The sequence below is a fragment of the Salvia hispanica genome, chromosome 3 (assembly GCF_029641045.1).
Source record: "Salvia hispanica isolate PSC_SH4W2 chromosome 3, Shi_PSC_v1, whole genome shotgun sequence".
Taxonomy (NCBI): domain Eukaryota; kingdom Viridiplantae; phylum Streptophyta; class Magnoliopsida; order Lamiales; family Lamiaceae; genus Salvia; species Salvia hispanica.
Genome location: NC_142694.1, coordinates 20,016,282 through 20,088,044, shown reverse-complemented (window position 1 = coordinate 20,088,044; position 71,763 = coordinate 20,016,282). Strand labels below are relative to the sequence as shown.

General features: G+C 35.5%; 5 protein-coding genes and 1 long non-coding RNA gene across 9 annotated transcripts in view; 5 read left to right on the top strand and 1 right to left on the bottom strand.

Moving 5' to 3' along the window:
- VPS54 overlaps nt 1–8,829 on the top strand; it is a 9,389-nt gene extending 560 nt beyond the window's left edge. Inside the window, exons 1-19 of one of the 2 annotated variants that reach the window (XM_048115558.2) lie at nt 1–462; nt 1,009–1,071; nt 1,196–1,275; nt 2,494–2,593; nt 3,236–3,310; nt 3,860–3,995; nt 4,232–4,320; nt 4,433–4,683; nt 4,932–5,103; nt 5,193–5,276; nt 5,391–5,794; nt 5,962–6,115; nt 6,353–6,434; nt 6,634–6,713; nt 6,857–7,018; nt 7,373–7,440; nt 7,650–7,730; nt 8,071–8,303; nt 8,560–8,829. The exon at nt 1–462 is cut by the window's left edge and continues 559 nt beyond it. In XM_048115558.2, the coding sequence (XP_047971515.1) occupies nt 1–462; nt 1,009–1,071; nt 1,196–1,275; nt 2,494–2,593; nt 3,236–3,310; nt 3,860–3,995; nt 4,232–4,320; nt 4,433–4,683; nt 4,932–5,103; nt 5,193–5,276; nt 5,391–5,794; nt 5,962–6,115; nt 6,353–6,434; nt 6,634–6,713; nt 6,857–7,018; nt 7,373–7,440; nt 7,650–7,730; nt 8,071–8,209 (2,682 nt within the window). In that variant the 3' untranslated portion in view covers nt 8,210–8,303; nt 8,560–8,829. Of the gene's footprint in view, nt 463–1,008; nt 1,072–1,195; nt 1,276–2,493; nt 2,594–3,235; nt 3,311–3,859; nt 3,996–4,231; nt 4,321–4,432; nt 4,684–4,931; nt 5,104–5,192; nt 5,277–5,390; nt 5,795–5,961; nt 6,116–6,352; nt 6,435–6,633; nt 6,714–6,856; nt 7,019–7,372; nt 7,441–7,649; nt 7,731–8,070; nt 8,304–8,559 lie in introns of those variants that run through there. The other variant, XM_089068854.1, reaches the window with a different exon arrangement.
- A 7,782-nt stretch (nt 8,830–16,611) lies between these two features.
- On the top strand, nt 16,612–18,476 carry LOC125217053 (beta-amyrin 28-monooxygenase-like). Its single transcript, XM_048118879.2, has 3 exons — nt 16,612–17,632; nt 17,789–17,976; nt 18,099–18,476. Exons 1-3 carry the CDS (start codon nt 16,675–16,677, stop codon nt 18,393–18,395), a joined length of 1,443 nt encoding a protein of 480 aa, XP_047974836.2. The 5' UTR covers nt 16,612–16,674; the 3' UTR covers nt 18,396–18,476.
- Nucleotides 18,477–37,374: 18,898 nt separating this feature from the next.
- On the bottom strand, nt 37,375–39,248 carry LOC148930342 (uncharacterized). The gene is made up of 2 exons (XR_016137375.1): nt 38,547–39,248; nt 37,375–38,449 (listed from the first exon to the last, which is right to left on the bottom strand). It is a non-coding gene; the product is annotated as an uncharacterized LOC148930342 (long non-coding RNA).
- On the top strand, nt 37,385–49,274 carry LOC125212150 (uncharacterized). Of its 3 annotated transcripts, XM_089069306.1 has the most exons (11): nt 37,385–38,111; nt 39,247–39,307; nt 39,819–39,974; nt 44,788–44,952; nt 45,027–45,156; nt 45,995–46,278; nt 46,507–46,913; nt 46,986–47,193; nt 47,279–47,406; nt 48,732–48,836; nt 48,916–49,274. In XM_089069306.1, the coding sequence occupies exons 5-7, from the start codon at nt 45,122–45,124 to the stop codon at nt 46,734–46,736; spliced, it is 549 nt and encodes a 182-aa protein (XP_088925432.1). In that variant the 5' UTR covers nt 37,385–38,111; nt 39,247–39,307; nt 39,819–39,974; nt 44,788–44,952; nt 45,027–45,121; the 3' UTR covers nt 46,737–46,913; nt 46,986–47,193; nt 47,279–47,406; nt 48,732–48,836; nt 48,916–49,274. The 3 variants fall into 3 exon arrangements, with proteins under 3 accessions (XP_088925432.1, XP_088925430.1, XP_088925431.1); XM_089069304.1 differs by lacking the exon at nt 39,247–39,307; XM_089069305.1 differs by lacking the exon at nt 39,247–39,307 and having other exon boundaries at nt 44,788–45,156.
- A 1,360-nt stretch (nt 49,275–50,634) lies between these two features.
- Nucleotides 50,635–52,074, top strand: LOC125216234 (loganic acid O-methyltransferase-like). The gene is made up of 4 exons (XM_089067749.1): nt 50,635–50,684; nt 50,804–50,877; nt 50,953–51,570; nt 51,643–52,074. Exons 2-4 carry the CDS (start codon nt 50,815–50,817, stop codon nt 51,955–51,957), a joined length of 996 nt encoding a protein of 331 aa, XP_088923875.1. The 5' UTR covers nt 50,635–50,684; nt 50,804–50,814; the 3' UTR covers nt 51,958–52,074.
- An 11,770-nt stretch (nt 52,075–63,844) lies between these two features.
- On the top strand, nt 63,845–65,860 carry LOC125212910 (beta-amyrin 28-monooxygenase CYP716A378-like). The gene is made up of 3 exons (XM_048113204.2): nt 63,845–64,760; nt 64,858–65,042; nt 65,404–65,860. The coding sequence occupies exons 1-3, from the start codon at nt 63,845–63,847 to the stop codon at nt 65,698–65,700; spliced, it is 1,398 nt and encodes a 465-aa protein (XP_047969161.1). The 3' UTR covers nt 65,701–65,860.
- The last annotated feature ends 5,903 nt before the right edge of the window (nt 65,861–71,763 follow it).

Below are 71,763 nucleotides of genomic sequence, written 5' to 3'. Positions count from 1 at the left end.
GGGCAGGGTGGTCTTTTTGGCGGGGGCTCGGCGGGGGAGGCGCTGGTGGCGTGTTTGAGGGAGGTTCCAGCGTTGTATTTCAAGGAGGATTTCCAATTGGAGGATGGAGCCACGTTTAGGGCTGCGTGCCCCTTCCGGACGATGTCGGAGAATGTGGCGTTGCAGGAGAGGTTGTCGCAGTATTTGGATGTGGTGGAGCTGCATTTGGTGAAGGAGATTTCGATGCGGTCAAGCTCGTTCTTTGAGGCTCAGGTGCAGTTGGAGGATTTGAATTCGAAGATTCTGCAAGGGTGCGAGAGGGTCAGGGAGTTGAAAGAAACGATTAGGCTTTTGGATTCTGACTTGGTTGGCTCCGCTAGGAAGGTGCAGGAGCTGAGCGGTAAGCGAGGGGATATGATCGCGTTGCAGAGTAAGCTGAGACTCATGCTTTCAGTCAATCAGGCAGTCTCCACTCTCCAGTTGGTAAGTTTTCGAATGATGCTGGAAATTGAAGTTTTAGGCATGTTTACTAGTTGCTTTTAAAAGGATTGGTCAAAGTTATTGTTCTCTCAGTATCACATGGAATCAAAGTGAGCGGAATTTCTAGATTCCTCCTGCAGTTTAAGATGCAAGTTACAACTTCTAACAAATATGAGCAAGAGGGTTTTGTAGCATTTCTTAACTCTCTTCTTTATAACTTGGGTGCTCTAGGTCTTAATTTTAACAACCAACAAGAATTGTTCTATGAATTTTTTACCAAGTCTTATCAAGTTGTGATTATTCTACGTTCTAACTCATGCTGTACTATTTACATGGGGTTGTAAAATGTACTTAATCACCCTAAGATACTACGTTCGAAATCATGTATGACAACAAATTCTGGAAGTGTCATTATTGGCCTTGACAAACAAAATTAATTTCCCTGCAGTAAATCTAATAGTGGAGGTTAATTTTCTTACGTGCTGCTTGTAGCTACTTACGTAAACAAGCCCTTGTTGATTTACCATATTTATCACCTATTATTTGCAGCTTGTTGCATCTGCAGATTGTCTTGGAGCTTTAGATATTATTGATGACCTGCAACATATATTGGTATGTTCACTACAGATGAGATATTTCTGTATTTATTTCTTCAACATCTTGTCGTGCTTCCTATTTTCTTCACATGTATTTTGGATATATATTCCCATCTGATGACCGGTCTGCGCTTTAATAGGAAGGAGACGAGTTGATTGGCCTACATTGCTTTCGACATCTTCGTGAACATGTAACAGCTTCAGTGGAGTCAGTTAACAGGTTTGTTTATTCTTGTTTCGAGATCAAATGCTAACATGAGATTCCTTATTCACAATGATGTTGATGCCTAGGACATCAATATATTTATATACCTGGACGAATCATACAATCCCATATTTCAAGCCAAGTCTTCATAAGCACATTAATTCTGAGATACCTCTGTCTTTGTTCCTGCATCTTTGCAAGTTTTGACTTCTGATGTCCTTTGCTATTCTTACATGACAAAATAAATGTGCTAAGGTGGTCTTGTAGGACCTGGCTGACTGGTTGATTCAATCTTAAAGATGCGTCTTTTAACTGATCTTAGCATGTCTTACCTTTTTCATACATGTTACTAGAGAGTAGAAATAATGGAAGTAACATTCAACTGCCCAATTGATTCGAGTTAGTTGGTCATAGCTCAAGAGTTATACTCTATATATATTGCTGGCTAAGATATACTACCTCTGTCCACAAAAAATAGACAAAGTTGTAAATGGCACGGGTTTTAATGCGCAATTGGTAAAGTAAGAGAGAGGGAGGGAAAATGTGGTGGAAGTAGTGTTAGTGGATTATGAGGTCCACATTTAGAATGGTGTGTAGGGTTAGTATTGGTTCCATTTTTAGATTAGTCTAATTTTGGTGGACGGCCCAAAATGGTAAAACATATCTATTTTTTGTGGACGGAGGTAGTATAATATTTTAATTTGGACTGTGGGCCACATTGGTTTATGTTATACTGCTTAGCCATTGTAAATGAAAACACTAAGCATATTAGGATTACTTAAAAAGATTGCTCCCAAGAAATAGCCAAAAAAGCAACGAGTCAAGATGATATTATTAGCTGTCATGAAGCCATGTGTACTTAAATCTATTATTTTATTTTTATTATTACTCCTGTGGAGATGTCTCTTTCAACATAGGGTTGGCTAAGCCCAAAACTAATGAGAAAATCTCGGCTAATTATATGATTGCAATATCTAGCTAACTTCGAAAACCCCCTTAAGTTCTGTTTGATGTTAAACCACAATGCCAACTCGGGTTTTTGGAAACTTGATGCTATGCAGAACAATGAACTTTTGGTTTCTATCAAATGGATTTTCTGAAAGGTGCAGACTTTAATGTTTATTTTATCTGGCTTCCATGAAGTCTGTTCATGATTTTGGTGTCCAACTTGTTTGATTATAAGTTCAATATGAAGTAGCTTGATATTTTGACTTATCATATTCATTCTTGTAGCATTCTTTCAGCAGAATTTATCCGTGCATCTATGCGTGGTGCTGATAGTATGGATGTATCAGTAGTGACTACCATAACCTCCACTGGAAAATATGAAGAAGTAAGCTTAATGTTGTATATCTTTTTTATATTTGAAGAACTAATTATTTAAGGAATCAATTTTTACTTATGTTCTTTATTCAAGAATTTTTTTTCCTGTTTTTACACGTCAGTATTTTATGCAAACAGTCATTCGTAATCTGCTTCTACACCATCTGATGTCTAGTACATCAGTTAACAAGGATTTGCATAAGATGGTTTGAGAATTTTGCCAGCTAGGCTTACGGTTAAATCACAGTTGTTATTTGAGTTGTGCATGCTGCTAAACTGACGTCTTATAGGACGAGGCTTCAGATTTATGGGAGATATCTCAGTTGAGTTAGAGTATAATAATATCTAAATTTAATCTCTGCAAATAAGATTAACAGTTAGTAACCAGTGAAAAATCGACCTTTTCCTCATACACAGGACATTATTTTTGTTTAGAACTACAAGCTAACTATTAAGCTTGTCCTCTAGTCTTGACGGATTATTCAGTACTCCCCCCCCCCTCTCTCTCTCACACACACTACTCATATAATGCTCATAAGAAATGTTTGATACTTCATAGTTTTGATTATTTTCTTTGTTTGCTGTGGTTGTTATTGACTCATTTTACAGTTTCTCATAGCGGATCTGACTACTTTTCTATGTAAAAATGCAGGTTAAATTGGAGGAAGAAAGATCTTCACATTTTCAAGATCAGCTTCTCCCTCTTGTCATTGGATTACTTAGAACAGTGAGTCGGTGTTTCCTTATGTAGAGTTTCCAGTATCTCTTTGTTTGTAGAAGAAAAAACATTCAATCATAGTACTATTTTTTTTGGTGGTTGGATGCTCTCTTACTACCCTACTCTGATAACTGCTAATTGTTGAAGACGCAGAGTTATGGAAAAATGATGGTGTATGAATAGTTCAACCTAAAGTTCAGTATCAAGATTGCAGATAATGGAGAGTAACTTTAAATGAATATAGCTGATGATGTATGAATATGACTAGCTTGTAATTAGGTTCTTAATCTGGATTGATTATCACTTATGCATGACCTAGGTTTTATCAAATTGGTGCACATTGCATGAGGACTTGTTTATTTGCTTTTCCGTGTTGAAAACACCTATCTTGGTGCATTTGATTTAAGTTATTTTGTTTACCTGTTTCTGTCACAAAAAATGAGTTGATACTTAATCTAAAGGAAGGTGTTTTGTATGTTTTTCTTCTGTTATTTTGTTTGCTACTTCTCTTGTTTGTGGTTTCAATTTAGTCTCATGGCTGATTCTTCTTTTTTCCAGGGAAAATTACCGGCCGTCTTGCGAATATACAGAGATACACTAGCTTCTGATATAAAGACTTCTGTCAAAGTGACAGTTTTGAATATGCATCTAGAGTCAGATTCCATCTCTGGAGAGGGGATTGGGGATACTGATGGTGGGTTCAATGCATCATTTCAAAATTATAGGTTCAGTGGACTTCATAATATTTGCTTTCTGCTGAAAGACTTCTTTCCTTTTAGTTGACTATCTGCACACATGATTTGATTTTCACTCTTGCGTTCTGTTAATAATGAAAATTTTTAATGGTCATTTCTTTCTGTCAAAATCTTTCTGGCTGTGGAGAAACTTTTTGGGCTGACAAAATCTTCTAATTCTGTAATGTTGACTCAGGTGGGGGTTCATCACTAGGAAGTAAATTGAAAAGTCTGTCACCTGATAGCTTTGTGAAGCTTTTACAGGAAATTTTCAAGATAGTGCAGGTAATGTATTCTTGACAATTGGTACTTGCCTGGAATCTGGAGTCTGCATATATACATGCGATCTGGTTTTTTGGCATGGCGTAACTTGATTGTTTTCTTTTAGTGAATGCAGACACACTTATTACGGGCTTCTGAAGTCAAAAGAGCAATTGAATGGATCATGGGAAATCTCAATGGTCACTATGCTGCCGACTCTGTTGCTGCTGCTATTGCACATGGTGCATCATCTCCAGAAACAGCTCAAGAAACTGATGGTCAGGCTATTTCCCTTTCACAACAATCTTCACAAAATACCAGCAGAACCACGTCCGCTCATGGGAGAGGTTATGAAGCAGGAAATCCTAATCTATCAAGAAGTTTCCGGTGAGATGCTCTTTCTTTTTCTTGTATCCTTAGGGCATTTTTTGAGGGGTGTGGATGGTGGGGTCCTTGTGTACTTCTGAAATTGAATTAGACAGAAAATTAGTACTACTATTTTATATATTTCCCTTAAAAGGTTTTGTTCCAAAGCTGAGCAAGAATATGTTTCAATTATTTATGGAGATCCACATTTTGAACCATATGAACCACCATATACACCAGTTTTTGAAATTTTTCCTTCATTTTGACAGAGCTGATATCTTGAGAGAGAATGCGGAGGCTCTATTTGCTGCTTGCGATGCTGCTCATGGAAGATGGGCCAAAATTGTTGGAATCCGTTCTCAAATTCATCCCAAACTTAAATTGCAAGAATTTCTTGGTGTTTATAATATCAGTCAGGAATTTATAAGTTCAACAGAGAAGGTATGTGCTGCATCTTATAGTTATGTACATTCTATAACAGGGAGTTGTTTAATCATGATTATGATATTATATCATGCTTACATAAACAGATTGGTGGAAGGCTGGGGTATAGCATTCGTGGAACACTTCAATCACAAGCTAAATCCTTCATTGAGTTCCAGCATGAATCTCGAGTTAGTTTTCATTCTTCCTAGCTACTCTAATTTTTTTGGGAGGGGAGGATAGGGGGGATCCCTCAATCCTTGCTATGAGTTAGACTAACTCGTTTGCTGGTATTACTATTATAGATGTCTAAGATGAGGGCTCTCCTTGACCAAGAAAATTGGTCTGAGATAGATGTACCAGATGAGTTTCAGGTCATTGTCAATTCACTATGTTCTTCAGAATCTGTGATTTCTGGAGAGAGTGGTGGTGCTTCTGATGATACTGCAGTTACTTCTAGTGAAGTGGTATCAAGCAGTGATGGTCCTTCCGAGTCAGATGCTGGTCCATTGAACACATCCCAGAGCGTCGAGCGTCCAGATTCTAATGGAACATACACTGATCCATTAAGGTCAAGTGTGCCAACTGAGAACAGCAATGCTGATGTCAGTACTTCATCTAATGGAAACAATGCCAGCACAAAAGAACGTGGTAAATCTGCCCTGCGGATGCTTTATTTTAAAGGTGTTGCATATCACATGGTGAATTGGTAAGTAGCCATGACTACTAATACTTTTCAGTTTTATGCAATACTTTCTTCCTTTGTGGAATTATGTAGTAAATTCAAATAGTTTTTGTGATGGTAGATTTATCGGTTCTTGAGTTTGATTATATGTTAGTGATAAGATTTGTTTATCATTTTCATTGTTGCTTCAGTGGCCTATATTTGGTGAAGATGATGTCAGAGTATGTAGATATGAATAGTTTTTTGCCCACATTATCTGCGGAAGTAGTTCATCGTGTTGCTGAGCTCTTGAAATTATTCAATTCAAGGACTGCTCATCTCGTTCTTGGAGCGAATGCCTTACAGGTATTATTTTTGTTAGTGCACTTCTGAAGTTGAATTTCTATTTGACTATTGAAGTTATGACTGTTTGAGACATATGTTGATGTTTTGATCACTAAACAGTTAAACCTTTTCATACCTTTTTTTGTTTACAGTGTATTTTGTATTAGAACAAAAGGAAAAGGTCCAATTTGACCTTATGTATGCTGGAGTCCTAACTGTTTCTTTTACGTTGTCCTTGGTGACATAATTTGACTACAGGTGTCTGGTTTGAGATCAATTACAGCTAGGCATCTGGCTATGGCAAGCCAAGTGATAAGTTTCACGTATGCCATCATACCTGGTAGGTGGTTGCAGAGTGCTGTTAAATATTCATTATTAGCATTTGTATTACTGGTGGTGTAAATTATATTAGTACTGCTAGATGCATTTTGGGTGTCAATCTCAAATTTGAATTTGCATTTTCTTTTCAGATATTCTGTGTAATTGAATATTATAGAGGTTCTTATTGATTATTTTATGGTTTTCATGAATTCATCAAGAAATTAGGAGAATTCTCTTACTCAAAGTGCCAGAGACGTATAAAGTGTTATTGCAGTCAGAGATCGACCGAGTAGCAGCTGTAAGTGATTCATTTGCAATATACTGTTCACAGAAACTATTTTTAAATGCTTTCTCAGTCTTAAAACTTATATTACTGGGGTTGGTTAAATTCCCTGCATAAATATTATGTGAGCCTTAAACTTGTGTTTGCTTTCATGATAGGATTACAAAAATCACCGTGATGAAATTTATTCAAAGCTGGTTCAGATAATGAGAGAGAGATTGTTGTTTCATCTACGTAGCTTGCCACAAATTGTTGAGGGTTGGAATAGATCCGAGGGCACTGAGTTACAGCCTAGCCAATTTGCTCAGTCTCTTACCAAGGTAAAGAACTAGTAGCTTTTAACTTGATGCATGATAGTGTTGAAAATAAAATTCTGTCCTGCTGTCACTGGTACAACAGAGTGATGTACAGTGCAAGCAAAACTAGAGAGTCAAAAGAAATAGACCACCTAAAAGAATACGTGATAGATAGGAACTGTGCCTCTCTCTCTCAAGCCTGAGTTTGATCCTTCTTTGAGTAATTAATGTTTTGATCATTTCTCTGGTTTGAAATAAATGAGCACTCAGATTGTTTCTTTCAGTTTGTGATTTCCGGTCACTCATCCTAGTCCTTCTCTTTAATATAGTCTATATATTTATTATATTTAATCCCTATCGATCCACTTATTTTCACAGGAAGTTGCATATCTTCTACGTACATTAACTAAACACCTGCACGAAGAGGATGTCCAAGCTATTTTTGGGTAATGTTATATACCAGAATCGACTTTCTTTCATTGTTTGTATGTACAACGTAATAAGGGTAGCAAAGGAATAAACTTTTTTGATAAGGGGGGCTTGTGCTACTTCTGTGTTTTTTCATGTTGGGACTTGAGACAGACTGACAATATTCACTTTTTAAGAAGAGTTTATATTCTGCAATCTGATTTTCCTATTTTTCTTGCTATTGCAGACAAGTGGTCACTATTCTGCACTCCCAAATTGCTGATGCATTTTCGAAGTTAGAGATAAGCACACCACAAGCAAAACGAAGGTACCGATTTTTTTATTTTGGACAATTAGTAATTACTAAGAGTGAGAAGCATTTTTGTTACCTTTGCTTTCATAAATCTCCTCGACCGTGTTCTTCACATGCTAGTCTTACCATTATGTTCATTCATACCAGGTCCCATACTGATATATAACTACTCTGGCCAACTCTTTATGTATTTTTTATTCTAATATTAGTGTTAATAAAAACACTACTTGGAAACCGATACTTAGCGAGCGTTTTAGATTCTAGATTCAATAAACTCATGCTTTACAGGATACCGAAGCTACAAGAATGCCATAATTAGATCTAATTAGTCGTTTTATTCTTCTTGTGATGTCAGTCTTCGCTGCGAAATCGAGCATCTCCTTGGATGCATCAGGTCATTACCTTCTGATAATTTGAGCAAATCTACTCCGCCAAATTGGGGGCCACTTGATGAATTCCTGGCGCAACAAATTGGCTCGGAAGCTGGTGAATAGAGAGTTAGTTGTTGTATTAAGTGGGCGCAAACTGACTACACTCATTGTGTTTCACTATAGAAGCTCGTGGATCAAGTGGTGTCCCTCGATAGAGGTAAGAGATGAAACTATCAATATCAGCATCCTTCATGTCACTCAGTAATCAAGAAACTAGAAAATCAGACGATCGAGGAATGGAATTCTATAAGTACTAACTACTAGGACATAGTAAATAGAGAGATTATGACATATGCTTGAACAGAAACTCATAGTGATGAAATCATACACACCTTTAGATTGGTTGATTTTTTTTTAATCTTGAAATCAATCTTGAATATGATTTTCACGTAGTGTAGCCTGTGATTATGCAGGGATCAAGCTTGACAGAACAATTTTTGAGGATATTATTACGAGTAGTATGCAGTGTTTAAATGGCTCGTGGCAAATGCTTGTTTCTTATATACCAAAATAGCTTCGAATTACTACAATATTTTTTGTACAAGGGTTGTGTTTCATTTTTTTCTTTATGAAAGAATAAAAAGCAACTGATTGTTATGTTTTTCCAACTTGTATGATTATTCGTTGCACATATTCGCCATTGCATATTCAATTGGCACTATGTAAAACCTTTTTTTGCTCTCTGTCTCTCGTTATTGATTGAATATCGATGGATTTGTATTGAAGTACTCCTTTCGTCCCATGCACTTTCCATTTTCGTTTTAATTATGAAAATTTATCCCTATTTAATATCCTCATACATCAAGTTATTTACAATTTATATCACCACTAAAATTCTAAAAATAATAGTCTCACTATCAACTAATACTACTATTTTAACTATCTTGCTCATCCTCTCTCTTATTTTTATGTGACGAAGGGAGTATATGTTTAAATTAGATGTGTTTACATAAGTAATAGTACGTCTTGTTAATACGGTCTTAACAGTTTTTGACAACGAGATTAAGAAATGAAGTTTTATTCATATTTTATACTAATACTCTATTTATTATTATTGTTATTTTAATTTTAAAAATCTTAGTAATACTACAGGTGAACAGATAAAATCCGATTTTTTTAAAAAAATGAATCAAGAAACTTTCTGTATTTTATTTATTAAAATGGACTCTATTTATAAGACAACTTTTACCCATTCTTCTTAGTTGACACGTTTAAAATTCCACAACCTAAAAGTGAATTCGGTATATTATCAGTTAGATTGAGGGAGTTGAACTAAATTTAAATGTGTGCTTTGTTACTATTCAACATAGTCTGTGAAATTGCACTATGGCCGCCGGCATAACTGTCGAACTAATCTTAAAACACAATTAATTAAAGATTACAAATCCAAACCGTGAGTAGAATAATTAGTTGAGTATACTAAATCCTAACCCCTAACTCCAAAATCTAGACATGATACCTATTTGGTCATTTTATAATTTAGGTCGTACTCCTATTTAACAGCTTAATTACAATACTATCACGAGATTCTTGAAATTTGACAAGATCTTACGAGGATCAAGGACCATATAAATAAGTGATACGATATCTATTTGCATAAATATGATTCCATTGCATGTGTATAGACTTGGCCGGCTATTAAATTAACACAAATCAAATAAATTAATTCACATTTTTTAATTTTTGGTTCGTGTAGGACAGTTCATAGATTCCAAAACAAACTAAGTAATCTATTAGTTTTCACTTCATGTATTATTATAATGCAAAAGCAATTTCCTTATTATATTCTTCTTCAATTATTGAGGCACACCACTACGACCCACGAGATAATATTTTATTTTTAAAAATAATATTACTAATAATACGTGACTACTACACATTTTATGACTTGTCTTAAAAATTAAATATTTAAGACAATATCTGGTAGGGATTTGCAATATCTATAGTCGATTGTTATTTGGTAAAATTAAATAAATAATCTATTTTTTTAGGATATGAAATCATGTATGTAATCCGTGTGAAAGAAGTCGTGACTGGAATTTAAGGTGTTTGGACTAGTTGAATTCAATACCTTAAGGTTGTTAGGACTTTGAAAAAAAAAAAGAATTTAAGATCAACCTTTCCACAAATGAACAGAAAAATATTGGAATTTTGTCAAATTAATTTGTCTGTTTTATACGACTACATGAGAAACTTCGAAAGAGTAGAAGTCTGAAATTATAAAGTACTTGATAGCGTGAATTTTACAATTTTTATGTGAAAATAATGACCAAAATGGTGAATTAAGAAATTATTTATTTATAGTTTCTGGCATTCCATTGCTGACTTAAATAATTATTGGTAGTTGAGCAAACTCAGTAGCGCAGAGGTAGTGGGAAAATTGTAGACACCTTTTTCTGACTTAGAAATCAGGTTGCATCTGTTTCATCGAAGAAAAGTTATATAGATCTATTTTGATCATGTCATTTTATGTAATCCATTTATATTGGTCGTAACTCATAAATGCATATTTATGATATTCAGAGTTTGCATACGTAGTAGTGTGTGTATGTCTTATTTTGATTTTGATGTTTTTGGGTAAAGGATAATATCATGGTACAAAGACAATTGAATTTCATTAGTTGTAGAGTGAAAATGACTTGTTATATACATACCCATGTATTATTCGTCAAAATAATAAGTTAAGTACTAACATATATTTATATATTCGAATATTAACCCAAAGATGAGTTTATTGATTTAAGCGCTCTCTTAATATTACTATATTAGTAACCTGTAATTATATATCATGAACAGATCACTTCAAATTTACGATAAAATATTAAAATCGAATGAAGGAACATGTTTTACACATGCAATTTGAGATCAGAATATAAAAATTAGGTTAAAGCAATTTGTTTTTTTAAAGTGGTGTTTGATTGTTAGTAGTAGTGTTAGGCATGCAATTTCATTAAAAAATAATTTGAAAACGGTGGGCGCACTCAAACATTTGGACAGTATTGTATACATAAATATAGTAAGTACTATAATTAGTTCTTGGGCATTGACTAAATAAAACTTTTTTCAAACTGTTTTTTTTTTTAAATTGAGGCAATTACTTAATCTCTACTTGTGCATTTCATGGGGCGTGCATAATGGGATATGCTCGATAATATTGATTTTACAATATTAGGGCCAATTATATTATTCAATAGTATATATTTCATTATTGTTATATATTGGTATAAAATTTTTAAAGTTTACATAAATAATACCGTACCAGTGGCGTATCTAGGATTTTCGATTTGAGGGTACGACAAATAATACTATAAGTTTGAAAATTCGAACAATCCTTTTCTTTCGCTTAAATGCGAATACCTTGTATAGACGCGAATATAATGACTAAACAAGAAATCATATAGTTTAAAAAAAATATTTTGAATGTAATTAAATATTGGAATAAAGTTTCAAATATTTAGATAAGGAGTAGTTTTTAGATGTGAAACATTTGAACAGAAATAATTTAAGCAAATTGACAATTATTATTTAAAAAAATAATTGTTTTTAATGAATATCTCATGTATATATGAATATAATTACTACAAAATAGATAAAATAGTTTGAAAATAATTATGTTTAGTTATTGGAGAATTGAGAATTTGCTCAATGAAGAATTTAAACTTATTCTTTCAATTGTTTTAGCAAACAGAAAAGATAATACATTTATTTTTCAATTGCTTTGTTAAAACTAAATAAAAACAGTAAGAGCACTCCCAATGGAGTTCCCTAAAAACTCCCTTATTTCTCCCTAACTCCTGCCACATCAGCGCCACATCAGCACCAAAATTTATCCCCAGTTTTTAGCCAAGTGCTACATTGGTTTCTCCCTTATTTCTCCCTTATTTCTCCCTAACTCAACATTTCATTTTTACATCATTATTTTTTATATTATTTAATTTTCCCTACAAATGTATTTAATAAATAGACTAATAATGAACAATTCATCGTTGTATTAATCATTGGAAAATATAATACAACGAGAAAAAAAAAACTACAAATAAAAAACGCAAATAAACAAAGATTTAAAAAAAAAAAATCTAAGACGGAGGGGCCGGAGGGGCGTCGGGATCGAGCCCCAGCGTACTCTGCAGGTGTTGGATGCATTTCCAGAGGGCCGCCTTTTCTTCAGGGGTCCCGCCGCCGGTGAAGTACAGCGTGTACATCTGGGTCAGATTGGCGACATTGCTCGAATAAGTGGCTTTTTCTAAGTCGATGACGGATTCCGACGCGACTTCCGACGTTGCGCCCTTCCCCTTCCGCCTCCCCTTCGCCTTCTTCACTCCCTCCGGGCGCTCGTGCGGACCATCCCCACTCAAGTCGATGTGGGCCGCGCTCCCCTCGCTCTCCGAAACGCTAAGTCGCGAGCGCACCGATTTCCCGTGCAGCGCGTCGTGCATTCCCGTCCGGAATTTGGGGAGATCCTTCAGCTTATCGTAGATGTTCCAATACTTGAAGCCCTTCGTCGACAAGTACTGGCTACTATACATCCGGATGGCCTCATCTCGGACCATGTGCTCGTTCTGGCCACTCGTCATGTGAGTCATCAAGTTAGAATAAATACCGTTGAAGTGCCCGCAGTCCCTCATGAGGCGCTCCCAATGCCGACGGATCGCCTCGCTGCCATGGTCCTTCATTGAGGCAGTCTTGTGGCTCCTGTACTTCGCGGCAATCCGCTCCCAGAATATGATCTCAGTCTGGTAGTTGCTGCGCTCCGCGTCCTGTGACGTGTCCGCCCAGCAGTCGGCTATCAGCTCGGACTCTTGCAGAGTGTAAGTAGTCCTTACCCGCTTCGGCCTCTCATCGGAACCCGTATCAGTCGCAGCCGACGACGCCGGCGCCTTCCCCCTCCCGCTCCTAGAAGGCGGCTCGGTGGGCGTTTCTTCCACCTCGAAGTCCTCCGCGCTCAGTGTCGCGGCCTGAGATTCTTGGTCGCCTGGGGTTGATCCGGGGGTGTCGAACTGGGGCCGATACACATCGTCGGCTGGAAAGGGCATTCTGCCGGCAGAGTTGAAGTACGGAGAAAGTCTCCGCGCCGGAGGAGTCTGCAAAGGAGACGGACCCCCGTATGGAAGTTGGCCGGGAGGAGAACCCATCGCCAACAACGACTGCATCCACTGCTCGTTTGCTTCATCCGTGTTGGGAATTTGTGAACTCGACTCTTTCCCCTTACCCTTATCCTTACCCGATCGGGAACTTTTCTTCCAAAAGCTCATAATTTTGATGAAAATTGAAGATTGGGAGAAGAGATTGAAAATGGAGAGAATGAAGATTGTGGGTGATGAATGGAGGAAGTGGAGGAAATATTTATAGGGGTGGAATGTAAAATAGCCGTTGGGTTCAAAAAAAAAAAAAAAAAATTTTAATTATCGCCGATTATCGCCGAGCGTCGCCACAGTGGCCGGCGATCGCTCGGCGATAATCCGGCGTTAGAACGCCACTCGGCGAAGCAACGGCAACATTATCGCCGAATTATCGCCGACTTCGCCACAATGGCCGGCGATAATTCGGCGATAACCGGCGATTTATCGCCGAGAATTCGCCACCTCCATTGGGAATGCTCTAAATCTATGGTTTTAATAAAACAAGATAAAAAAAAAGTAGTAAACGGCTATGTATATGGAAATTTTAATTGTTTTAATAAAAGAAAACATGAAAAGAAAAGTAATAAATTGTTTTAACAAAACAAAAGAGAAAAAGAATTAAAATAAGTAATAGTACTATAATATTTAGGGAGTAGAATAGAATAAAACACGAAAAAAGGATAAAGAAATCAGAACAGAAAAAAATTGGAAACAACACGCATTAGAGAAATTGATCTCTGAACCTCTGTGTTGAAATTTGAGAGTGGAACCACCAGACTACCATACCTTTCTTGGAAACATATCTTAATACATAGTATTAGTATTCTAATTTGGGGGTACAGTTGTACCCAAGCTGAATACGCCTCTATACTGTACTACAAAACATTTCATTAATATTTCATTTTAATACATTTCGTTAATGGTATTTGAACAATATTATCTACATGAAATACAAAATGTTTCAATATCGTTTTATGGCGGTAAAAATCATTATGTTTGTGCAAAATGTTTTATTGTTATTTCATATTTTGTACATCACGTGAGTAAGAAGTTAAATAGTGTTTAGACATATACAATTGCATTTATTAAAATGAAGTGCGAATGAAAGGTTTTGTAGTATTGCTTATGCAAACTTTTATATATATCATTATTTATGAATGATGAAATGTTTTGTACTAATGGCATAATTACACCTCAAGAGTACAATCAATTTAACTCAGGTATTAATCAAAAACATAATTCATTTACACCCGCAAAACCTTATTATGCTTTTAGTTTTATATAGTATGTTATAGGGACGTAACCCATGTTTATGGTGATAATCTAATACCTTATCATTTTTATGGACGAAATATAGAATGATGTTTATATTCAATAAAATGATATTCTTTCTACACGTATAAAATGATACTTGTAATCAATAAAATTGTTTATGTTTGTATAAAATGACTATGTTCAATAAAATGATATTATGCCTGTATATAAATTATATCAATATAAATGATATTATGCTTGTAATATAAAATAATATTTTAGCAAAAATAATATACTTCGTCATGAAAAATTATTAGATTACTATCCCAAATATGAGTTATCATTATAACTCACCGTATATAAACTTGGAAAAAGTAATACTATATTCCATTAAAACTAATTATTATTACTAACATTTAGGAAATCCGTTATTGGTCGTTGAGTTGTTTTGCACCGCAAATATAGATTGGTAAATTTTAATTGTAGTAAGAAATTTTCTCAAAATAATGATTAGACCGCAATCCACAATATATGACTAGACCATCCATATTTTTTTTGAACTTTTAAGAGTATTTTTGCGGTAATTAATTTGACTTGTCACCACACCACTTTATTCTCATTCTATAACAGGCACAACTCTAGTCCTTCTCATACCATTCCTTATTGTTCATTATCTCACCTATTGTACTTTTATTTTTTTCTTATTTCGTAGTTACGTATACTACTATTTTTAATTAATTTCAAATATGAAATATAAAATTATAAGTGCAAACTAAATAATTCAAATTACAAATAATAGACTATAATTAAACTAAACTTCAAAATAAATTCTAAAGGATAGAAGAAACTGAGAATAATGGATGAACTGTAAGGAAAAATGAGAAATTTTTTGAAGAAGAATACAGTGTGGATGAAGTGAGGAGAAGTTGTCAATATATAGGAAGATATATGTTAAACAAAAAAAATTAATTAAGAACATATAAGTGTTCATGTTAGTGGTTAGTTAATTATTATTTGGTTTCACAGTAATATACTCTTACCCCTCTGTTTCAAGGAAGATGATCCCTTCCTTGATGCTATGAGATTTTATGCAGTTTTATTTTGTAAGTTGAGTGGAGAGAGTAAAGCAAGAGAGATTGAATAAAGTAGAGAAAAAAGGTGTTTCCACTTTTAGTAATGAGTCATCTTGGTTGAGACAAACTAAAAAGAAAAGTGGATCATCTTCAATGAAACAGAGGGAGTATTTATTTTAATTCTAAACATATTAGGCTCCCCAAACCGTATTTTATTTTAAATAAAGTGTAAATTAAAGTTGAAATCTTATAAGTTATAATCATAGTAAGTTTAGTTAGCACTTCGTACTGTCTCCATCCACGATTTGGAGTCTTGTTGAGTTCGACACTAATTTAAGAAATAAAAAGAAAGTATTTGAAAAAAAATAATGGAACTTGAGTCTAATATTTTATATACTAGTTTTATAATGATAGTAATAAAATATTTGTGAATAGAATAACTATTGTGAGATTTACTTATTATTTATAATAAAAATGAATTGGCAATGGATGAACCGAAATGCAATTAGGAATTCTAATCACAGACAAAAAGGGAGTATTAATATATAGAAAACTAGTTAAACTATGTCTAATTTTTACTTGTACAACTACAAGATATTAGTCATTCACGTTTTCTTTTTCTTTTTATATGATTAAATAAATTTGAATTTAAAGACCAAGCCACTTGAACCTAAAACCTTTAGACATTAACCTGTTAATTGATTACACCCACAATTCTAATTTCTTTATCCTAAGTAGTAGGGTGGAGAGTACCATTTGTTCACATTTATTAGGAGTAATAAATAAGAGAACGCCAAGTAATAAAAAATAGTAGTCCCATAATTAAGAAACTAAAGAAAACAAATAGTAGGAAATAAAACAGCTTCTTCCCCATGTTCCGCAGTGCACGCCGATCAAGTCACCAAAAGGAAACGCTGACGCTATTTCTATCGGCTCACCAAATTTGACCGCCATTCCTAATTAATCAATTAATCATTAATCTCCACTCTTAAACTCATATATAAACACCCTTCTCCCCTTCCCACACATCCAAACCATTTCCCCTTCTCTCTTCACTTCCCAAAAATTTAACTCTCAATCAATGGAGCTCTTAACCCTAGCCGCTTCAATTCTCCTCATCGCCCTCACAATTTTCCTCCTCCGCCGCAGCAGCTCCGGCGACGCCACACTTCCACCTGGCAGCTTCGGCTGGCCGATCCTCGGCGAGAGCGTCGAATTCCTCTTCGGCAAGCCGGAGAAATTCGTCGGCGATCGGATGCGAAAATACTCCCCGGATATCTTCAAAACCAAAATCCTCGGCGAGAAAACCGCCGTCATCTGCGGCCCCGCCGGCCACAAATTCCTCTTCTCCAACGAGCAGAAACTATTCACCGCATTCCGCCCCCATCCAATGCAGCACCTCTTCCGCTCCTACAAGCCTAAATCCGCCGCCGCCGCCGCGCCGCCGCCGGCCGCGCTGATGCCTTCCAAAGACAACGACGAGACGAAGGCGATTCGCCAGCCTGGATTCCTGAAGCCGGAAGCCCTGATGCGATATCTGGCGGGAATGGATTTGATCACGCAAAAGCAGCTGCACATTCACTGCGACGGTAAAAAAATCGTGGAGTTTTACCCGCTGTCAAAAACAATTACCCTTACCATCGCGTGCCAGTTTTTTTTGGGGATAAATAACCCGGAGCGGATCGCGCGGTTGGTTAAGAACTTTGATGATGTCACGGTGGGGATGCATTGCATCATGCTGAATTTGCCCGGGACGATTTTCTACCGCGGTAACAAGGCGGCGGTGGCGCTACGGAAGGAGCTGATCGCGGTGATCAAGGAGAAGAAGGAGGCGATGGCCAAGGGCGGGCCGCTGCACGACATCTTGTCGCATATGATTGTGGCATCTGACCCGAGCGGGAAGTCGATGCCCGAGGCCGAGATTGCGGATAAGATGATGGGGCTTTTGACCGCCGGGTATAGCACCGTCGCGACAACTATGACTTTCTTAATGAAGTATTTGGGACTGAACCCCGATATCTATGAACGAGTTCGTGCAGGTACCGAGTCTTATCATTTTCCACTAATAATATTTCAATCACTTTATTTGTTTTAATATTAAAATTTGTGTCATCAATAGCAAAGACAATTTTTTTTATGGACGGTATAAAATTTGAAATTTTGTTATATATAATTTGAATGATTTTATATTTCAGAGCAATTGGCGATTGCGGCGGCTAAGAAGGAAGGAGTGCCACTGGATTGGGAAGATATGTCGAAGATGAAATATTCATGGAATGTGATATGCGAGACAATGAGAATGGTTCCTCCATTGCAAGGGACATTTAGGGAAGTGATTGAAGAATTTACTTATGCTGGCTACACCATCCCCAAGGGTTGGAAGGTAATTAATTATTTTAACTTGTTTAGTTTTTATGACATGATACGAAGAGTTAAAGAGATTGTGTACATTTTATAATTATGTTTTGAGCGAGATAAATATCTGATGAAATATCTGATTTGTAGGTATATTGGACTGTGAGCACGACTAGCATGAACCCACAATATTTCAAGGACCCAGAGAGGTTCAACCCGTCGAGGTACGACGAGGGAGAAGCGCCTCCCCCGTACACCTACGTGCCATTCGGAGGAGGGCTGAGAATGTGCCCAGGAAAAGAGTATGCTAGGATATCGATATTGGCTTTCGTTCACAACGTCGTGAAAAAGTACCGATGGGAAGTGGTTGACCCGAACGAGAAGGTCGAGGGAGATATGATGCCGGAGCCCCAAAAAGGGCTGCCGGTGCGTCTTTACCAACATTGATGCAAAGGGACAGGCCGAAAATTGTTTGTTGTACAATCAAAGTCAAATTAAGGAATTGAATCCTCCTTTTAATTTCTTTTATGGATACATGTTATTGAATGTCTAGTTTTAGTATTGGTTTTAATGATGTTCTAAAAATATGAATGTTTTTGTTGGAAGCATACCAAACATTTTTAAGTAGTTAGGTTTATGCCCTCTCCTAAAATGCCACTCCATTGTTCGGTTTTAGTTGACTTTAATTTTCACTTTTGTATCGGCCCATACACATTTTTTTCGATAATTATAGGTGGTTTTAAATTTATTGACTGCATCGTTGAATAAGGTGAAACATAAAAATCTTTTGAAGATAAAACAAATGATGAATTGTAGTATATCAATTCATTGTAGTGCTAATTTTTAGGTGCCAACGTGATAATATTGGTGGTAGTATTTTTTTTTTATTATTATTATAACAATGTAAAATTTTGTATCGATCAGAGCTCAGTGTTACATAGACCGGAACTTTATTTTTATGTTGAGAGAATTAACAATTTAATGGTCATTAATGGAACATTATTTTTAAAGTATATTATTGTTTGAATATGATTACAGTTACACCAAATAAATTAAGAAAAGGGATCTTATCGTATCCTTCAAGTAAACGATGTAATCTTTAAAATAATTAAATATCTAGTATAAAATATTAGCATGTGACGTGACTAACAATTGGCTATACAATGTTGACTGGCGAGCTGAGTGGTAATTATGTCGTTTAGCCGTAATTTATAGTAGTATTATTTTAAATTTTGCAGATAATAATATTTTCACTGTCAAACTACTAAACTATTGGATAAATTATTTTAAGTTTCATGTTAAATCAGTTAAATTTATTATGGATACTGATAATATACAGTGTCCCATTCCGATACCGGGGTGGATCCCCTGCTGCGGTGGGAACACAGCAGGGATTGCTGTGGAGCCATTCGCTGTCGTTTTTAGCCTCAACTTTAATAAGCTTTGCTCTTTCCAAATAATTCAAAATACACAGCACTAACTAATCCACGTTCGAAGTAGTCAATTAAAGTTGAACAATTAATGATACATAACGATAAATAAATAGTATTACTCATTTTACATTATGGTGTACTATTATTTAGAATTTCAGAATTTTGTATTCAATTAATCAATTGCATGCTCATTTAAATTTTATTTAACTATTAATATTATGATAAATTAATGCTATAATATCAATAAATAACTGTGTAAAATCGTAGTAGTAACAATAATTAGAGCTTATCGGCTGCCTTTGGAGTTGCCAGGAGTATAATTTATTTTAACTAAAAGTTTACCAAATATTGAAAGTCATTTTATTTTTAAATATAGTAATCACAATTATAATAACTAATATACACTAAAAATTAATTTCAAAAGGTAACTGAAACTCCCTTTGTATTATTCTTTAAATTATATTTAGTGTAATATTAGTATATTATAATTGAGAGTTAATGTTGTAAATGTAATGATTTAAACTAATATTTTAAATTTTTTTGCTGATCTTATAATTTTTAAAATGGAAATAAATTCATATCATATCTTATTGTATTATATTAATTTCAATTTTGACCATCATGAAACAATTGAAAAAAATAAAATTTTATTCATGTTTTTAAGTTATGAAATTGGCCAAAATTCAACGAAAATATGTGATTCAATAGAAATTATCACTAAATTTACAAATTGGATTTTCAAATTCGATAAATTTTTAGTCCAAAAATATTTGGAATAATTCCCCTATTGCCATCTACAAACTCTAGTTAATTGTGGTTTAAAATAATCCACTGATATTACTTTATTTTATAATACTAGTACTATACTAGTTAAAATAATTTTAAACGATTAAACTTAAATTGCTACTGTATAAAATTATGTTCAAGAAATTATTACTATACTACTAGGAATTACTACTCAACAAATTATTAAATATTCTGTTTTCATTAGTAGCTGTGTGGAGGTGCGTATAATACATTAGTGCAAATATTAGTTAAATGACTAAATCATTGATCAAATACTACCGCATGCCATCAGGTAGACTTATTGCAATTTGGAAAGAAAAAGCTGAACTAATTGAATGAATACGACGGCATATGACTCCACGGCAGCCCCTGCTGTGTTCCCACGATAGCAGGGGATCCACCTTCATCCGATATCGCGATAAAAATTTAGAAAAATATTTTGGAGACACAATGACAATGCCATAATGAGGGTGAAATAGTAATATTACATTATATTCTATTTTTAATAAAATTTGTATTTTATAAAGGTACTTTTTTGTCCCTATATGTAGAAAATGAAAAATTTGAATAAGGGGGTATTAATTACGTATGATATAAATAAGATGGCTTCATTATGGGAAATATGTATGGAAGATATGGATTAATATTCAACTACATTCCTATATAAGTTCGAAGATTATTTGTTTAAGGGAGTAATTTTTATACGTAGTTGATTTATTTTATTTTAATTTGCGGGAAAAATAAATTAATGAATGTATAAGTAAAATTTTATCAAATTTTAGCTATTTTCCATTAATATGAAAAAATAATAAAACAAATAATTTTAAATTATCAAAAAATCAAATGCTTTAATAATTTTATAAAAAAATATAAATTTAATATTTGCTCTTTCGGACATATTAATTTTGGTCCGTCCACTGCAATTAGTACACTTTTTTATTTGCGAAAATTTGTTCACACTTTTGATTTATTGGAGTAAATTAAGTTTGTGATTTTGATTTTAGGAATTTCATAGATTTTATTGTAATTCTTTACAATCCCAAATTTAATTTCATTTAATTCTTCATTTTTGAAACGTACAGTCATATATTAATAAAAAAATATAATCATATGCTATTAACTCATTTATTATTTACCATTTTTAAAATTTTAAAAAATTGAGTTATTATCACCATAATGTTCAATTTCAAAGTCATACATATAATAAAATTAAAATAGTTACTTATTTTAAAGCACAATTAAGAAAACAAGTCATATTATGTAAAATTCATAATATTATAATCACAAAATAAACAATAAAATACAAAATACGGAGTATATCTTATATAAAAATTAAAATACAAACTAACTAATGGTATATAAAAAGTATAAAAAATAGAAAGAAAATCAAACTTATACAAAGTATATTACGAATATAATTAAGATATAAAAATAATATAGTAATAAAATATACTAGCTTCCTAATACTACTACTTAAAAAAGTATAAAAATCTGCCTAATATTTGTAAAAATAAAGTCTAATCTAATACATTAATGAAACAGAATATTGCAATTTAGTTAAAATCAATACGGATATACATCTAATTTGATTTGGCATGTATAATCCAATTAGGGTATATTAGTCCATATTTGAATTAATCTTATGTCATAGAGACATAGGGGTATTATGGCATGGAGACATTATGTCTCTAAATCACTACTCAAAAATTTATAGGTTATTGTAAAAACATATCAAGGAGAGAAGATTGGAGAATAATCAGAGAATAATTGATTGTAGTATTATTCAGAAATAGATTGATTACAATTGATTGTATTTTCCATAGATAGCCAATATTCACACCAATATAATGAGGTGTTGAATTACATTGTAAAATACACAAGAAATACAAAAATCATCTTCTATTCCCAAATCTTTCTCAATATGAATTGCCTATGAATCTCGCCTCTCTCGATTACCATCTTTAAGATGGTATCAGAGCAGGTTTATTCGGGCTTGAGACTCAAAAAAATATCATCACAGTCTCGAGTACCTTCCCCAACCCTTTGAAACCTGCAAAACACAACCAACGACAATGTCAGATTCCAAATCTGATAACCCTCCAAAGAACAACCAACCAATAACCCTTTCAGCCGAACAATTCGCTGAATTCATGAGACTGTGTATGTCTCAGAAAAACCCAAACCAAAAGCCTTCATCGGTTGAATCACTAGGCGAGGTGTGCCTGGCAAAAAAACTCAATAGGGATAACTATTCCTTGTGGGCGAAACTGATGAGAAGGGGAATCCGTGGGAAAGGTCTGACATCTCACATAACCAGAGTTACAGATCCTCTCCCACTGACTGACCCAAACGACAATCGATGGCAGCAGCGGAACGATTGCTGTTTCAACTGGATCATAAGCAACATCGACGCCAGCCTCGTCAATGAGGTCTCCCAATACGAAACTGTTAGAGTTTGTATACTAGAAATCACGTTTCGAGTGATTGAATACTGTAAAACTCTTATTTTATTTTCCAATAAATAAAACATATTATTTTTTGTCATAATGTTGTTATATTTTACATTTAATGGATGTTAATGCATGTTTAAATGTATAAGTTAACTTAACAAAGTCTAAGTCTTTGCTTTAGTAGACCGGTTGTGGGCGTCGTCGACTTTAAGGTAATACGGTCAGTTCTAAACAAAGAAAAAGATGAATTTCACAACCTAGTTGGAATTTGACTATCCAACGAGAAAGGTTGCAATGTCAGTCCGCATATTTCTAAGCCTTACTGAAATAAGATGACATTGGTGTGGTATAGCACTGAACGGATCTAACAGCAAGACTTCATTAGGCTATCTACTGAAAGGCGAGGTCTTGATAAATATTTATTTCTTAATCAATGTAGGTTAGCATTGAGCATACGGTATTGATTATGCACTGCTTTGACTTATCAAATGGTGCGGGTTTTTCGTAACCCAATTATCCTGATATATTGGGTAGTGGTGATCAATATCTAGCGGTGCTAGGATTGCTATTATATTGAATCGTGCGCGAGCTGAGTCTCGTTTGATAATATCCTCAAGAGGAGCACGAAACAAGGTTTTATTATTCGGAACCTAGCTAGTTGGAGTGTGATTACTTTATGAATAATAAATAAGCGTTTCATGCTAAGTCCACTCTTGGAATTAATAAGAAGTTAATTAATTAAGTCAATAGCAGACATTAATTAATTAATGGACATTTTAATCTTAAGCGCAGGAAATAAAAGTTAAACGGAAACCCGGATTACTTGTAATTTCAGATTTGGATGGGGAGAGTTCAATATTACTTCTGTAGTGGCTGCTCGTAATATTCCAATTATAACTTATATTAAATTGTGGGTTCAATTTAATTAGTAAAAAGTAAATTGGATGAGCCCATATCCAAAACCTTCCATAGATCCCTGTCTGGGCCCAAAAAGAACTTAATATAAATAGGAGAATAAAGGAGACAGATATTAACACAATTTTATCTTTAAAATTTTCGAAAATTTTCAGCCCCTAAGCTGAAGGAATTTTCGAATTCCTCTCCTGTTTCAAAAAGGATTTCTTCTGTCTTCTTTATTTAAGTCCTAGTATTCTAGTAAGATCAACCCACACTGATATTGGGATACAGTTCGGGAACCAGAGAGAAGATTTGTAGTCTAGTACTCAAAGCATCACGTGGAGAAGAAGCTAGCCATCTTCAATTCTTTGGAGAATTATTTAGGTATTTTTCTGCTCCGTAGAAAAGCATGTTTTAGGTTTCAATATTCTTAAAGCATGATTAATTCAAGTTATGAGCATGATACATGTGAAAATTACGCGAATAGGTTTTGTCTAAATAATCTGCTAAATAGATCTGATTATTATGTGATTGTTATTTATGCGCCCGCTTCCGCTGCCAGTTCCATCAATTGGTATCAGAGCCAGTCTTTGGCTCTGATTGTTTGGATTTAAATTTCGCGAAATTCATGTATGCATGTCTTATTTGATTACGAAGCATGTTCTTGTGTTATTGTTATTTTTGTTTATGCATGTTGAACTCAAGAACATTCGAATCATAGAACTTGAATTATTCGAACGCACGAGATGTGCGATTCGTCGGCGCTTGTGCCGGGACGAATCGCACTACATGCGATTGGAGAAGGGTTGTCGATTTGAGTGGGAGCCGAGGATGACGGGGCTGGGGCGACGCGCCGGCGAGAATGGACTCGCGCGCGCCACCGGCCAAACCCGCCAAATCCTAGCTGGCCCCGAATCAAATTCGAGCATCGTCAACGAACAAGTGGGAGCTTGGCAGGCGGTCGACCGGCGATGCGCTGACGAGAATGGTCTCGTGCACAACGCCGGAGAACCATCGTCGGTGCCGGTGCAACCTGGAAAGCGCGCCGATCGAGGATGAATCCATGCGGTCATACGGCGACGTGAACACGAGCATGGGCTCGTCCACGCCGCCGTCGAGACCGCGGTGCAGGTCATCCTCAAAGCTCGCAGCGCAAAGGCTGTCGACGATGCGACAAGGTGGCGAAGCCACCGGAAAAAGTCGCAAGAACCCTAACCCTAACCCTAGATACCGCCTGAACCCTAATTCGCGCGAGGCGCAACCGGAGCAGCGCCGCCATCAGCGGCGGCTGCTGGTTCACGCCGGATCGACGTGAAGCAGAGGAGTTCGCCGGAGCTGCGCGGCTCTTGCCGCGGGGAATGCTCGACGGCGACGGGGATTCGCGGCGTATAATCGCCGCGAAGAAGGGAGGAAGCGGCGCGCTTAGCGCGCGCGCCTACCAGCGGCGGTCGGGCGGCGAATTCGCCACCCCGGTGAGCGTCTCCGGAGGATATCTTCAAATCTTCGCCGTGTAGATTCGTGCCAACCTCGAATCGCAAGATATTGACGAAAGATTATTTTAATGATTTTTTAATTGATTAATTAGTAGAAATCATGAAAAACAATATTATTTAATGAAATAAAATATTTTGGGAAGATTTCCCTAGATTTTAGGAATATTTGGATTATTTTCTCTATCTACGAATATTTTATATCCTAGATGATATAGATAAGATTAATTTAATAGTTTCCTAAATATAATATATCTAGAATCTATAATAAGATAGATATATATAAGATTACATTAAATAATATAATATAATTTTCTTCCTAATCTTGAACTTGGAAATTATATGAATTTAATTTTTCATGTCTAATTAAGATTATAAATAATGTACTTTATTTTAGATATATCTTATAGTATGACATGAATAAGAATTAAATCCTAGATTAATAATTCCCAATCTAAGATATTAAAGATAATAAAAGATTTAATTATCCAGTCAATTAAATACCAACAGAATTTAATTAGTCTTAATCTGCCTTAAGGCTAAAGAATAATTAATGAAAAACCATAACTCAAATGTTTAAGCGATAATTATGAACTATAAGTTTATATATGGTCTCCATCGGTTGGACTACCAAATTTTGTGAAGCTGATTTTCTAATATTATCGCCACCTACAAAGTAGGGACAATAATCCTACGAAAAACAGTAAGTTCATAAGGGCGGACTTCTCACATAATAAATAGAATGAATTAGAAAGTAGTTCCCAATATTATTGTCACCTGCAAAGTGGGGACAATAATCCTAAGAAACTGCAATTTCCAGGGTTCAATCAGAATTTATGAGATAGCTTGATTTTTGTTATCAGCACATGGACATTGTTATGGGAGTGTATTGTAGAAATAAAATTCTGTAATGCTAAATCTGATGGTCGTGCTTAGGCAGCATTAGGAGGAAGATATTGATGCGTCGGTGTTGTGACCAGTAAAATTGCCAAAGTTTTGATGCGTATTAACCTCCAAAGGAGGATACAATTTATTAATTTTGCTGTTGTAAGATTTTGAAAAGTTCTATGGTTAATCTACTCAATTTCCTTACATAAGGTTATGACAAATAGTAAAATCTTCTGTTTGCAGTGCAATAAAATCCGTCAAGATGTCTTTTAATCTTCTTTCTGCCATTCTCAAAGAAAACAAACTCGAGGGCCAAAATTACATCGAATGGAAACAAAACTTGGATATCGTTCTCACAGCCGAAGAGTACAAGTTTGTGCTCACTACTCCACACCCAGCTATACCGGCAGCTAATGCTGCGCAAGTACTGCGAGATGCGCATAGACGGTGGCATAAGGCGAATGAGATGGCTAAGTGCTATATGTTGGCTTCTATGTCATTAGTGCTCAAGCATCAGCATTCTGCCATGGAAACTGCCGCCGAGATCATGATGAATCTCGCAAATCTTTTTGGTACTCAGAATCGAACGACTAAGTCTCAAGCCTTTCGGAGTATCATGACGAAGTCTATGAAGGAAGGCTCGTCTGTGAGGTAACACGTCCTCGAGCCGCCGCATAGTATGAACCCTATTTTCAATTTTTCAGAATGGGGTTAAAATTGAGTGATTATAGGGCCATCTTTTGTGTAATTATTTATGCTTCTAAAATTAATATTGTAATTAGTCTACCGAGTCTGTTTTGCTCTCTCCATCCCCCCTCTTTCTCTTTTAATTTATTTACTGTTAAGTTTGATTTTATTTCAGCATTTTCTTTTTTATTTCCCAATATACCAATTTTATTTTAATAATTTATTTGTTTATTCATCTTAAATTGCATATAATTATATTGTTTCTCATTTTAGTTACCACGAAAAAAATAAAATAAGTCGTGCAACGCACGTGGGTGATACTAATTGAAAATAAAAGTGTCAGTTTTTCTTAACTAACTCACCAGTATAAAAAATGACATTTTTAGTGATTCTAATTAAGAATAATTGAAGAAATGAAAAGAAGAGAAAAAATAATCCTAAATTCAATAAAACAAAGTCATTTTCAACATTATAAAAATACATCATTTTGCATACAGATGAGGCAAATGAGAAAATAAAGTAATAAAATTTTGTAATTTAAAGTAGCCTACCTAGAGTTCCACTCGAAGAAGGAAAAAGGACTCCATCAATATTTACCCTTTATAAAATTGCTATTCCTAATATATTTACTTCTATAGTAAAAAGTCTATAAAGTCCAAAACTACATTAGAAACTTCAAACAAATTCACACATAGACGAGTGCGTAATTGAAGACCTTCAGCTTCGAATATTAACCACCATCATCAAAACAAACCACAGACACGCCTTCCCTTTCACTACTTAATTTAATCATATAATATAATTAGGTTTGTTTGGTATGTGTTGGATTGGAATATGAGTATTTCATGTCTTACATCAACCTCCTCAAACTTAATTAATAGGAGTAATGTTGAATTAATGGACCAAATCATGTTGGGCCGATTTAAGTATGAGCCCATTGTGAATAAAAGTGGCTTAAGTCATTGTGCGGCTCACTTACCCGTTTCACTCCCTTGTCTCACCTATGGCTATTTGATAGGATGAATTGTGTCACATATTTTAATTAATTTTTATGCTATAATGATGTTATTTATATGATTAGATGCAAGGATTTGGTGTAAAACGGGAAGAATAGGTGAAGACACCAAGTAGAGAGAACAATCTGAAGTCGAGGAGAAGATTGAATAAGTACAATCTTAAGATATTTAATTAATATCCCAAACTACTTTTACACTATTCGTATTTTAAGATAAATCTTTGAAGATAAAACAAAAACTTTTATTTAGAAAAGCTATTATAGTGCTAATTTTGAATACAGATCCCAATATTAGCAATCGATCACCAATGATGAATTACATATTAACTCATTGTAGTGCTAATTTGTAGGACACACCGAGGTTAACAACCGGAACTATATTTTAATATATATTAATGTTGGGAATAATCAAATATAATTACACCGAATAAAATAAGAAATGGATCTTATCAAGTCCTTTAAGTAAACGCAACTAATCTTTAAAATAGTATATAGTACTCCCTCCATTTATTTTGTTTATAGTTGAGACAGAATTTTTCGGCACGGAGTTTTAGAAATGAATGTTGGATGTGTTAAATAAATAGATAAAAAAGTAAGAGAGATGAAAAGGTGGAGAAAATAAAGTATAAAGTGAATAAAGTAGAGAGAATAAAGTAAGAGAGAGTAAAGTAAGAAAGAGAAAAAGTTACTCCCTCCGTCCCAAGGTATTAGACCAACTTTCCTTTTTGGGATGTCCCAACATATTAGACTCATTTCATTTTTTTAGCAAAAAGTATCTATCTTAATTTATTCTCCATCTACTTTTTCCCTCTCTCATACTTTACTCTCTCCACTTTAACTATTTAAATATCAATTCCTTAAATCATGTGCTCAAAAGAAGTGAGTCTAATACTCGGGGACGGAGGGAGTACCATATATGGAAATGAGTCAACTATGAAGAAACTTCCCAAAATAAAAAAAATGACTCAACTATAAAGAAACAGAGGGAGTAGTACGACACGTGACAACAATTAGCTATACATTGTTGAATGGTGTGCTGAGCAGAAATTATGACTTTAATTTATAATATAGTACTCCCCCGTCTCAAGGAAGATGACCCCTTTCTTGGGCAACATGAGATTTTATGCAACTTTATTTTGTGTGTTGAGTGAAGAGAGTAAAATAAGAAAAAGAGAATAAAGTAGAGATAAAAGTGATTTCATTTTAAGTAAGAGGTCATCTTAGTTGGGACAAACTAAAAACGAAAGTGAGTCATCTTCATTGGGACGAAGGAAGTAGTATCTGTACATATATAAAAAACGAGTTTTAGATAGATTTTAACAATCATTCTGTGCCAGAGATACAAATGCAATTTTGAATAATTATTGAATTACATTTCATTTTGATTCAATTCATTATTGTAACCGTTACATCTAATCACTAATGATAAAAAAATCACTTAAATTATCAAGTTTTAAATTATCAAGTTTTGTGGAGTGGGCTAATAATTTGATTGTTTACACCATTTAGTTTAAGGGCATCCGCAATGGGGCGGACGATGCGACGGACGATGCATCGTCCGTCGCATCGTCCGCCACTGCAGCATCGCGGACGATGGGTAACCCATCGTCTGCGGACGATGCGCGGAGGATACCCATCGTCCGTCGCATTGTCCGCCACTGTGGACGAGGCGGACGATGGGTCACGGACGATGCGACGTGGTTTAGTTTTTTTTTTTTAATTTTATTAAATTTTCAAAACCTATATATATCAAATTCACTTCATTTTTCACACTTCATTTTTCTCACTTCACTCTCATCAAATTCACTACATTTTCAAGCAAAATGGATTCCGGAGATTATCCGAATAGTCCGATGTTTGGTGGTGCACGATGGCCGGGTACAGAACCCGACGAATACCGGCCATTTGACACCAACGGCGAGTACGATCCCGACACTTCCACCGACTCATACGGGCTGTCCGTTATGGAGCCGTCTCCACACGCCCCGCCCCCGCTTCCGGGTCCGCCACCAAGAAGAAGCGGAGAAAGGCACGAGCCCAGAAGTTGCCTACAACGGAGGTGTGTGAAGAGTTTGCCCCGGGCAGGACGAACTACTCCGACCCTGAATCCATCGTCTTGACGAGATGTTGGATTGATGTTTCGGAGGATCCGGTGTACGCCAACAACCAGAGAGTGACTGCGTATTGGGAGCGCATCGCCAAGAAATACAACGCGGCCAAGCCGGCGAACGCGTACAAGCGCCACAGGGAGCAGCTCCGCAAGCACTGAGATCAAATAAAGAAGCAGGTAAATTTGTTCGCGACGGAGTACGAGAAGTGTGAGAGGAAGCAGGCCAGTGGCGAGAGTCTCGCGGATGTGCGGGACAAAGCGATGCAGTCGTATATTTCAAGCACTACCAGTCCGGGGCGCTCTTGAGGGACAAGCAAAAGTTCGTTGGTGGTGTGATTCCCCAATCGACGGCGGCGAGGAGGAGGGCGTCGAAGCGCACCTTCAATGATTATACAAGTAGCGATAGCGGCGCGTCTCCTATGGACCTCAACAGTCCGATGTTCGAGGATGAGAGTTCTGGCACACCGATGTCCTCCCGGCGTCCCCCTGGCGTCAAGGCTGCCAAGGGCAAGGGCAAGGCCACATCTTCCTCCGGCGCGCCGCCTAAGCAAGCCCCGTCGCCGACCCCGAGTTCGACGCCGTCCGCGACTTCGACCGCGGCCCATGCGTACGCGGATTTGGCAGCCTCCTCCAACTACCAGACGTTGTTGGACGCGCACACCGCCCTCATGCAGGCGACCAACCCGGCTCAAATTGAGGGCATCTAGCGGATGATCGATGGCCTCAGCCGCAAGTTGGGACTTCTTTAGACTAGCCTCCCTTTTTTGTATTTTCAGCTTTTTTTTATTTCTTATTTTGTAACTTTTTTTTAATTAAGTAAAATTAGAATTTCCCTTTAATTGTGTTGTTTTTAATTGTTTAATATTTTTATTTACATTTGCAAACATAATAAAAATATAAGTACATACAAAATAGTGAAATGCTTAGGGCGTCGCTTAGGGCGGGCTATAATCCGCCCCACTGCAGGTGGAATAGGAGGAGGATAAAATACTAACGTGGCGATGCATAGGGGCGTCGCTTAGAGCGTCCCATTGTGGATGCCCCAATAAGCATGAATAATTCAACCTTGAAATCAATCAATCAATGGTTACAAATGTTTAATCATGAATTTTGAACATTCAGGCTGCAATGGTTTATTAAGAGCAATGCCATGATTAAAAACGTGTGGTGAAAAAAATTAGGATTATAAACCCAGTAAACATAAATGAAAATTAGGATTATAAAGCCTTTTAAATTGGCCAAAGGTAGAACCGGCGGTTACAATGCCATAATTTTTTTTAAAATTTTTTTGTATAAAACGCCATCTATAATATTTATAACTAACATAAGATAAAAAAGAAAAAAAGAAAAAATACGTATTTTTATAAAATAATATTATTTTAAACATTACAAAAAGAAGTCACATTATATATAGATAAGATAGTTGTATTGATAATGGAAAAACCCTTATCAAGTGAAAAAGATAAAGAAAGTCGCAGAGAAACATTGCTCTGTCGACGATCGAAAATTCTAAACGGAAAACTAAATAAAGATAAAAGATAAATATTATGATTTCATTGATTGAATAATGAGAATAACAATAGCTCCTATTTATAATACTCCTACGAATAACCTAACTTGGTGAACAATATAATAAAAATATGAAAAAGATATGATAATATAATAATAGAGATATGAGAATTATTCCGAAGATATAATCGTATCTAACTCCCCACGGTTGAAATCCACCTTGTCCCCAAGGTGGAAAACACGACACAATGAAGAGAGTCGATAACAGCATCTTTGGCGAGATATCTCCCCCTGGATCAAATATACAAGACTGCTCAGTCCAATTGTATACTCCATTTGGCACCGTAGAAAGCCTCCGTGACAGCGGCAACATTGTCTCAAAATGAGAATCATTAGCTTGAAACGCAAGAGAGTTTTCATCATCTACCATTTTCATGACCTCAAGCATTGTATAGATAAGTTCATCAATTATTTCAACATCAACAAATGCATCGGTCCTTTTTTTCCTCTTCTCCCAAAACCAATGACTCTTTCTCATAAACTCGGTCTCGATCCCCAATAACTCTAATCCTATACTTCCTCTTGCCAAGATGCCCATACTCCATTGCATCAACCAATTCAATTGGGACCGAAGTGTGATCACTATAATCCTGAAAATAAATTCCAAATGGTGAGGCAAAACTTCATCTTCATCAACACACACTTGATTTGGGCCGCACGGCAGAGGTATCCCGGCTGGGAGGGGCGGTTCCTCTTCAAACAATTCCTCCTCCTCTTCATTGACATCGGGGCTGCACGGCAGAGAGATCGCGGCTACTGGCGTTGTCTCGGAGTGGGGGCTCGGTGGATGCCAATAGGAGTGAAAGTGTTGTGGTGGTGGCTGCTGGTCGAGCACAGATTCCTGGCATTGATGATGTAGCTGGGTATATTCGTTGAGGTGGGTCTGCTGCTGGTGGGTGTATGGAGGCGGCGGCTGGTAGCACGTGATCCGGAATTGCGGCTGTGCGGCGGCGTACAGTAGAGGTCCGTCTGGTGGGTCAGGTTCCGGGCGCAATGGAGGGCGCGTGGAAGCTGCCCTACACTCATGCTCAAGCAATCGGGACTCAATTCTGGCCAACCTAGCGAGAATATTCTCCCACGCTGCTGCTGTTGAAGTCAATTGCAAGCCTTCAGATGCTTGCGATATCTTCGACCATGAAGGAAGATTGACTTCAGTCATGAGTTCGAAAATGGAAGCACTAGTTGATAAGGGAAAAACCCTTATCAAGTGAAAAAGATAGAGAAAGTCGCAGAGAAACCTTGCTCTGTCGACAATCGAAAATTCTAAACGGAAAACTAAATAAAGATAAATATTATAATTTCATTGATTGGATAATGAGAATAACAATAGGTCCTATTTCTAATACTCCTACGACTAACCTAACTTGGTGAACAAGATAATAAAAATATGGAAAAGATATGATTATATTATAATAGAGATATATGAGATATTCCGAAGATATAATCGTATTATGTATACAATTGAAATATACTGAAATCTGGACAACATCTGAAAGAAGATTAGGCTACTGAAGCTACCTAATCTTCGAACAGTTTTTAGAAGAAGAAAAATAGTACTCCCTCCGTCCCAATTTAATTATCACTCTTGAAGTAGGCTCGAGTATTAAGAAATGTAAAGAAAAAGTTGGTTGGAAAAGTTAGTGGAACGTGATATCTATCATTTTATATTAGTTTTATAATAAAATGTGAATAGAGTGAGTTAGTGAAATGTGAAACCTACTTACCATTTATGATAAAAATGAAATGTGACAATTAAATTGGGATGGACCGAAATATAATTGAGTGACAATTAAGTTGGGATGAGGGAGTAATAAACATATATGCAATATACTCCACCCTTTAAACCTTTTTAAAGAAATTCTTATTCCTAACATATATACTTCTTCATAAAAAATAGATTAAAAGTCAAAATTGGTCCTAATCATATGACCATTTTACAATTTTGGTCTCAGACATTATATTTTGAATTATTGCATCTCATACATTTCAACTCGGGCCACAACCAGTCCAAAATAAAGGGTTCCGTCAAATATTAACAGTCAACGAGTGTTTATCCGATTTTGACACCATTAATCATTTTTAATTATTTTAAAAATGATAATTATTACTCCCTCCATCTATCTTGACACGGGTTTTAATGTAGAATTGGTAAAGTAGGAGCGAACGAAAAAAAGTAAGAGAGAAGGAGAAAAAGTAAGAGAGAAGTAGTGTTAGTTGAATGATGTGTAGAGTTATTATTTGTTGAAAACTTTCCATAAGTGAATGTGCTCTATTTTTTGTGGACGGCCAAAAATAGTAATTATGATCTATTTTTTGTGGACGGAGGGAGTATAATATAAAAGTTATTTAATTTATGATAATAATTAGTATTAATTTTGAAATTATTAAAAGTGATTAATTGGTCAAAATCGGGTAAACACCCGTTGACTGTTAATATTTGACAGATCCGCCCATTTTGGACTGATTGTAGCCCGAGTTAAAATGTAAAGCAATAATCAAAACGTAATGTCTGAAACCAAAATCGTAATATGGTCATATGTTAAGGATTACTTTTGGCTTTTACTCTAAAAAATATTACTCCCTCCGTCCCATAAAAGATGTCTTACTTTCCTTTTTAGTTTGTCCTACTAAAGATGTCACATTTCCATTTATGGAAAAAGTTCTCCCCCACATTAATATAAATATTGTATCTTTTCTTTCCACTTAACACATAAAACAAAACTTCTAAAATCTCGTGCCATCCTACAAGTGTGACATCTTTTGTGGGACGGATTGAGTACTATTTGAATCCAAATCCCAAGTGCTCTATGATCGGTAGAATCAACAAAAGTACTACTCCACCCAATCCTGAAAAGTATGAATGTTTGATTTGACACGAGTTTTAATTATGAAGTAAGTTTTTAAAGTATTATTAGTGGAGAATGAGTCTTACCTCATTAGAGATAAAAAGAATTTCTAAAATTAGAATATTCATATTTTTCAGGGACAAACTGAAAAGGAAATAGTTCATACTTTTCAGAGACGGAAGAAGTACAGGACAATTTAAAAACTTCAAACAAATCTACACACATATATAGACGAGTTCGTAACGGTGGAATAACTCAAGAACATCTGATTCGAATATTAAGCATCACAAAACCAACCACAGACAGTCAGACACATTGTTAGCCTTCCCTTTCACTACTTAGTTTAATCATATGAAGAAATGTAATTTGGTCTGTTAGGTGATGTGTTGGATTGGAATATGTGTATTTAATGTCCTACAGGATACAACAAGATCCTTAAACTTGATTAGTAATTTAAAAATAAAGTACATATAACAAATTTTATCAATCAATTGTAACTCATAAGTCAAAGGTTATTTAGCAATTTATTCTAGTGCTTATTAATTTGTTGGACATAATATAGCTCTAATAAATTATCATACTATTGTTAAGAAATTTGAGTATGGGGCAAGTATATATTCGGCTTTTCTTAGATTTTAGTAGCACATTATTAGATTGGGCCTTTGATAAATTAAATGATAATATGAAATATTCATCCAGACCCAAAGAAAAATCATAAATATATCGGAATTTGGGCGTAGATATCACGAGAATTACGTAATGATCGAATATAAAACTAGTTCAATTTTTATTTTTTTTGGTTCGATCACAGGTGTACCGAATTCGCCTTCAGCGAACCCGACTAATCCTGCTCGATCGAGATTACAGATTAAGGCCGAAAGTTTCTCAACGGGTGGTGGAACCATGACCTCAAGGTAACCACAGCTCCGCGCTGCCAACTGCATTACGAGCCGTTGGTAAACTAGTACAATTTATGAAGCAAAAACTTGGGAATTATGCTAAACATAAAGATAAACTTTATGTACTAATTGAATTAACTTGACAAAAATTATGTATATACATATGGCAATAATATATGAATGATAAATGTCGTTATAAACTTTAGATTTATAGGATGATCCCAATATACTAATTGATGTCGAAGGGTGTGTATTGGATTGCCATTGTAGTAATTGTACTGCCGGATTCGAAGTATTCTATGAAGAGTGGATACTCTTTCTGGCTTTCATTGCTATAGCTTATGTTCATACTACATTGTAGTAATTGTACTGCCGGATCCCAAACTTTCATACCTTATTATTATATTACTATTATTATTATTAGCGGAAAGATAAATAATAAGTGGTTATGGTAGAATGCAAAACCCGCCCTTTACGTTTAGGGCTCGTTTGGTTGCGTATCCGAGGTTTTATTAAGATCCCATATAGTGGCTTTTACCATGATTTTAAATAGCTAATCATACTTATGATGGTGTTTGGTAGAAATGTTTTATGACTTAATACATCATTTGGTAGGCATTAGTCATTATACTAGAAAATTATACTAAGGCCTGTGATGACAAATATGCCCTTCCTTATTCAAATGAAATGACTCCCTTACCCTCCGTCCTCCTTGCAAATGTGCAGCTTGGCGCGGAATTCTTCACCGATTGGCGCCATTAATGGAAGATGATAAAAATATGTGTACACATTGTATAGCAATGTCAACGTTAACGGAAGATGTGTACACATTGGATATCTTCACAGATTGGCGCCATTAATGGAAGATGATAAAAAAATCTATAGCAATGTCAACGTTAATGGAAGATGCCTGGTCACGAGCACCACGACGCACCTGACGGCCCCGCACACATTGGCTGGCGTAGGTGGACTCAAATTTGCAGAATGTTTACTTCAAATTTGAGTGTGTTTTTAAGGTAGCCGGTGATGAAATCATAGTTGGCGTGCATCTGGATTCCATTCAAGCTCGAATATGAGATCATTATAGTCGCGACACCCTTCCTGATCGAGTCGAGATAAGCAGGCATATGGATGTCTTGCCGCTCATTCCACTCTATCACTGTGTCATTCTCATTGATTCCATAGGCAGTGCCACCATCTCCAACGAAATGCTTTGCACATCCCGCGACTTTCCCTTCCACCACAACAAGCACGAATCAGACAAATCAAAAGCGAACAAACAACAACGTTGTTACAATAAATCAGATCCCTACCTAGGAAGGACAAATGGGAAGTTGTTTGGGTAGTTTGGAGAAACTTCCCCTTGCAGACCAGGGAAGATCTCGGTCATCATCTGCACAATCTCGTGATCTTCGCTGTAGTTTTCATAACAACGCCCCATTCAATTTAGTAGCCGATTAAAAAAAGACAGGAAATTTCACTCACACTCCCTCCTCCACTCACAATACTCGCTATTTTGCACAAACCAAACTTCTCACTTCAGCAAAAATGCTTTCAATTTCATTACAAACCCAATCCCGAAACCTTTTAAAGTGAGGCCTTTTGCTTAACATCTTTTTCATCAATCATCCCATGAATTGAGCAATTCCCATCAAAATTTCAAATTTCTGAGATTAGGGTTCATCAAGAATTGGGCCTTTTCCATCAATAAAGAATCAAACATGAGATCCCACAAAATAAAATTTGATCTTTTTGCACCTACCAATTAAATATTTGTGGATAACATCTGCAGATGAAACCCGACGTTCAATCTGAGTCATCTGTCCAATCTTTTCAGCAAGAGTCATTCTATCATCAAATCTCTCACTCTCTCCTCCACGGGCTGCTTGGGGTCTTGTACTTCATGTACTCTGCCGCCACCGCCGCCGTCCGCAGCGCCACCGCACGGCGGTTCGCCTGAAAAAATACCTAAAAAATCACTTCCCAAACCTATGTGATAGTGAGCGACTCATGGTATTATGCTGGGTAGAGCTCGAAAACGAGGGCAATTTGGGCATAAAATGGAAGAAGACGAAGTCGGTAAAGCTGGGAAAACTTTATACCACAACTTTTCTGAGATAGTGTTATGCCAGATTCGCCGATTTTATTGTGGAAATCACCGAGATCCGGAACTTTTGTGCCGGGTTCTCCGACAACACCAACCGCTACCAAATGGTGGAGAAGATGGGAAAAGGACCAGTTTTATGGGCTTTTATGTGGTAATATGGGTTTCTATGAGCTACCAAACTAGCCCTTAGAATAATCGATTTTGGAATTATAAATAATAGTTCCTTCGTTCTCAAACAAACATTTCAAGTACATCTAAAAGAGTAACACCAAATAAAAGTTTATAATGTCCGACACATCTCCGAAGTCTGCTAGAGCACTATTATACAAATTTATCAAATTTCCAGTCTATTACAATTAGAGTAAGACGTGCACATCTCGGGCAGCCCGTTCAACGTCCGTGCTCACAGTCCAAGGAAGTACAATACATCATGGGAATCGCCGATGCTCTCCTAATAGGTCCCATGTTCTTCAAATGAGTTCTCCTACATAAAAAGATAATTAGAGGAAGTAAGATACAATTAGCTATTAATTAAAACATTAAGTCACTAATAAAAATATAGTAAGATGCATTTGCAGTAAAGAAGAAGATTCATATCTTTCTAAACAAGTGGGCATTCAATACTAATGTAGAGAAATCAACGGCTCATAAGCCCCATCCATTCTTAAAATACATTTTGGCCATAGGATCCAAAATATCTTGACATACTTCCCCTCCAAGTTACACCTCCCCCAGATGGATAGCAACATACAAATATAATAATGAAGATTAACTTTACCCAAGTTAAACCTCCCCAAGTTCAACTTTCCCCCACTTGCTTAGATGGGCAAGTATATAAACCCCAACTCTTTGCATTTTCAAGCAGCCATCACTGTCAAACATTCTCTTCACACCCATATAGAATAAAGGAGTTAGAGGAGGGAGAGTTGCAGATAATTGTAGGATCAAGTCCCCAATCCAACAACACTTTGTCCCACATCAAAGAGGTAAACTCCATTGCCTTCTTTCAAACTTTAATACACAACAATCATGCATACATCTTTAATATACAATCTGCCTAAGTGACACCAATAATACTAAGTAAAGAAGTAGAAATGATCAATAACAGAAACTTCATCATAACAAGACAATACCCAAGTTCACCAAATTTAAATATATAAAAGAAAGCTAGGATCCTACCACCAAAATAACCAGAGAGAAATGGGAATACTTAGCTTAGGATGTGAATCTGCCCGGGACATCCTGTAGCCGAAATTCGGCACCCCGTCGCCGACAACGACAGCCCCACGCCCCAATCCGCCACTGCTACATAGCAATTAGTAATCTACAAGTTTGATACAGCAAAAACTTTTAAATCAAAGCTTTAAAATTTTTTTAGAAAATAAAAACAAAGCAGGGAAGAATTTTAAATAAATCCTTACCTTTTGGGAGTTGGAAGTTCGGCGAGGAGGCGGTAACTGTGGTGGCTTCGGGGAGCTGCTCCGGCAGCGCGAGGTATGGAGGAGGCCGAAGCCGCTGCCTGTGCATGCACAGTGGCGGCGGCGGTAGATCGGAGAGAGAAGAGAGGGAGACAGAGAAGAGAGAGACCGCCGGAGGCGGCGGCGGGACGGTGGCGGCAGCAAGTGGAGTGGGAAAGGAGTCTCTCTCTCATCGTAGTTTGGGTTAGGGATTGAATGGTGAGGGAGATGAAGGGGGAGTATATGGGTTATTTTAATTAATTGTTGTTGGACTGCATTTTATTATTTGGGCTAAGCATTGGAGTAAATAAATTGAATCCAACTCTTTCATAATTGGGGCTGCAGTAAATAAATGAATGGAGGCCCGATTCCAAAATTTACTTATCTTTGGACTGAAAATATTAGGGTGTCTTGGTCCAGTTTCGGAATTTGAATTTATTTGGAAGAAATTGAATATTAAACTTCGGTAATCTAACGTGAGCCAAGTTAATCATGGGATTCGAGACTAATAGAAGAAGAAGGATCAAATACCATACGAGTTTTAGAAGTTTTAAAAAATAAGCGAAAAATGAAATGGATTAATCAGGAGGCACGCATTTCTATTAAAGTTTAAGAATTTCTTGAAAGTTTGATTAGTATTTTATATTGTAATGTTTCCAAAAAGGTTATCTCCGCAAGTTAAGGTCGGAGCGAGAAATTCAAGTTAAGGAAATTAAACGAACGAGGTGAACTTTTCTATCCTACGTATTAATGTGGATGAAAATATAAACTTATGTTTGTTATTTGTGCAAATGATGTTGTCTTGCCATAAATGATTTGTTTTATGCCTATCTGTTTGGTTGGAACGTAAGAATCGAATTCGGGTCCGAGTGAGGGTGGTGTTCCTACTCGGATTAGTGTACACAGGTGACCGTGGAAGGTGGCCACCTTCCACGGCACAAAGATGATATAGTGGAGGCCGTTGGGAGGTGGCCACCTCCCCGGCTGGAGAAAGATGTAGGTGACCGTGGGAGAGCACCATCTCCACGGCACTTGGTGTTCAGATATGGCAAAGTATGAAAGAACTTAGACTGCGCAGTCGAACAAAGATTTTAGTAAGCTCGGGCCTTTTAAGAGAAAACTCTCGAGTGTTACTGTGATGGCATGATAACATTTTCATTTTATGTATGTATATTTCGGCAATGTGTTCATTGAGTATTTTTATACTCAGCCCTGCATACATTTCTAAATGTGCAGGTTGAGCAGTGACGGTGGGGAATGCTGAGCAGAGTTTATGATTTTCTTTATATTTTAAGCAGAGGCTCTCAGAGGTGCATGTCTCCATACATGTGACCGTGTTCATTCCGTTGCGTATTGTTCTTCTATACTCTGACAAATATTTATTATTGAAGAGTAAGATCTCCATTCGAGTTCTTCTGATTAAAAGTTAATTTGAAGTTGTTTCCCTTTATTTCCAAGTGGATATTCAGATATTGTTTCCCCCTTCCCCTCTTCTTATCTCCCACCCCTAGTCACGGGTTTCCGGCTTTGCTATCCCTAGCAAAGTGCGGTCGTGACAGGTTGGCTGCTGCCACACAATTTGTGGGTCGAGTACTAAAACTACTGGGTTTGAGAGACTTAAACTATTTTACTCTACCTACTGGGTCTAAGAAACGAGAACGTACGGAACATGCATGACTTTGAGAAACGAAATATTTGAAAGTTTTAAAACAACTGGAGTTAACGTACTAGACAGACTTTCCTAATAAACGACCAGGGTCTGGAAAAACTGCAGAAAAGTAAAATGACATGCCGAAAGTACTGACAAAAGCAGATCTGATTCTAACTACCAACAAACTTCATCTTCTTCATGAATCAAACGAGAATATCAGAAAGAACAGAGCATTTAACACCATAAAAACAGAGCAAACTTCAGATCTAAGCTTAAAACGAGAATTTAAAGCCGAAACTTAACAGATCTACGCTACTGGACCTAGCAGATGAAGAAACAGAAAGTAAATAGTCATAATCATGCAGAATGTAAACAGCAAACACCAGATCTACGAAATTCCAACTCAAATCCACCATGATTCAACAGATCCAAACATCTCCATACGTAAAACCACAACCTCCAACAACAAACCAACAGATCTCAGCTCCAAACATGCAACAATCAATAATAATGAAAGCGAAAAGCAAGAAATAAACATCAACTCAGCGAGATCCAACAAAAATCAACATAAACTTCCATAATAATGAGAAATAGGTTCGAATCCAGTAGATCAAAGTCAGAAACTAAAGTTACGAAACTAAAAACCAACAAGTACTAAACAAAAAACAAACTAAACAAAGCAAGGTAAATATTGTTTCTTCGCCTTCACAAGGCGGTGTTACACGACAGCTAAACGTTGAGAACCACCACGACGGCCAGAAATCACCCCATCTCCAAATGCGCAGCAAGTGAAATGAATATTTGAAGTGTGAAAAAACAGGAATGGAACAAGGAACTTCAGGAGTGAGCTAAGAGAGTGTCTAGGGATGTAATGTGTAGATGATGGATGATATGTAGCTGTTGCCTTCTTCCTTAAGTTTGAGCTCTTTATATAGGTGAGACTCTGATCCCTAGGGCATCCTTCTGGTGATTTGACGCTTGTGCCCTTGAATAAGATGCTCTAAAATCTGCTCTTGCTCCTTCCTGCTCCTGTCGCCAACTTCTGATCCTCCCAGGTCTGGACGACGACATCTGATTTTCACTTCAATTTCATCTATTTTGCATCTGCCAGGTCAGGTAACAACAACTTCTAGGTCTGGCAGATTTGTTACGCACATGAACTCGGAAACATAGATTAGCGCCCCAAAAGTACAAAATTTTAACCCAAAACCAATGCATGAAACGAGCCTTATCATAGTAGTATCTCTCTAATGCCATATTCTCTAGATGAAACCATTTTTTTCTTGCGGTTCCGGTTCCAAATCGTAATCCGCTGTTCTAATTTCACCGGCTCAAGGAACCTTGGGCATCTCTTCCTAATTATGCTATCTATCATGCTACAAAATGTGTGTAGGAATTACAGATTTGCACAATGTTTTAAAAACCGGACCAATAAGCGAACCGGCGAAGCTATTGGTTCACGGTTCAACCGATCAGACCGATCCAACCACTGGTAGAACTGGTTTTCTGAAGCATATTAATTAAATATATATTATATAATTATATCAAATTTTTTATATAATAAAATGTGGTTTTGATCAAATTCATATATATTTTTTATAGAGGATAAGTATTATTAAAATATAAAATATTAGTGAACTTAATGAGGATAAGTATGATTAAATTTTAGAGAAATATAAATATCATTATAATTATTTTTTAGTGAGCTTAATGCTACCCTATAATTATATAAGTATAGTATATGTATAATAGGAGTGCGTTAAAATGACAACATCTCTAAAAATAACACCATACCACCATTCCTAGTCAATCATTTGTACACATGGACGAATAATAAACTGTCGTGTGGCAATAAAAAAATGCTCAAGTGTAAAAATCTCGGCCAGCAATATACAACACTGTATATAGCAATTTTTTCTCGGCCAACAATATCCAACACGCTATACAGCAATCTATAGATTGATGTGTAGCGTTTATAATATTGCTGCGTAGCTTTTATAATATTGCTGGATATATGGTGTCACAGTGTCACTTAAAGAGGTGTTGTCATTTTAACACAAACTTGTATAACATATTAAAACATATACTATTAATTAAATATACACTACAAAAATCTCGCGATTTAGCAACGGAATTTAGCAGCGGACACTGATCCGACACTATTAGTGGCGGAATTAGAAGCGGAATGTCCATTGCAATCATTAGTAGGGGATTTAGTAGCGAATTTTCAATAAAATTTGGCGGTATAACAACGCGTGATATTTAGTAACGGATTTAGTAGCGGATCGGTGCGTGCTAGTAACTAGTAGCAGACACATCCACTACTAATAATTATTTATTTATTAATAAAAATCTAAATTACGAAATTTAATGTCTATAGCAACGGATTCGCATCCGCTAGAAAATAGTAGCAGACATATCTGCTGCTATTATTATTTTTGTTAAAAAAATTCAAAATTTTGAAAATAAATAATTTAGCAACGGATTCCTTTCCGTCAGTAGGCAATAGCAGGGAAAATATTCGTTACTATTCCGCTGCTAGATTAATACCCCTAAATTTTAAATTTAATTGAATTATTTATGAATTAGTTTTGTACCTCGTTTCGTTCATGAATTATTGTCAAAGTTTGAATTGGCACGAGTTTAAAGAAATATGAAGAAAAGTGAGTTGAGACGGTTAGCGGAATGAGGATCTCGTATTTATATATTAGTTTTATAATAGAATGTGAATGCAAAGAGTTAGTGGAAAGCGGGGTCCATGTACAAAAATGGAAAAAAAGTAAAGTGGACAACTTTTCACCGACCGAGCGAAATGGCAAAACTGGACAACATTTCACGGACGGAGGGAGTATTAGTTTAAAGCAATACAAAAGAAGTGATATCGGAAATTTATAACAAAATTTCACGATTTCGAGTTTGATCCAAAATAAATATACAATTTTTGTTTAGAATAATATTTTTTTTTTTAATTTGAAGATATATAATTTAAAATTTAATATTTTCTTAAATTATTGCGGAATGACTAGCATAATTTATTTTAAGTTAATTCGTATTTATGTAAGTACAATTTATGTAAGTTTATTGTTATCCAAATAAAGATAAATGTACATAAACTGTACACGTATAAAATACCCCTAAATTTTAAATTTAGTTGAATCATATATGAATTATTTTTGTTATTAGTTAATAGTAGTAATACAAAAGAAGTGATATAGGAAAATTAATACCAAATTTTCAGATGATTTTGAGTTTGATCTAAAATAAATATTTTCCCTTCGTTCCGCGGTAGTAAAGTCATTTTTTTTATGGATATTAAGAAAGATATATTAAAGTATACTAAATGAAGAGATAATAAAGTAGTAAAGAGGAAAAAGTAGAAAGAATATTAATAAAGTAAGAGAATGAATTGAGTAGGAGAGGGAAAAGATTTGCTTTTTGCTAAAATGGTAAACAACTTTACTATGGTGGAATATACTACTAAAATAGAAAGATGACTCAACTCTCATAGAACAGAGGGAGTACATTTTTTAAATAAAATAATATATTTTTCTTAATTTTGTAGATATTTAAGTTAAAATTTAATATTTTCCATAACCTGTATACATATATAATACCTTTAAATTTTAAATTTAATTGAATTATTTATGATATTAATTTTGTTAATAGAATAGCAATAAAAATAAGTGACATAAGGAAATTTATAACAAATATTCACATGATCAAATCCAAAACAAATATACAATTTTTAATTAAAATAATGTTTTAATTAGTTTTATGTCATTTAATTAGCTGATGTTTTTGTTTAAGCCACAAATAAAATTATATTTTATGTCTTTTATTGATTTTGTCAATATGATAGAAGATTCATATAAACCAATTGGAAATTGTGTAACATAATTAGAGTATTAATTAATACTTATATAATTAACTCAACTCACACACCACAACGCACGACTCTAACCATTCCTCCTACGTCGCTTCAACTCCACTGACTCTCTAAACGCAACTGCTGCGTCCTCGACGCCGCCGCCGCCGCCTCCTCGTCGTCGTCCTCCGCATCTCTGCTTCTCCTCTCACGGGTTTTTCTCCCCCTCTCTCTATCTCTATCTATCCCGCAATGATCATCTAAATTTTGCATATTCAATTACTTGCTTGTGAATGTGGTGTTCCCTCATATTTTGAATAAGGCCAAAGAGGTACCAATTTTAGAATGTATGGCAAAAGCGTTATAGTTTATGTTCGATCAATTCTATTGGGAAATTTATGTTTAGTTGGCACTTTTGCTTAATTAGGATTATTGTTTGTTACTGATTTCAGTTTTTGGTTAACTAGAATGATATTTTTGGTAATTTAGAAAGTCATCCGAAGAGTACATTAGGGATTAGAACTTGAGTACATTATGAGAGAGTTGAATTATAAACTGCTGCAGTGTTGCAATCTGCCGCTGCAATTCTTCTTTCTTTAGTTTATTTCTATTCCTTTCTTTTCTTGGGTGGAGTGGCTTGACCAGAAACACATGAATATTTACTAATGTTCACTTATGTTTTTTTGCAGTGATTTAGATATGTATCATCACCGTGGCCATCACACTATCACCGGCGAGTCCTCTCAAATGAGATCAACCGAACGAAACATCCACGAGAATGTCAATTTCATGGAAGATGATGACCATGTAGTGCCTGATAGGATGATAAAAATTGAAAGGGATTCCCACTCTGGGTTTGTTATATTGGTTATTGATTATTAATTAAGATTCTTGTTATTATATATTAACTAATATTAAAATATTGTAGGAAATTATTGGCCCATTGGCAGATGGCAAGTAAAATTACCTCATCATTTCACCAAATCCGAAATCCAACGGGTTTTACATGTGCTAAAACCCCAGATGACGTTAAGAAGGGTTACTTTGAGGAGTTTCGAGTAAGTATTAGTTTGATTGCTTGTGATTCTCACATTCTCCGATTCTTTTATACATATTCATATAGCTCAGATTGTTATACTATAGTTTAAACCCATTAAACAAATGTGAATCAAAATTAATCAAGCAGATTCATAAATCAAGAATCCATGATTTGAATTTGGTGATTATTTGGATTTGATATAATGAGTGGTGTGTGAGAATATGGAGTACAATTTTTACAGCATTTGCATTCATAGAATGTGCATATATGTGCGGTTTGTTTAGGCCTTAGATTTGACTTTCATATACTATTTTTGGATGGTTGGAGTATTTTAATTGATTTGTTTATGTTACTAACATGGTTTACTTCCAAATATAGCAAATGTAATAGTATTTGCAGTATGATGAACCTTGACATTGTAAAAGGTTAAATCATCACTATGTAAACCTTTGTTAAGGTACATAGATTTGTACAGTTTGATTAAATATTCCTTCTGTCCCATTAAAAATGAAACGTTTTCCTTTTGTAACTGTCCCATTAAAAATGAAACGTTTCCTAAAATGGAAACAACTCTATCTCTACTTTTTCATCTCTCTTACTTTCCTCTCTCTTCTTTAACTCACAAAACAACACTACATAAAATCCCGTGCCGATTCCCAAATGTTGCATTTTAAGTGGGACGGAGGGAGTACTTGTTTTTAAATTTCATCTGCAGAACATTTTACACATCTCTGTATTTTCTCTCTTGTGTTCTAATTTTGAATTGCTTTATTGACTTTTGGATATTGCCTAGGAATATATATTAATATTTCATCTTTCTACAAAAATCATATTTCTGGCTTGATTCATGGGAGCAGGAGGTGTGGGTCCTTTGGAAAACGAAAAGCTGCAATCAGATTTTCGTCCTTTATTACCCGCTTAAAAAAGTTTAACGCTCCTAATAAAGCAAGACCGAGTTACGTGTCAGAAGTGACGTGGAAAGGATTGCTAGAGCATTGGAAGGATCCCGATGTGATAGAAAAGTCGATACTTACAAAAAAGGCCAGACTTTCTGAGCCAGATGGTCCCGGAACCGGATACAGTAAGAATTACTCTTACTTACAGAGGCTCAACTTCAGTTGCAGCAAAAGCTCAAAAGTTGGTAAGTGTTATATATATACACCTATATATTGGGTTGTGATCAATTGAGATTTTTTAGGCTAATTGAGAAATGAGATGTAATATCAGCCACTCATTTTTATTAAATGAGTGGTCCAGAATTTGCTACATAGAAAATATTTTCAGATTAATTAATTATGGAATGGCAGAATGGTAATTTCATGTTTAAATTATGTACTTCCGCTGTTCTCTTTTTCCCAAATCCCTGCAGTTGTTTTCCATCCCAACCCATCTGCTTCTCCGCCGCCCCAAAAATCTCCGCCACAATCTCTGCCGGCGGCAAGCTCCTCAACGCCACCCTATCCTACCTCGACGCCTCCGATGAGCTCCAGACCGTCTCAATCGCCGACCTCAGCAGCAGTAGCAGCAGCCGGAGCGAGAGCGGGAGAAGCACCTCCTCCGGCAGCGGTGACGGTAGCAGTTCGTGGCCGTGGAAGTTGAAGAGCTCCGCCGCATTGCGGTAGAAGAAGAGGTTCAATCTGCACCTCTAGTTTATAGATGCCGTCCTTTTCAAATTCATCTCCGCCTTCGAAGCCGTGTGTTTAGTCTCCGCGCTCTGCTTCTTCTTCCTCTGCTGCGGATGCCATATCAATGGAGCTCTCAGTCTCCGATCTCGCGGTAATTTTGCGATTAATCAGTTTTCAATTCATCAGCATTTTTGATTTACACCTTCCTCGCGTTGAATTGCAGGATGATGATGGAGGTTTGATCTTCAATTCCGCAAGGATCGAGAGTAAGGAGATGTTGATCCTCGGAGCTCTGAAATGGCGGATGCGCTCCGTTAATCCTTTCTCGTTCCTCATTTATTTCTTCTCGCTCTTCGTTTCCGGCGACGACAAGCGTTCGATTCAGGCTTTGAAGAATAGAGGAGATCGGATTATCTTCAAATCTCAGCACGGTTTGCATCAATCGATCAATCAGTATACACATCTTTTATTTTATTTTTTAATTATTTGATTAACGGAGAAATCAAATGACTGCAGCAACAAGAGGTGGCTGGGCAATTGCGGCCAGCATCGGCGCGGTGGAGGCTTCTACAGTAATATTGATTAATATATCTCAATTTCATCTCTCAATTTCAGATCTGTCTCACTGATTTTGATTTTTGAAGGTATCCTATGTTTTCAATTGAATACTTCTACAGTAAAGAGAGGTTTTGTTTCTGCATAAATTTCCTAGATCTGATGCTTGTTTACCAGTTGTTGTCTTTGATCTTTCTGCAAATTCCTTCTTTGTTTATTAATTTTTGTTTAGTTGAATTGAGTCTTTTATGTAGTTGTTCGGATTTCGAGAAATCTCGTTGCGTTTGCCTATGATTGAAGGTTCAATTCGTAGGAGAAATCATTAATTTATTGTTTCTCTCTCTAGAAATTATGTTTCATGCGCCGTATTAATCGTCAACATCTGCTGATTCAGCCTAATTTCATTCTATTTGTTGACCGAGAAATCGTTGATTGCACGAATGGAAGTCGTCGTCGTCGGTGAAAGTTGTTGACATTTTGCTATAGGTTGTTGACAGTTGATATTTGACTATTGATATGTGAATTATAAGTGTTATTTTTTAGTTGTTGACATTTTAATACAAGTTGTTGACACTTGATATTCGTGCCATTAATATGTGCATTATAGTGTTATTTTTTAGTTGTTGACATTTTAAAACGAGTCGTTGACATTTGATATTCTGGTTATTGATATGTGAATTATAAGTGTTATTTTTTAGTTGTTGACATTTTAATACGAGTTGTTGACATTTTATATTCTGGCTATTGATATGTGAATTATAAGCGTTATTTTATAGTTGTTGATATTTTAATACGAGTTGTTGACATTCGATATTCTGGCTATTGATATGTGAATTATATGTGTTATTTTTTTGTTGTTGACATTTTAATATGACTTGTTGACATTCGATATTCACGCTATTGTTATGTGAATTATAAGTGTTATTTTTTAGTTGTTGACATTTTAATACGAGTTGTTGACATTCGATAATCTCGGTATTGATATGTGAATTATAAGTGTTATTTTTTAGTTGTTGACATTTTAATACAAGTTGTTGACAATCGATAATCTCGCTATTGATATGTGAATTATAAGTTTTATTTTTTAGTTGTTGACATTTTAGTTGTTCACATTCGATAATCTCGGTAGTTGACATAAACTACATGCTATTGACATTTCGAAAATGTTGTGGATTATGTCAACTATACACATATAATGTCAACTATAAGGTGTTGACATTGATGCAGACTATTGACATTTGATGTGCAGGCTATTGACGATAATACCCCCTAGTTGACATAAACTGCATGTTGACATTTCATAAATATTCTGGATGAGTGGCTGAGATTTCATCTCAATTCTCAATTAGGCCCAAAAATCTTAACCTGACAGGACCCCATATAATGTTTGTTTTATTATGTTTTTAATAAATAGGCAAAAGGAAAGGGTGTTCCCATTGCTGAAGTTTCATATGAATCATTCATGACACTACACTGCAAGAATGGGGAATTCATATATAAGAGGACTGCGGATATTGCTGTAAGTTATAAATATGTATGTATTTAGATATAATCAATTGATTATTCATATAACATTTATTTTCATTCATATTAACTAGGCGAATGTCACTGAACTTGCTGTTGCTCAAGGCGAAAATGCCAACTTGAATGATATTTTTGTAAATCAAGTTATGGGAGGTCGTCTCGACAAAAAGAGGAGGATGGTTGGACCCGGAGATCTCGGGCCATGCCTTGTAGATAATTCCTCTACACACACTGTTGGAGGGACGAGTCATCAAGTGAAAAATTCAATGAAGAGCGCTAGAAGAGAATGAAATTAGAAGAAGATATGAAGATTCTAAATGAGAAGATGGACCAGTTCATGTCCCATCAGTCCCATAACTCGAGCTTTTAGAGTCATGACAACATCGAACTTCATGTAATCTCCAAAATACTTATTAGTATATCTATTATTATCTTTTGCTACAAAGAATTATTATGATTTATTTGTTGAAATGTAGGTGGGTAGTAAACAGGTTACCGTAACTAGATAAGCAATAAAATAAGTTTTCTGGAATATAATATTAAAATTAGCAACGGAATAGCAACGGAATAGAAATATAAAAATAAAATTAAAAAATTCCAGTAGCGGACTATATCGGTTGCTAAAAAATGATTAATTTTCGTTTCTGATTTGATCAACATTTAGTAGCGGATTCTGTGTGTCGGAAATCCGTTGCTAAATCTTAGCAGCGGATGGTGTACGCGGCAAGCCATTTGGCAGCAAGGTTTTTAGCGGCGGACCTTATCCGCTACTAATCCGTTGCTAATGTGATTTAGTAAAGGAATTAAGTTAGGGTTAAGTTATTTAGCAGCAGAAATATTCGTTGCTAAATCGCGAGATATTTGTAGTTATACATAACAATATTCCAATTTAGTGTGATAAATTAATATTAAAGTTTATTAAATAAAAAATATAATTAACCTACAATATCTACAATTAATCAATTTATAAAAATAATAACTAATCACATAATGAATGAAAATTTATTCATTGATTATAAGAATAAATAAAGTTATTGTAATGTCACAAAAAGTGAAATAGTGTAGTGGTAATGGAGGTGGACTTACATACATGAACTTTGGAGTTCGAATCCCAATTGGCTCTAATTTTTGAAAAAATTATTGAGATTTCAAATAATCGGTTTAACCGGTTGGCGGTTCTCGGTCGAACCGGCCGGTTCAAAACGGCCTAACCTCCTGGCGGCTGTATCACAAGAATATGTATTTTTTTAATTTTGAAAACTCTTTTTTGTCTAATGAGGTGAGACTCATTCTCCATTCACAATATTTTAGTTGCTTTTTTTTCTCTACCTTTTTCTCTTACTTTACCAATTTTGTATAAAAATTCGTGCCAAACCTAAAGTGTATATCTTTTTGGGATGGAGAGAGTATATTAAAGTATGACTTACATTACATTAATTTTTTTAACCCACTTTCTATTACATTTCTGAAACTTTGTGTCAAATCACAGCGAGTCAATTAACGGCTGACAATGGGAGTGTATAACAACTTATATTTAATATCTAGATTTATTATATTTAAAAGTATATGGGCCTTAAATTGTTGTGAGACTAATGCACGTCTTTATTATTTATGCCAAACATAGTTTTCAATTAGTTAGCAGATTAGGCGAGGGATCTAATAAAAGTTGAGTTGTCAACATCTAGAAATTATGTTAATTAAGAAGCACCAAAATTAAAATTGTTAATATTTGGATTGATTATATTTAAAAGCACATGGGAGTATATCATGTGTAAGGTATGATATAGTTTTAAAAAGGAAGTTGACAAACAGCCTAACTACTCCAGTATTTTTTTAGTGGCATGTAAGTGCAAACTCAAATCAATTTGTAAAATTATGACCTTATTAAGTAGTAGTATTAAATTGTATAAATAGAATATGAAGATATCTGAATCGTACAAGTTGAGCTTCTGAAATCAATAGCAGGATTTGTAATGGCATCTCCGATGAATGGCGGTAGCGGCACATATAGTTACGCTAGAAACTCAACTTGGCAGGTTCAGTCAAATTCCATTTTTGTTTTTCATGTTTGATTATTAATTAGTATAATTTGCTTCTGAAACCACATACAGAGAAATGTGGCAGCTGCTTTGGAGAACACATTGAAAGAGGCAGTGATGGAGAATCTTGATCTACAAAAGCTGTTGTGTGATTCCGACACATTCGTAGTCGCCGACCTCGGGTGTTCGGTGGGGCCCAACACATTCCACGCCATGGAAGCCATCATCGATGCCCTGCAACGCAAGTGCGACAAAACCACCCTCGAATTCCAAGTTGCCTTCAACGATCAAACAGGCAACGATTTCAACACTCTATTAGCCTCTCTTCCTGTCGGGAGGAACTACTTTGCCGCGGCCGTGGCAGGCTCCTTCTACGGCAGACTATTCCCTTCCTCTTCCATCCACATCGCCCATTCCTCGGCCACACTCAACTGGCTGTCCAGGGTGCCGGAGGGGTTGGCCAACGCCGCTAAAATCCACTACACTGGCGCCCCTGATGCGGTGGCGAGAGCGTACCAAGACCAGTTCGAGGAAGACATGGGGATATTTTTTAGATGTAGAGCTCGGGAGATCGCAGCAGGAGGGCTGATACTCATTACCATGGGCGCCGTGCTTAGTAGAGATGCTCAGCATCGTGTGGCTGCCGCGTTTACTTTTATCGAGTCCATCCTCATCGACATGGTCAAAGAGGTATCGCATCACGTACTATTTGCGAAAATTGATTTAATATATCACTTTATCATTATATGAATCTGTGTGCAGGGAGTATTAGCGCAAGAGCGAGTGGATTCGTTCAACATTCCTATTATATTTCCTTACATAGAGGAAATAAGGAGATTGATTGAAAAAAATAAATGCTTTGAAATTGTGAAAATGGAGAAGTTGGAATCTGCGGGGAATAGTGAGAATGCAATAATGCACATTAGAGCAGGATTTGAAGGGACTTTGACCACTCACTTTGGAAGTGAGATTGTGGAACAAGTTTTTGTGAGGGCCATCCAACACCAACACAAGCTCCATTCAACTCTAACTAGTACAAGCTCCACGGGCATCTTTGTTGTGCTAAGGCGCAATTAAATATTGTATGACGTACTGTTGTAAAAGAAGACTTTTTTATTTTATTGTATTTTAAAAAGATATGCATGAACTGTACTGCATCGATATGGATATACACATGAGTGTTTAAATTATAAACTAGTGTTATCACCCGTACTATACACGGGACAAGTAATTTTTAAATAATTAAAAAAAATTATAAGATAAATAGATTAAAGAAAAGGATAATAAGAAAATAATATAATGTATATGATTAAAAGTATATGTTAATTACAATACATGTCCATAACAAAAAAGAAAAATGTACTCCTCCCAACTCACTCTAAATGAAACATTTCATATTTGGCAACAATGTCTACAACTTATATTTATGAACTAAGTGGAATAAAATAAATAAACGAACCATATATTAGCAGTGTGATAAGTCGCGTTTTGAGCCTTTTAAATGGATATTATGTGCAAGAGAGTTGCCAAGTTGTGCAGCTTGACGAACAAGTGAAGAGGAGAGAGGCCAGGGAAGCTTCAGGTGAAAAGAACGCTAGAGGAGAGCTATACTGATTAGGATTGCATGCCCTAGAGTATAAGCACGAGATGAAGTGAGAGCTAAAATGATCATCTTTCGAGAAGGGGCAGAATAGTCATTGCAAGAGAAGGAGCAACCCTAGGGATTAGGTAGGGATGTCAATGTAGCCCGCAACCCGTGGGTTGACCCGAATAACCCACCAAATTTATAGGGTTATCTAGCCTGATAAAATTACAGCCCAACTAACCCGAAAACCGTTGGGGTCAGACCCGAAAATCCGATAGGCTGGCCCGGAAACCCGATAAAATTTCTATCGTTCTATTTGTTTGACTCTAATTCGACACTTCATTGGTTTATTATAATATATATTACTAAAAAAATAACTTTCAATTTTATATATTAAATATATAAATTGTATATTAAATTTTTATTAACATAACAATAGATAAATAAATTAGAAACTTCAAATTCACTAAAAAATATATTTAAATTTCTAAAACATGCTTTAAAATTTCTTGATGTTTATGTTTTAATTTGCATAAATCTCAAATATTAGTATTTGATCATGTTTATGTTATAGTTTAAGCATATATCTCAAATTTATCATAATTAAATATTTTACATTTTATAAATATAACTAATTATCACCATTATTTATTGGATTGATTGCATGTTAATTTTATCGGTAGTAACCCGATTAACCCGTTGGGCTAGCCCGAAACCCGATCTTTTAGGGTTAGGGCTGAACTTTTATAACCCGAAAAAATCACAATCCGATTAGCCCGCACCCGATTGACCCGTAACCCGAATAGGGTTGGCCCGAAACCCTATGGGTTGGCCCGATTGACATCCCTAGGATTAGGGCAAGCAGCCCTATAAATAGAAGATCAACACTGAAGAAATGAGTCTTCCACCATTTAGTCCACATAAACATTCTTGAGATAGCTACGCTTCACTGTCGTAGCTCGTTGGGATCTCGTTCAACACTTCCGGCCACCGTCGGAAGAGGGGGTTGTATTGCGTACCAGTCAGTTTTTCGTCGCAGAGTTAGAAGTTTCACCAATTTCCATCGCTCCGAGGAGCCAACACTAGAGATGCCCACGGTTCGTGAACCGGCGGTTCCGGTTCGGAACCGCCGGTTCCGGTTTCGCGAAATGTGGAACCGAAACCGAACCGTGAGGCTTTTTGACGGTTCCGGTTCCGGTTCCAAAACCGGCGGTTCCGGTTCCGGTTCCGAACCGCCGGTTTTCGTACGGTTCTCACGGTTCCGGTTCGGTTTTGGCGGTTCCAACGGTTTTTTTTTTTTTTTTTGCTTATATAATTTGGAATTTTGGATTTATACAATAAATTGGAACAAGACAATGGATAATTTAAATTGAAATAAGACGAATAAGGTGAAAATCATATCAATTTTATTGAATTTGAGTTGTAACTTGTAACGGACAACAATACATTACAATAATACAATTGTCAATACATTACAATAATACAACAATGTATATAATTTACAAGTGTCGTCGGAACATAAATAAAAAAAACCATGAAATGGGGGGAAAAAGGAAAAAATTGAAAAGGGCTTGAACTCAACTTAAACTTTCAAAGTTAAACTTTTCAAATTTAAGTTGAGTTGCCTACGTATCCACAATTTTATTGAGGAATCAAAGCCCACGTAGTTCTCTTACCTTGCTTACCTTTTTGGCCGGCCGTGCTCGCCGTTCACCGCCCCCCCGTCATTGATATTGTTGAGCGCCTTCGCTTCCGACCTCGTCATCGGTGGAAAACTCTTCACCATCACTCTCTACACGAAAGTCGAAATCCGGCTCTTGTGCTCTCATGTCCGCCTTTGCCCAATCATCAAGTAACATAGTGGCTTCCATGTTTTTGGCGGAGAGATTGCTCCTTTTGTCGTCTAGGACACAACCGCCGACACTAAAAGCTTGCTCCACGGCGACGGTGGAAGCGGGGAACGGCGAAAATCTCCTTAGCCATTATCGAAAGTATCGGAAACTCTTTGTCATGTGTTCCCCACCAATCAAGGACGTCAATTTGTTGAGTAGGGGGACCTGGATTTTGAAAAATAGAGCGCGATTCCAAATATATATCTAACTCACTAGTAGCTCTAGTCCTATTGGTTGTAGCACCGTATAGATCTTGCAATTGTGATACTACGTCGGGATCAATCATGACATTGCTATAATTCCCGCCACCAAAATCAAATGTCGAAGGACTAGGAGGAGCACGTACCTGGTGAATGGTGTTATATCGCATTTCATATTCCCCGAAGAGAGCACGAAGCGCACTATCTAACCTTAGTTTGATTTCTTCAACATTCGGAAGATTTAGTTCGAAGCTTTCTCCTCTTGTCAAGCCCATTTCGCGAAGTTGAGAAAAATCCAAATCGTGCAAACAACCATAGTACATGTCTAAAATTTTATGCACACCATGCAACTTCCACTTTGGATCCAAGCATTTTGCAATCAAGAACACATTTGGAATACGCGCAAAATATTTCAACCATTTTTCAACCATATAAAACAAAATAGCCTTCAACTCAATGAATTGAGTATTTTTCACACATGTCTTAAAACCAATTGCCACATACATGCAATGCTACAAAACGCGCACAGAAGTAGGATAATAAACACCGGATAACTCAACAGTGGCATTTTTGAAAGCTTGGAATAATCGAAACAAATCCATGCTGTGGTCCCAACAAGAGGGTATCAAAAGCAAATCAGAAGGAACATGCGGGCAAGTTCTAAAAAAATCACATAAATACTCAATGTGGTTCAAAGTCGACTCCAACATATCGTACGTCGAGTTCCAACGAGTTGAAACATCCAAACGAAAATTGGTGTACCTGCACTGCTTGCTATGACAATATTTCTTCCAAGCTCTACCAATAGGAGCTTTGTTATGAATCAATTTAACAGCAGTTCTAATAGGATCAACATACTTTTGCCACAAATCGATCGCATCTTGAACACACAAATTCAAAATATGAGCAATACATCGCACATGAAAATATTTGCCATCAATAACAGGAGAACATGCACTGATGAGATCATCTATACTAGCAGTGTTAGCACTTGCATTATCAAAACCAACAGAAAAAATTTTATTGATCAATTGAAATTCATTCAAACTTGAATGATCAATTGAGCAATTGCTTGTGCAGTGTGTGGTGCGGGAAATTCCCGAAATGCAATCAAACGTTTGTTCAATGTCCAACTATGATCAACGAAATGCACAGTAATGCCCATATATGAATTTTTGCAAAAACAATCAGTCCACACATCAGAGCAAATCGAAACTTTATGACCCAAGTTAACAATAAACGTACCTAATTGCACCTTCTTTTCCATGCATTGTCTAACAACAGCTCGAGTCATAGAAGTTCGACTCAATTTTCTTGCAGCGGCATTATAAACTTGTCGCATACTCGACTCAAAAGCATCGTTATCAAAAGCATTGAATGGAAAATGTTTCATCACAGCAAATCTAGACATCACATTAAGAGCATTTTTATGATCATATTTTAAAAGAGTATTGCTACACATACCTGATGTTTGGGATGAACCCGTCCCACTCCCGGTCCCGCCTCCATGTTGAAAGTTGAGTTGAGTTTGGGTTGGAGCGATACCAAACTCGACCGGATGCGCTTTCTCCATGTGACGGGTAAATGTACCATATCCTCCACTCTTTCGTAATGTGTATACGTTTTCACAATAGTTGCAATACACATTAAAAGTGTTCGGATCGGTACTATCTCGTACCTTCTTGAAATGTTTGACCATGATATCTGAGGTTAAAGTCCTTTCAACTGGTTTAGGAGGTTGAGGAGGATGTCCACGACCACGACCACGACGACTCCTTGGTGGTGGGGGTGGGGGTGGCATTTCTTGTTGTTGTTCCTCTTCCGTCTTCTCCTCCTCTTCCTCCTCGTCATCATCGTCGTCATCAAGATTCACCGGGGTTGGAATTTGTTGAGAATAGGCACCGGGACCGGGAGCACCACTACCACTACCAACATAAGCATCGCCTCCATATCCACGTCCGCCTTGGGATTGAGAGCGGGAGAGAGCAATAGCATTGGCCATATCTTGCTCTTCTCGATTCTACAAAATAATATTTGTAGCGAAAGTATCAAATAACATTATGAACAATAATGTAATGTAATTCATAATTAATAATATTAGTAGATAATAAATATTAACCTGCCACATATCCATGTTCCTTTGAGAAATCTCATAAATAACGGATTTTCGACTTGGCCTCTTGGACTTTCCTTTTCCTTTATCAATACGATCTTCTCGGGATGAAGACATCTTGATAGTTTATGGAATTATAGTAGAAATATGGACTTATAATTTTTTTTTTGTTTTAGCAATTGAGAAAGACAACTTAAAGAACTATAGATCAAGTATAACAATGCGTAATATAAGAGTAGCACTTGAATAATTCAAATGAAAGCACAAATAGCACAATGAGAAATGGGAGACAAAGAGAGAGAATTGGGAGATTGAAGAGAGAAACTCTTATTAACACAAGAGTGGGGTAAATGTAAGTGAGGATAGAGGGGGGTATTTATAGATAAAAATTTGGGGGGGAAATCTGAAATTGAATTCAAAATTCGAATTTAAAAAAAAAAAAAAAAAAAAATTTAAAACGGTCAAAAACCGCCGGAACCGCCGGAACCGCCGGTTAACCGCCGGAAACCGCCGGTTTTACACCCGAAACCGCCGGTTTGGTCAACAAACCGTCTGACCACCTGCACTCAACCATCCCATCAAAGCTGCAACGTGTCAGCCTTGTGTTCCGCGCCAAAACCGAAAACCGCCGGTTTGACGGTTAACCGCCGGTTTTCACGGTTAACCGGCGGTTTTGGTCATAAACCGCCTGCAAAACCGCCTGAAAAAGCCGACCCATCCTACCGAAAGCTGGCCGCCTCGAAAATCTCGCCGGAACCGTGAAACCGCCGGTTAACCGGCGGTTTGGTGACGGTTTCGGTTCATTAAATTTGGAACCGGAACCGGCCCGCGGTTCAAATTATCACGGTTCCGGTTCAAGATTTTTGTCACGGTTCCGGTTCGGTCCGGTTCAAGATTTTTGTCACGGTTCCGGTTCCGAACCGGAACCGGCAGTTCCGGTTTCGCGGTTAACCGCCGGAACCGAAAACCTTGGGCATCTCTAGCCAACACTCTTTACTTGTTTTTTTCACCATTTTCTAGTTTTAGTACCTTGCTATCTTTTGGTATTTGGAGTTATTGGTAGCTACTGCCTTGTTTTTAAACACAATCCGTTTTGATTCCATGGAAATGAAGTTTCTGTTGGTTTGCTTTGTATTTCACGTGCTAATGGACTCCATGCCGCTTAGTTAAATAGACCTAGAGATGTAGAGTTGGTTTTGTTTGTTCGCATGTTAGATCTGTCTAGTTAGATAGATCGAGTGATTTCTCAAGTTTTTGCAAAAATTAATCGGTGTAGTTTTCATTAATGCATGAGATCTAAGTTTTCCGCCACCTTCATGTTGGGTAGTCTGTTTGCCGATTTCCTGCATAATTTAGCCCTCATGGTTCAATTGCTAATTAGATCCAAGATTGTTGAGTTTTATTTCAAGCATTCATCAATGGAATCCCGAGTTTCTGATTGTCATTCATTGCTTGGAGAATAAAAGAATGTCACAATTCAAGTTGGGACAACTTTGTTGCTTTTACCTTTTGTTGTTTCTTTTCAGCTTTTCCTGCAATGGCCAAGTAGTTAGTTAGCCAGCATAGTCTGTTATTCCCTTCTACCTTTTGTCGACCCATTTTTAGTAAGTTTCACGATTCACATGCACACTAGTAGTCCAGTACTTACACTCACGTGCACAGCCACAACGTGAAGTATCTAGTTACATACTGGTTAGGATAGGTGTAGGTCCCATTTCCATTTCTCCGTCTAGTTAAACTCAACCCCCAAAAGCGTTGTAGCAAACTCAACCTTCCAGAACAAGTTTATTATACTACATCCATCTGTGTGGGATTGATCATTTACTCCATTACACTAGCCAGTAGAGTGGGTTAAGGTTTTTGATAGAGAAGAGAGATACAAACCTAACGACACAGCTAAGTTTAGGTATCCTCCTAACCAGTTGACACACACGAGTCTTTCTCATCTTCTAGTACACATAAATTTACGTCTATCATAGTGCTATGCATGGTACATAAAATTCTAAATAATAAAGATAAATTCTAAGGTAAATAGATTAAAAAAAAAGAGGATAAAAAGAATATAATGATATTTATAGTTAAAAATGTGTATTAATTACAATAAATATTCATAATATTATAAACAATAATAAAAAGAGAAATCTACTTCTCTCAAAAACCCAGACAAGGATTTTAAAAAAAAGATAAAGAAAATATAATGATGTTTATGGTCAAGAATATGTGTTAGTTAAAATAGTATTCATAACATTATAAATAATTAAAAATATTAAAAATAACAAAAATAGGGGTGGGAATACGGATATCGGGTATTGGGTTTACCCGTACCCGACCTGATACCCACCGGGTATTGGGTATCCAATATCCACTTTTATAGGATTGGGTATGGGATTGGATATTGAAATTTAAGATAATTCGGGTATTGGGTAACCCGAATGGGTATCGGGAATTACCCGAATACCCAATTTATTATTTTAAGTATTTTTATAAATTAGGTTTAGTCATTCCGGGCTTCAAGAGCTGGGCTAATTTATTTACTAATTATAACTTTCTCTAAACTTATAGTATAAATAAGTCAATCTCTCTTACTCTAGGTCACTGCTTCTACATTTTAATTAAATGTGTAACTTTTATTGTTTTGCTTACATAACCAATCCTCATAAATATAATCGTGTACTTTAAAATAAATGCAACATTAAAGATGTTAGTAGTTTATTTAATTTATTTCTATAGTTATATTAATATAATTATAATTTGAATTTTTTTATTAGTTATTAACACATATAAATAGTCGGGTATTTGGGTACCCGATTCGTCGGGTTTGGATACCCGAGGCGGATATTGGATTATCCGAAAATATATCGGGTCGGGTGTTGGGTGGACATTTTAGATGATTTTTGGGTTTGGATACCCGGTTTTTTCGAATCGGGTATCCACGGATACCCCTATTCCCACCCCTAAACAAAAAGATAAATGTATTTCTCTCAACCTGCTCTAAATAAAACATTTCATGTTCAGCAAAAGATTTTAAACAGTTTTAATTTCTGACATGAGTGTAATAAAATAAAATAAAATAAATGAAAAAGAGGAATTGTGCGACAAATGATCAAAGAGTTTGTGTTAATTATAATAAGATATATACATAAATGATGCGACTAAGGATCAAAGAGAAAAAAAAAAACATAGTATAATTTAAAAAAATAAATTATTTTACATAACGTATTTCATTGAATCATAATATACTATGAAAAATATTTATAATAACGCAATTAAATAATATGACATTTCATCTAACATATTTCTTATGCATATATGATATTTATTTTTAATTATTATCCTACACGACATCATAGTATCATTTGTTTATCTTAATATATTTATTTTCTAAAACATAATTTAATAGTATTAAACTTTTATTGTCATAACTGAAAAGTCAAGCCTTGAACAACAATATATTTTTAGTAGAATAAATCCAAGTCTAACTCAATTCTAAATATATACTCCCTCCGTCCCGACTAAGATGACATATTGCTTAACCGACATGGGATTTTAAGAATTATTGGTTAAAGTATTTAATTGGAAAGAGAAAAGGTGGGTGTAAGTATTAAAGTAGAGAGATAAAGAAAGATGAATATTTTAATAAGAGTGAGAAAAAGTGGTTGAGTGTATTAATTGGAGAGAGAAAATTTCCAAAAAGAAAATGTATCATCTTAGTTGGGACAAACTAAAAAGGAAAACGTGTCATCTTAAACGGGACGGGGGGTATATCTTAAGTAATTGAAATATGTATATAGGAGCATGTTAGGATGCCACCACCCCTTAAAATAACATCATACCACCAGTCCTAGCCAATCATTTGTACACGTGGGCGAATAATAAGCTGCCACGTGGCAAAAAAAAAGTTGAAAAACTCGGCCAACAATTTGTTGCTCTTTATACAGCAATTTTTCTTGTCCAGCAATATCCAACACGCGATACAGCAATCTATAGATTGTTGTGTAGTGTTTGTAATATTGTTGTGTAACGTTTATAATATTGTTGTATATATGGTGTCACGATGTTACTTTAAGAAGTGTTGTACTCCCTCCGTCCCGGATAATTCGGGCCACTTTGACCGGGCACAGGTTTTAAGAATTGTAATGAAAAGTGAGTTGAAAAAGTTAGTGGATGTGAGTCCTACCTTTATATATTAGTTTTATAATAAAATGTGAGTAGGAATGAGTTAGTGGAATATGAGGTCCACTACCAAAAATGGTAAAAGTGAAATGAGACAAATTATGTGGGACGACCTGAAATGGAAAACTTGGACGAATTATCTAGGACGGAGGGAGTAAATATTAAATATAGGACACGACTATGCTACCCTCTCAGCACTAGGGTTTTTGTGAAAGAAAGGAGAGAAGAAGTAGAGATAGGGTAGAATATATCCTGATCTATTTTCTCATTATCGTAACAATGAGATAACAAGAGTTGAAGTTGAGACTATAAATCCTTAAGCGAAAACCTGGATGTATAATGCGATCGACTCGATTACATTATTAAAATTTAAACTAAATATTAAAATATATGCAAATCAACAGTAGTCTTGGAAACATGTGCAATGTGCTAATTGATTTTTATGCTAAATTAGGTGATACGATCATATGAGCCGAGCTCGTGAAGCAAGTGAATTTTAGGCCGTTGAATATGCTTGGAAAGGCCTACAACGCAATAGACACCAAAGAAGACATGTTTCCTCAATTCCCTCATATTTGAGTCATTTTTCTTTTTCGGAAAGTTCTCTCATAATTGAGTCATTCCATATATAGCAATTTTTTTCTCTTTCTTACTCTACCCTCTCTTACTTTATTATTTCTACTTTATTCAATTTCTACTTTATTCTCTCTATCTTTTTTATCTCTCTTACTTTTTTTTATCTATTTATTTAACACACTCAACACCCTTCTAAAACTCCGTGGCGAAAAGTTTCGCTTCAACTATGAGGAAACAAAGGGATTAAGATTTTAGAGATCTAATGGTCTATAGATTGACATGTGTAATTTCATTTTTTATTTTTTAATATTAAAAAGATAATAAGTAATAACTGTCACTTTAGCGTTTAAGAACACATTATTAATATAGTGTGTTAATATTGACATTGTACAAGCATTGTATTGACATATTAGGTAAGGTGTATTGATATAAAGCTGCTTTACGAAATTTATGAATATTCACGAAAATTTTATCAAATTTTGACATCGAAATATATGTACGTAGGATCTCGTTGGAATCCTTATAAAATTATCTTTAATTTGATATATGTTGTGTGAAAAAATAATTTAAACGAGAAAGCGATATACATTTAATGTTTTGAGATATTTTTAAAAAAATTAGTTATAACTAACTTGTTGTTAATTGACATTAATATTCTAATTGACATTTTTGTGCATGATATTGGTATTTGAAATTGAATGATCTTAACCCTTAATTTAAATATTTAATATCTATCATTTAATTATAATTAATAATTTAAAAAAGTTAACAATATAACACACGTTACTGTTTCTAATTTTATATTCGATCAAATTACTTGTGCAAAGTACAAGATACCAACCGTCCATGATTTATCTCTAATTTTATTAGCTGGGAATGGAGATAGTGACAAGGAATAAACAAATGCTACCAATAAAAAAATATCAGCCACGCTATAATAAACAAATACTCCTACTATCACGATTTATCTCTAATTTTACTAGGTGCACATTATTAATTAACTAGTATCATAATCGTACGGTCCATTCTATTTTTATGAACTTAGTTTACACAGTAAAATAATTTTATAAAATAATACTTCCTTCATTTTCTCATAGTTGAGTCATTTTTCTATTTCGAGAATTACCCTCATAGTTGAGTCATTTCCATATATAGTACTCCCTCCGTCCCAAGATATTAGACTCGTATACCATTTTAGGATATCCCAACATATTTGAGCCATTTCTATTAAACATTTACTTTACTACCAACTTCACTTACACAACTAAAGAACACCTCATAAATTCCTGTGCCCAAAAGAAGTGAGTCTAATATCTTGGGACAGAGGGAGTAGTAACTTTTTTCTCTTTCTTACTTTACTCTCTCTTACTTTACGTCTCTCTATTTTATTCACTTTTTTACTTTATTCTCTCTACTTTATTTTCTCTCTTATTTTTTTATCTATTTATTTAACACAATCAACATCTCTATCTTAAACTATGTACTAAAAAGTTTCGCCTCAACTATGAGGAAACGAAGGGCGTAAACAATATTATTGTACGAATTCTAAAAACATAAAAATATATAATAAATATTCGTTATATAAATATGTAAAACCAAATAAAAATATATTGCTTAGTAAATTCAGTAAAAAAATTTCAATAAAAAAAAAAACTAAATTCATATCGATATTTGCATTAAAGTTGCTATCTCATAAAAATTTAATTCATATCCAAAATTTATAAATATTCCAAAATGATCCAAAACTCATCTTTCCTGTATGTACAGATAGATTTATTCACCCTTATTAGTAATAAATATCCCACGCTATAATATACAAATACTATGACTAATAAAAATTAAAGAAAGTAAACGAAGCGGTTCAAAAATAAGTTAAACAAATACTACACGCTAGGTTGGTGTACTGCACATATTAATTAATTAAATTTACGATTAATCATTGATTGAACATTAACAACCTAGTCTCTAAACTTTAAAATATCATAAATATTCACGAAATTGAAGTATAATCACATCCACGATACCTTTTTCACTATCCCATTAAGAGCATTTTTGGTGATTCACAAAAGTTGACTTGCATTATTAAATACTCCATTAGTCCCAGATTAATTATCACTCTTTTATATTTCGGTCCGTCCCTCAATAATTATCACACTTTATTTTTACCATAAATGGTAAGTAAGTCTCACATTCCACTAACTCACTTCATTCACATTTTACTATAAAACAAAAACAAAAAAGTGGGTCTAACATTACACTAACTTTTTCAACCAACTTTTCTTTACATTTTATAAAACCTATGCCCGGTACAATTAATCAAGGACGGAGGGAGCAATTAACCCACAATTAATCATTAAACTACTAACCTCCACTCTAATCAATATAAACATCTCTCCCCCTTCACACAAACCCAAACAATTTCAGTATGGAGCTTTTTACATTAGTGGTTTCCATACTCCTCATCGCCATCACATTTTTCCTCCTCCGCCGCAGAAGCTCCGGCAACGCCAGATTGCCACCCGGAAGCTTCGGCTGGCCAATCATCGGCGAGAGCGTGGAGTTCCTCTTCGGCAATTCGGAGAAATTCGTCGGCGATCGGATGCTAAAGTACTCCCCGGAGATGTTCAAAACCAAAATCCTCGGCGAGAAAACCGCCGTGATCTGCGGCCCCGCCGGCAACAAATTCCTCTTCTCCAACGAGGAGAAGCTATTCAGCATGTTCCGCCCCCACTCAATGCAGCACCTCTTCCGCTCCAACAAGCCCAAACCCGCCCTCAACATGCCGGAGGTGGTTCGCCAGCCCGGTTTCCTCAAGCCGGAAGCCCTGATGCGTTATTTGGCGGGAATGGATTTGATCACGCAAAAGCAGCTGCACATTCACTGCGACGGTAAAAAAATCGTGGAGTTTTACCCGCTGTCAAAAACAATTACCTTAACTATCGCATGCCAGTTTTTCCTGGGGATAAACAACCCTGACCGGATCGCGCGGTTGGTGGAAACTTTCGATGATGTCACGCGGGGGATGGCATCTATCATGCTCAATTTGCCCGGGACCACGTTTTACCGCGCCAACAAGGCTGCGGCAGCGCTCCGGAAGGAGCTCATCGCGGTGGTCGAGGAGAAGAAGGAGGCGATGGCCGAGGGAGCTGGGCCGATGCACGACATCTTGTCGCACATGATCGCGGCGTCTGACCCGAGCGGGAGCTGCTTGCCCGAATCCGAGATTGCGGATAAGATGATGGGGCTCTTGATCTCCGGGTATGGCAACGTGTCAACCACCATAACATTCGTGATGAAGCATCTAGGGCTGAACCCTGATATCTACGAACGAGTTCGTGCAGGTAACGAATAATATCCATCCATAAAAAATATTCTCTAATTTGTTTTTCACTAACAATATAAAATTTGAATTGATATAGTAATGATTTTATATTTCAGAACAACTAGCGATTGCGGTGGCTAAGAAGGAAGGAGTGCCATTGCATTGGGAAGATATGGCGAAGATGAAATATTCATGGAATGTGATATGTGAGACAATGAGAATGGTTCCATTTCAAGGAACTTTTAGGGAAGTGATTGAGGAATTTACTTATGCTGGCTACACTATTCCTAAGGGTTGGAAGGTAATGGATTATTACTCCTTGAAAAGTATGAATTATTTTCTTATTAGTCCGTCCCTAAAAATTTGAATTTTATAAATTTGGAAAAGTAAAATACCACATTACCTTACACATCATTTTATTTACAACTTATACCATTACACTACACTATTAATGATGTGGAGCCCACTATCAACTAACACAATTTGCCTACTTTATATCTCTCTATCTCTTACTTTACCAATTATACATTATAACTCGTGTCGAACCAAATGTTCATAGTTTTCAGAGACGGGGGAGTATGATACGGCAAGTTCAGAGATTGTATGCATTTTATAATTATGTTTGAGCGAGATAAATATTTGACAAAATGTATGATTTGTAGGTATATTGGACCGTGAGCACGACCTGCATGAGCCCTCAATATTTCAAGGATCCGAAGAGGTTCAACCCATCGAGATACGACGAGGGAGAAGCGCCTCCTCCTTACACCTACATGCCGTTCGGAAAAGGGCTGAGAATGTGCCCGGGAAACGAGTATGCTAGGATAGTGATGCTGACTTTCGTTCACAATGTTGTGAAAAATTACCGATGGGAAATGGTCGACCCGAACGAGAAGGTCAGCGGATCCATGATTCCGGAGCCCCAAAAAGGCCTACCGGTCCGTCTTTACCATCATTGATGCAAAGCTGGAACATGCCGAAAACTGTTTGTTGTACAATCAATGTCAAATAATGGAATTGAATCCTCCGTTTAATTTCTTTTATGGATACATGTTTATTGTTGAATCTATAGTTTTAGTATTGGTTTTAATGATGTTTAAAAATATGAAAGTTTTTGCTGGAATGATACCAAACAATTTTAAGTAGTTAGGTCTATGCCCTCTCTTAAAATGCCACTCCATTATTCGGTATTAATTGACTTTAATTTTTACCTTTTGTATTGGCCCATGTAGTACATTTTTTTCAGATAATCGAAGGTGGTTTAAAATTTTCTGAGTGCACCATTGAGTAAAGTGAAACATATAAATCTTTTGAAGATAAAACAAAAGTTTTATTTAGAAAGTACTATTGAATACAGATCTCAAAATTAGCAATAGATCACAAATGATGAATTGCATATTAATTCATGAGTAGTGATTTAGAGACATAATGTCTCTATGCCATAATACCCTTATGTCTCTATACCATAATTATATTTTATATATGGACAAATATAACCAAATGCTATTTTTGGATAAAATCAATTAGCATGATCAGTAGTGGGTGATCTAATTTCTATAATAAAGACTAATAAAGCTAACGGTGAAATTCAATAGAGTATATTATATATTTTACATAGGAATAACATAAAAATAAATACTCAAAAATCAACTAATATTATAAAATACATAAAATTAAAATAATAAATTCAATTAGTATTATATTTATTTTGACTAAGATTCGACAATACTTTTCCAAAAATTAAAAAATTGAATAAATTAAATTTTCAAAATTGAATAATTTAGAATAGTAAGTATGATATAAAACAACCTACACCCAATTAGTATTAATATATTATACATATTTTCTTAATTTTATCATGATATAGTGAATTGAGCTAATAACTCAATTATTTATAAAGCAAAAGAGAAAATGCCTTGTAATTATTTATTTGATCGAAGTTCGATTGCAATGTTCTAAGAATAAAAAATTTAAATAAATTAAAATTTTGGAAAGGAAAGAAGTAGTATAATAAAAATTACAAAATTCTTAAAATAAAAACTATAAAGTCAATTATTATTATTATTATTATTATTATTATTATTATTATTATTATTATTATTATTATTATTATTATTATAATTAATAATTTATTTAATGATATACTGAATGGAGCTTAAAACTCTAATATTTTATATAAGAAAAAAGAAGAAAATAATATAGGATTAGTATTTTTATAAAATGGATTCATAATTTATTCATTAAGTTCAAATCTCATAATTTATTCCCTTAGTTTTGGAACATTACGTTGAATAAAACTTTTATGAATAAATCTCCCATTTCTCTAATGTTCTACTTCTTTAGGTATATATTTTAATTTTAAATCATATCTTCCACATTTATATATATTCCATAATTAAGTTACCACGTCCTTATTTAAGATGTAAGGGCAAAAAGGTAGATGTAAAAAAGTATAGATTTAATTAAAAATATAATATAGTATAAGATTACAATTTTAACCTCATTATGGTATTATAGCTTGGAGACATTATGTCTCTAAATCATTTTTCTTAATTCATATTAATCAATCTATTTTTCATATTTTGATGTTGGGAAAATAATCTAATATATTTACACCGAAAGAAAGGGATCTTATCAAATCCTTTAAGTAAACGCAACTAATCTTTAAAATGTAGTAGTACTATAAAATACTCCTTAGCTTGTGACTCGTGACAACAATTAGCTACACAATGCTGAGCGGAAATTATGTCTTTATATCCGTAATTTGTAGTAGTATTATTATAATTTTGCAGCTAAAATTATTTTCACTGCATTCAAAACTTTTTGAAAGTCATTTTTAAGTTCCAGTCTAGATTTATTACTCCATTAGATTAGTTAAATTTAATCTAGAATTGATAAACCATGCTATTATAATAATAGAAATTTATAGTATTTCATGGTAATAGAAAGAGTGAGTGATGGTATTTATATAATGATTTCTTACATTCAGTCACCGCTCTATTATTATAATATAAATTTATAAAATTCCATGGGAATAATTAGAGAGATTTACGGTACTTATATGAAATTTCTTTAGAACTAACAAATATTATTACAATATGAAATTTCTTTAGAACTAACAAATATTATTACAATTATTTTTTATTTCATTTGCCAATAAGGCGTTTGATACGCTCGGATTTTGCACTGTTTTAAGGCTATTATTTGGTCTGTTTTTAAGTGTGAAAGTTCCACTACTTGTCCATAAACTGCATATTTTATCTATTTTGGTATTTTGACGTATTTTGTGAGAAATGTGCAAAATAGAGCCTAAAAAGCTAGCTAAAAGTCGAAATTGAAAATCTGGAGCTTTCGAAGGATCCAGCGGTCCGCCGCAACACAGCCAGCGACCGCTGGCCGGCAACTAGGACTGGCAATTTTTGGCACGACATGATAACACGACACAAACCCGCACGAAATTAATGGGTTTAGGTCAAAGCTTATTGGGTTCGTGTCCTTATCAGGTCGACACATTAAGAACACGCAAATTTCGTGTTGGGTTCGTGTTACCCGTTAAGAAATTATATTATAATATTATTGATTTTTTTAATATTATTTTATCTAAATTTCGTGTCGTGTTCGTGTTGAATTTTGTTGGATTTTATTGTTATGAAGTATGAATCTATTGATCTTATAATTTATCATTCTAGATTGTGTAATCAGATTTTAAGTTCCTAATCAGATTCAAGGTTTTATAATTTTTAAATCATGAGTAGTTGTTATCTTGTTGTTATTATATTCTTACCGCGTTTTCAGGTCGTGTAGTTATAGTGTTGTATTGTGTCATGTTGACCCAAGATGGTTCTTGTCGTGTTCGGGTTTAAGGGTAGCAGATTGTGTTCGTGTTCATGTTCGTATTTGAGATTTTCTTAACGGGTCGCGTTCGTGTTTATACTTATTAGGTTGTGTCATTATCGTGTTGACATGATAACGTAATACGCTCGGATTTTGCACAGTTTTAAGGCCATTATTTGGTCCGTTTTGAATGTCAAAATTGCATTACATATCCATTATTTGCATATTTGATATATTTTGGGATTTTGACATGTTTTGTGAGAAATGTGCATATTTGAGCCTAAAAAAGGAGTCATAACGCGAAGTTGGAAATCTGGAGATTCTGGGTGCGTCCAGCGGCCGCTGCAACACCGCCGGCGACCGCCGACTCCCAACGACTGCCAAGTCTATAGCGGCCTGCTCCGGGAAAGCTGTGCATGGAATGAAGGCACACCCAGCAACCGCTGGGCAACGTGCGCGACCGCTACAAAGGGTCCAGAAAGTTACGGGATGATAGCCGGAGACCGCTGAAATAGGTGCAGCGACCGCCGCCCAAGAGTCAGAAGCCTCAGACCAACTGTCACACCTCAATCCTTATGACGTATGCACTTACTATAAATAAATTAAAAATATAAAATAAATAACCACATTTCGAGTACATAATGCGCACATATTATATAGTTTCAAAACCACTATTTATTAATTACATATTTCAAACATTCTAAACTGTAGTGGGACCCTCTCACCACTCTATATATTATACATTTATCTACATGCAAAAATGATGAGCAGGAGAAGGTTGCCAAGAAGGTTGCCAAAATGTGTCAGCCGCTGACCCTTATAATAACTGTAACTCATGTCATCTCACGCATCATTGATATCTTATTCCTGAAAATATTAGTGGTTTATATGAGCCACAACTCAGTGTATATAAACCTTACCTTTAATTCCACACCCCAACAATCAAGCCCAACAATCAAACATATCCTTTAATTAATATATATAATAATAACCAACAATTATTAGAAACAAATTTATATACATATGCATATGTCACTCTGTTTAATTTATTATTCTGTGACTGGTCAAACCTGGTATCTGCCCGGAATTTCCATTGTATACGACCCGAAGGTCCCTTTTTATTATTTGACCTTTGCACGAAGGTCCCTCTTTGATTTGACCTTTCCACGAAGGCCCCTCTTTGATTTGACCTTTCCACGAAGGTCCCTCTTGGCATATTTTCTTTGACTCGTAGGTCCATTATCATTGTATATGACCCGTAGGTCTATTGGCATTGATATCAGACCCAGGGCAAGACTGTCACATATCCTCTTTAATTCCATGATTCAAATAATTCCAATACCATGCATCAATCATATCCATTGCACCAATTACATACCCATATATTTCATCAATAATTCCAATACATATTTATTGCACAAATCATATATACACATCACTTACAACATCAATATCAAATAACACATAACCATTTCAGGCTCACATCATATAATTCAAATATTCACTCCAATTTAACACATAGCAATCAATTACATAAAATATATAAAATTAAAAATGTGATTTATGCACGCCTGGGACAAAAAGTACTCAAACATCCAAATTCCCTTCTTTATCTACAACTTTATATAGCCGAAGGGGGTGGAAACTATTTTTCGTTTTATCTCTTCCTAACTCATCTATCTCTTCCTTTGTCTCACTGGCTGTATGTAAAATATATATCTATGAATATTTGAGGCGGCTCCCTATCCATATTAAATATAAAGCTATAGCTTACTATACATCATAAAATTATTTAAATATATGGCATATATGCATGCTTATTAGTTTTCCTAATTGACATTTGTCACATATTATTGGTGGCACTATGAAATAGTGACCACGTAATGCTAACACGTACATATATAACTTTTTTAAACTATGCTACTACTATTATTTATATCTCATTTAGGATCATTATCAAAATATATATTTTCCATGCACTAGACACTCTCATGCACACGCATACCTAATTATATATATATATATATATGGGTGCGTTAGGCTCCTTTGCACCCTAAGTGTCTCATTTCCTTTTTAATCTCAGTCCTTGGATCCTTGAATTGGATGGTTGTGATCAATGCATTATTAGTCTATAATGTTGCATTATTAGCCGATTTGCATTATTAGAATGAAAATGTGCATTATTAGTCTATAATGTTGCATTATTAGCCGCTGTGCATTATTAGAATGAAAATGTGCATTATTAAATGACACGTGGCATTAATCTAACCGTCAGATGACAAAATCGTGGGGCTAGGATTAAGAAGGACAAAAGGACAAAAGATATGAAAAGGATTTGAATACATCCCTATATATATATATATATATATATATATATATATAGAGAGAGAGTTGCATTATCTACAAATCCACTCTTAAAGACCGAACCACCGAACCATACCAAATTAGGGTTTTTAGATCTAATTTTTTATGGATGAGATACACAAATTTATAAATTATTTTCGCCTTCATCACGAGCCTATTTTAATTCATCCGAAGGTAAATAAGGCATACTAACATGTTACGAAGATTTAACTTCATTCCAGAATATATTACTTCATTCCAGAAGGTTTTTACTTCATTCCAATAGGATTATTACTTCATTCCAGTACGTAAATGCGGTTTCGCCGTCGCGTGCCATTCTTCTCTCTACAATATCTATCACCACCTCCACGGCTTGATATGATTTAATAAACACATGAAATAATGTAATAAATTATTGGAATAAAGTATGTGTAGAGCATTTGAAATACTACTGGAATGAAGTAAAAATCTTATCCAATGAAGTAATAATGTTTCTGAATGAAGTAATAAACCCACTTGAATAAATTGCATTTTAAAATGTTAATCAAGTAAAAACACAAGTCAATGAATTTGAATGAAGCATATGGTGAATCATTTCAAAACCTACTGGAAGCAAGTAAAAACATGTTGTAGTTTCAAGGTATTACGTACGGAATGAAGTAATATACCTATACAATGAAGTAAAATGGGCTTGTAATGAAGCCGAAAAAATTTACACAGCAGCACATCTCATCAAAAACACTAGATCTAATGGCCCAGATTTGGTCTCTAGTTCGGTCTTTAAAATTGGTTCGACATTGATCACAATTCTATATATTACTTCATTGTATATTTTTTTGATGAGA

What these genes read in the sequence shown, in the direction of transcription:
- LOC125217053 (XM_048118879.2), top strand. Translation starts at nt 16,675, where the DNA reads ATGGAGCTCTTAACCCTAGCCGCTTCAATTCTCCTCATCGCCCTCACA. An exon ending in CTATGAACGAGTTCGTGCAG is followed by an intron (nt 17,633 to 17,788) that starts GTACCGAGTCTT and finishes TTTATATTTCAG; the next exon opens with AGCAATTGGCGATTGCGGCG. An exon ending in CCATCCCCAAGGGTTGGAAG is followed by an intron (nt 17,977 to 18,098) that starts GTAATTAATTAT and finishes TCTGATTTGTAG; the next exon opens with GTATATTGGACTGTGAGCAC.
- LOC125212150 (XM_089069304.1), top strand. Translation starts at nt 45,122, where the DNA reads ATGACGTTAAGAAGGGTTACTTTGAGGAGTTTCGA. An exon ending in GTTACTTTGAGGAGTTTCGA is followed by an intron (nt 45,157 to 45,994) that starts GTAAGTATTAGT and finishes TCATGGGAGCAG; the next exon opens with GAGGTGTGGGTCCTTTGGAA. An exon ending in CAGCAAAAGCTCAAAAGTTG is followed by an intron (nt 46,279 to 46,506) that starts GTAAGTGTTATA and finishes AAATCCCTGCAG; the next exon opens with TTGTTTTCCATCCCAACCCA.
- LOC125216234 (XM_089067749.1), top strand. Translation starts at nt 50,815, where the DNA reads ATGGCATCTCCGATGAATGGCGGTAGCGGCACATATAGTTACGCTAGA. An exon ending in CTAGAAACTCAACTTGGCAG is followed by an intron (nt 50,878 to 50,952) that starts GTTCAGTCAAAT and finishes AACCACATACAG; the next exon opens with AGAAATGTGGCAGCTGCTTT. An exon ending in TCATCGACATGGTCAAAGAG is followed by an intron (nt 51,571 to 51,642) that starts GTATCGCATCAC and finishes ATCTGTGTGCAG; the next exon opens with GGAGTATTAGCGCAAGAGCG.
- LOC125212910 (XM_048113204.2), top strand. Translation starts at nt 63,845, where the DNA reads ATGGAGCTTTTTACATTAGTGGTTTCCATACTCCTCATCGCCATCACA. An exon ending in CTACGAACGAGTTCGTGCAG is followed by an intron (nt 64,761 to 64,857) that starts GTAACGAATAAT and finishes TTTATATTTCAG; the next exon opens with AACAACTAGCGATTGCGGTG. An exon ending in CTATTCCTAAGGGTTGGAAG is followed by an intron (nt 65,043 to 65,403) that starts GTAATGGATTAT and finishes TATGATTTGTAG; the next exon opens with GTATATTGGACCGTGAGCAC.